At 42.4% G+C, this 72,089-nt stretch overlaps 1 protein-coding gene across 1 annotated transcript; it reads left to right on the top strand.

The window, feature by feature from the left end:
• The first annotated feature begins 20,663 nt into the window (after positions 1 to 20,663).
• LOC147885567 (amino acid permease 3-like) lies at positions 20,664 to 61,150 on the top strand. The gene is made up of 8 exons (XM_087396147.1): positions 20,664 to 20,686; positions 29,991 to 30,175; positions 32,299 to 32,325; positions 33,192 to 33,285; positions 33,555 to 33,769; positions 57,829 to 57,968; positions 58,276 to 58,503; positions 60,962 to 61,150. Exons 2-8 carry the CDS (start codon positions 30,055 to 30,057, stop codon positions 61,148 to 61,150), a joined length of 1,014 nt encoding a protein of 337 aa, XP_087252273.1. The 5' UTR covers positions 20,664 to 20,686; positions 29,991 to 30,054.
• The last annotated feature ends 10,939 nt before the right edge of the window (positions 61,151 to 72,089 follow it).

The raw sequence follows: 72,089 nt of genomic DNA, 5'->3' as shown, positions 1-72,089 counted from the left end.
TGGATGTGGATAGGCTCTGATAACCATGTTGATTAAGTGAAGTGTTGACCTCACGTAGGACGTCTATCTTCTTATACACTTCAGGTATCACTTGCTATGTCTCTCTAGAACCATCCTGCATGGTTCTACTCTTGTGAGGCATATGCTCTGTGTTGAATGAGAGCCCTTCCCATACCTATGTGCTCCCTGCTCCTCCTCACAATCCCTGAATTGCCATGCACATATCGCTGCACACCACTCTCAAATTACTCCCTGTATCAATAAAATGATGTCCTTGGAATTCCATGCATCTCATACCATGCTTTGCAACAGACATCCCGACCTTTTATCCTAAAGTTGTAGCATATCCTCCCTGTATAGTCATGATGCCAAGCCGTTGACAACACATCGTATATAAAGTTTGTACGAGACTCCAAGGAGCTGCCCCAAAAGTTCTTCCTTAGATTCATTAAGAGATCTCGCTCTGCGTGTTGGCAACACCTACTCCCACAACAATCGATGGAAGAAACCTGCTACACTGAATCTAGTGACATTTTGTACATTGTTGTTGGAGGCTCTCTTTGTTTAGGCACCCTATTAATGAAAGTGTACCTTCTTTTCTTTGATGTTGGATCATCCCTTTTCAACATTTGATCATTGACCAACTCATTTATACCAGCAACGTGGTCCGTGGGCACATATTGTTGCAATGGGCTTCCATCAAGACAACGCTCCAAACTGCCTCACCAACAAGCACTACATCCATAGTGGGAAATGGCAAGAGCATTTCACTATTGATAGACTTCTCCACTATGACCGATACATTTTCTGTCCCAATCTTCACACCACTACAGTAGGCCTCCAGATCTATTGCACACACTTCACCAATTCCAACCACTTCATTCCCCACCATCATCATGACCTTCTCCCTGCTTCTGATAGCCATCCCCTGTCATTACGATTATGGAGAACTAATTATGAACAAATTACAACCAAAGAATTTCATAAGACCATCAAACATGTCCTTCTAGAGGGGAAGAATGGCATTGGTGCAAATCCCTATAAAGCATGAATGAGTCTATACAAAATTTTCATGAAAGCATGAATTATTTCCCTAAAAATTTTAGCAATTTGATAAAATTTTTTCTAAAGCATGAATTATTTTCACCATCGTCATGACCTGATTCATGCATCTGATAGTAGCCATCCCCTCTCATTACGATGATAGGAAATTGATTATGAACAAACTATAACCAAAGGATTTCATAAGACCAACAAAGTTGTCCTTGTAGCGGGGGGATGGCACTGGAGAATAGGAAAATAGAGAATGGCACTAGTGCCATTCTCCCAATGGAATGTCCTAACATTTTGGCTTTGTAATAGGAAAATGGAGAATGGCACTAGGAATAGGAAAATGGAGAATGGCACTAGTGCAATTCTCCCAATGGAATGTCCCAATGGAATGTCCTAATTTTTTGGCTTTGTAATAGGAAAATGGAGACTGGCACTAGTGCCATTCTCCCAATGGGAGAATGGCACTAGTGCCAGTCTCCATTTTCCTATTCCATTGGGAGAATGGCACTAGTGCCAGTCTCCATTTTCCTATTCCATTGGGAGAATGGCACTAGTGCCATTCTCCATTTTCCAATGGGAGAATGGCACTAGTGCCAGTCTCCATTTTCCTATTACAAAGCCAGAAAATTAGGACATCCCATTGGGACATTCCATTGGGAGAATGGCACTAGTGCCATTCTCCCAATGGAATGTCCCAATGGGATGTCCTAATTTTCTGGCTTTGTAATAGGAAAATGGAGACTGGCACTAGTGCCATTCTCCCATTGGAAAATGGAGAATGGCACTAGTGCCATTCTCCCAATGGAATGTCCTAATTCAAAATTTTGGCTTCACAAAGGTAGAAGGGCACCAATGCCATTCTCCCATTGGAATTAGTGGAATGTCAATCTATAGGTTTAGTGCCATTCTCCATTGTAATAGGAAAATGGAGAATGGCACTAGGAATAGGAAAATGGAGAATGGCAATAGTGCCATTCTCCCAATGGAATGTCCCAATGGAATGTCCTAACATTTTGGCTTTGTAATAGGAAAATGGAGAATGGCACTAGGAATAGGAAAATGTAGAATGGCACTAGTGCCATTCTCCCATTGGAAAATGGAGAATGGCACTAGTGCCATTCTCCCAATGGAATGTCCCAATGGGATGTCCTAATTTTCTGGCTTTGTAATAGGAAAATGGAGACTGGCACTAGTGCCATTCTCCCATTGGAAAATGGAGAATGGCACTAGTGCCATTCTCCCAATGGAATGTCCTAATTAAAAATTTTGGCTTCACAAAAGGTAGAAGGGCACCAATGCCATTCCACCATTTGAATTATTGGAATGTCAATCTATAGGTTTAGTGCCATTCTCCATTGTAATCGGAAAATGGAGAATGGCACTAGGAATAGGAAAATGGAGAATGGCACTAGTGCCATTCTCCCAATGGAATGTCCTAACATTTTGGCTTTGTAATAGGAAAATGGAGAATGGCACATAGGAAAATGTAGAATGGCACTAGTGCCATTCTCCCATTGGAAAATGGAGAATGGCACTAGTGCCATTCTCCCAATGGAATGTCCCAATGGAATGTCCTAATTTTTTGGCTTTGTAATAGGAAAATGGAGACTGGCACTAGTGCCATTCTCCCATTGGAAAATGGAGAATGGCACTAGTGCCATTCTCCCAATGGAATGTCCTAATTCAAAATTTTGGCTTCACAAAAGGTAGAAGGGCACCAATGCCATTCCACCATTGGAATTATTGGAATGTCAATCTATAGGTTTAGTGCCATTCTCCATTGTAATCGGAAAATGGAGAATGGCACTAGGAATAGGAAAATGGAGAATGGCACTAGTGCCATTCTCCCATTGGAAAATGGAGAATGGCACTAGTGCCATTCTCCCAATGGAATGTCCTCATTTTTTGGCTTTGTAATAGGAAAATGGAGAATGGCACTAGTGCCATTCTCCCATTGGAAAATGGAGAATGGCACTAGTGCCATTCTCCCAATGGGGAAGGGGGGGGGGGGGGAGGGGAGATTGGGCAATGGGCAATGGGGAACTATAATCTAGTCATTCTTGTCTTGCTGATGGGCACCATCTATCAATGAAACTCGTCCCAATAATTGATTTGCAATTGAATTCACTCTTTGATGAAATATACACCAATTTCATTGATATATTTGATTATATTTAAATATGATTATATATATGTTTTGTATGTTTTTTGTGTGTTTACTATATTTGTATTTTATTAATTATGTATTCTCCATTTTTAATGTTGAGTATTCCTAACTTTTAGTTATGAAGTTAATATAGGAGTAGATGAAAAATAATTGATTTGCAATTGAATTCACTCTTTCATGAAATATACAGTGGGAGTAAACAAAGTAGGTAGTGGCATTAGAAATTGAAACAATCAACTTCACTCATCAAGAGCTTGCCACTGAAACATTTTCAAGATGGGAAAAGGGTTTTCGAAGTGTTACAAAGGGTGCCATTGTCATGTTCTTAGGCTCTCAAGCCACTTAACAAACCGATGTTTGATGTGTATTCATACAAGCACCTAAGTGGTTATAGACATAGTGCACAGAGTGGTGAGCAAAGACGAGATGCATCGACTACAAAGGTGACAGAATTGTAGAAGACAATAGAGATGAAGGAAACAAAGCCATGACATAAGTCGAAGTAGCTGAATGGAAGCAGAGACTCAACCCTATCCATTCCATTGGAATGCCTCTCTCTCGCCCCTATCTTTATATCAGCCCATGGTGTTCTTCTCCCCCCTATAGTATAGTGTCTCTCTCTTGTGAGCCCTTGGTTTTGTTATGCTCAAAAGCCCTCCCTCTACAACATTGCCCATCTTCACCATTTCTTTGAGTAGTATAGTTCCCATTTATATTTGAGAGCTCTAGAGCTTGATTGTAGGAGCCCCCTAGGAACTCATTTTCTTGTTGTTTGAAATTTATGTTTGATAGGAATTGTGTGTGGAATTCTCGTCTATGAGAGAGAGAGAGAGAGGCAGAGGTTTATGAATTTGCACAAAGTCTACGACTTCTACATCACTATGAGTATGTCTAGACAACATTGACTATATTTTTATGTGTTGCTCTTGAAGCGTGCATTCTAAACTCCAATGAGAACTTATTTCTTGGATCTCACACCTCCCAATGCAAGAGTACCTCCCCACATCTGCACTAATGACACAAATGGAGGTTGTGTTCTAGCGTCTCAATCTCGGAACATGAAGTTGCAATATTGTTATGTTTCTTGATTTTGATGGCGATTGGGAGATTCTTTTCTCATTAATAATAAGTACGAGGGTTTGAAAGTGTTTTAGGAACTTCTTGTGAGAATTGTTTTAGCCACAGAGTGCCTGATTGGACCCTCCTAATCTCCATAAGGCATACCAATTTGACTTAGACATGAGAACAAAGTCTACTAGAGGCTAAATCCCATTAAGCCAAGTAGTGGTACGTAGGGTAAGATCTCCTCACATTGGTATAGGAAGATGCTTCATCCTAGTACAAATGGAATATCTCTCTTTATTCTACTTCCCATTGCTCATTCGGGGTCTGGTAGAGTAAGTAAGAATGTCATCTGAACTAAAAGCAACCATTTTCTAAGAACATCTCTCTCTCTCTCTCTCTCTCTCTCCCCCCCCTCTCTGCATGCGTGTTTAGGCATGTGCATGCCCGCGTGTGCGTGTGTGTGTTCCATGCACATGCACATAGGTGTGTGTGTGCTTGGGTGTGTATATATGTTTACATGTGTGCATCCATGCACGTCCGTGTCGATGGTGTGTGTGTGTATGTTTCCATTCTCTAAATTAACATAATTCGTATAGAATTTATATGTAAGGTTTTCGTTCCCTATAATATCTTGCAGAATGGGATGGCATTGACCAAAAATAGATTTTTGGTTGGCACAATCAAATGCTGATACTCTCCATCTTCATCTACTTTTTTAGTAGATAGGTTACATACAATTTATTAACACTTTCTTTTAACTAAGCATTCATTAAAGCCACAATTAATATTCTTATGCTCTTGAAAAGACTGTAGTTCTTGTAAAGCCTATTACAAGAGGCTTCTAGACCTTGTGTGGTTCTTGTAAAGCCTATTACAAGAGGCTTCTAGAGCCTTGTGTGGTTTATTAAACGTGTTAAATTTTTTTTTAACGAAATGTAATGAAGGTAAAAAATTAAAAAACCCTAGTACCTTCATCTCGTTGCCCTAGATTGATTGCCTCGCATGCTGTGTTGCTTTCGATCCCATCGTTATCTCATCTTATACTTTCGCACCACTTTCCTCCCTTTGCTTTTTCGAGTTCCTAAATTTAGCTTGCCTTTTGCTGCTCGCCGCTCGACTCGCCCTCGCTTGTCGTTTCATCTACTCACAGCATGCCTTCATTTCATCAACCGCTCGCCTCTAGCTTTACTTCATACTCTTATCGCTCATCTACTCAAACTCTTATTGCTCATCACTCCCCACCTATCGCTCATCTACTCAAACTCACTCTTTGCTTTTCCAAAGATTGAAGGGATTCGCTCTTGCTTCTTCATGCTTCGCTGCTCGCTTTAATTCATCCTGCCTATCGCTCATCTACTCAAGCTCGCCTCTCTACTCTTTGCTTTTCCAAAGATTGAAGGGATTCGCTCTTCCAACGAAGCATGAAGGATTCGTCGCTCGCTTTTATTAATTCTCTTTGCTTTTCGAAGGATTGAAGGGATTCGCACTTCCAAAAAGGCATGAAAAAATCACATGTGCATCCTTCTATGTAGTCATCACTGTCTCCGCTGTGTAGAGATCATATGGAATTGTGCCAATCTCTGTGGAGAATGCCACCAGTGGAGAATGGCAGTGGTGCCAATCTCATACCATGACCTGAAAACATGCACAAGGAATCCTAAACTCACATGTGCATTGGCACTTTTGCCATTATCCTACTGCAGCCAATAAAATTAGTGGAATGTCAATATATAGGTTCAGTCTGTCTAGACTACTACTAGCGGAGAATGGCACTGGTGCCAATCTCATGCTTGCAACTACATGATGACACTGAGATCATCAAACTCACATGTGGAATGGAATAGTACACCACTCTCCTATGATCACTGGAATACCCCTCCTAGAATAGTAGGCTAAACATTTGTATAAGTGGAGAATGGCAGTGGTGCCAATCTCTTATTAGACCCTAAGAAATGGCATTGAGAAGCCTAAACTCACATGTGCAGAGATCATATGGAATTGTGTCAATCTCTGTGGAGAATGCCACCAGTGGAGAATGGCAGTGGTGGCAATCTCATACCATGACCTGAAAACATGCACAAGGAATACTAAACTCACATGTGCATTCTTCTATGGAGTGATGACTGTCTCCGCTATGTAGAGATCAAATGGAATTGTGTCAATCTCTGAGATCATCATCACTCACATGTGGAATGGAATAGGACACCACTCTCCTATGATCACTGGAATGCCCCTCCTAGAATAGTAGGGTAAACATTTGTACAAGTGGAGAATGGCAGTGGTGCCAATCTCTTGTTAGGCCCTAAGAAATGGCATTGAGAAGCCTAAACTCACATGTGCATTCTTCTATGTAGTGATCCTTGTCTCCGCTGTGTAGAGATCATATGGAATTGTGTCAATGTCTGTGGAGAATGCCACCAGTGGAGAATGGCAGTGGTGCTAATCTCATACCATGACCTGAAAACATGCACAAGGAATTCTATACTCACATGTGCATTCTTCTATGGAGTGATCACTGTCTCCACTGTGTAGAGATCATATGGAATTCTGTCAATCTCTGAGATCATCATCACTCACATGTGGATTGAAATCGGACACCACTCTCCTATGATCACTGGAATACCCCTCCTAGAATAGTAGGGTAGACATTTGTACAAGTGGAGAATGGCAGTGGTGCCAATCTCTTGTTAGGCCCTAAGAAATGGCATTGAGAAGCCTAAACTCACATGTGCAGAGATCATATGGAATTGTGTCAATCTCTATGGAGAATGCCACCAGTGGAGAATGGAAGTGGTGCCAATCTCATACCATGACCTGAAAACATGCACAAGGAATCCTAAACTCACATGTGCATTCTTCTATGGAGTGATCACTGTCTCCGCTGAGTAGAGATCATATGGAATTGTGACAATCTCTGAGATCATCAGACTCACATGTGGAATGGAATAGGACACCACTCTCCTATGATCACTGGAATACCCCTCCTAGAATAGTAGGATGAACATTTGTACAAGTGGAGAATGGCAGTGGTGCCAATCTCTTATTAGGCCCTAAGAAATGACCTGCAAACATGCACAAGGAATCCTAAACTCACATGTGCATTCTTCTAGGTAGAGATCACTGTCTCTGATATGTAGAGATCATATGGAATTGTGTCAATCTCTGAGTTCATCAAACTCACATGTGGATTGGAATCGGACACCACTCTCCTATGATCACTGGAATACCCCTCCTAGTATAGTAGGGTAAACATTTGTACAAGTGAAGAATGGCAGTGGTGCCAATCTCTTAATTCACATGTGCAGAGATCACATGGAATTGTGTCAATCTATGTGGAGAATGCCACCAGTGGAGAATGGCAGTGGTGCCAATCTCACATGTGCATTGGCACTTTTGCCATTATCCTACTGCCATTCTCCGCTAGTGGTGATGTGCATTCTTCTATGTAGTGGAATGTCAATCTATAGGTTTAGTTTGTCTAGACAACCACTAGTGGAAAATGGCAGTGATGCCAAACTTATGGTGGCACCTACATAATGACACTGAGATCATCAGACTCACATGTGGGTTGGAATCGGACACCACGCTCTTATGATGATTGGAATACCCCTCCTAGAATAGTAGGGTAAACATTTGTGCAAGTGGAGAATGTCAGTGGTGCCAATCTCTTATTAGGGCCTAAGAAATGGCATTGAGAAGCCTAAAATCACATGTGCATCCTTCTATGTAGTCATCACTATCTCCGCTGTGTAGAGATCATATGGAATTGTGCCAATCTCTGTGGAGAATGCCACCAGTGGAGAATGGCAGTGGTGCCAATCTCATACCATGACCTGAAAACATGCACAAGGAATCCTAAACTCACATGTGCATTGGCACTTTTGCCATTATCCTACTGAAGCCAATAAAATTAGTGGAATGTCAATCTATAGGTTCAATCTATCTAGACTACTACTAGCAGAGAATGGCAGTGGTGCCAATCTCATGCTTGCAACTACATGATGACACTGAGATCATCAAACTCACATGTGGAATGGAATAGGACACCACTCTCCTATGATCACTGGAATACCCCTCCTAGAATAGTAGGCTAAACACTTGTACAATCGGAGAATGGCAGTGGTGCCAATCTCTTATTAGACCCTAAGAAATGGCATTGAGAAGCCTAAACTCACATGTGCAGAGATCATATGGAATTGTGTCAATCTCTATGGAGAATGCCACCAGTGGAGAATGGCAGTGGTGCCAATCTCATAGCATGACCTAAAAACATGCACAAGGAATCCTAAACTCACATGTGCATTCTTCTATGGAGTGATGACTATCTTCGCTGTGTAGAGATCAAATGGAATTGTGTCAATCTCTGAGATCATCATCACTCGCATGTGGAATGGAATAGGACACCACTCTCCTATGATCACTGGAATGCCCCTCCTAGAATAGTAAGGTAAACATTTGTACAAGTGGAGAATGGAAGTGGTGCCAATCTCTTGTTAGGCCCTAAGAAATGACCTGCAAACATGCACAAGGAATCCTAAACTCACATGTGCATTCTTCTATGTAGAGATCACTGTCTCTGCTGTGTAGAGATCATACGGAATTGTGTCAATCTCTGAGTTCATCAAACTCACATGTGGATTGGAATCAGACACCACTCTCCTATGGTCACTGGAATACCCCTCCCAGTATAGTAGGGTAAACATTTGTACAAGTGAAGAATGGCAGTGGTGCCAATCTCTTATTAGGCCCTAAGAAATGTCATTGAGAAGCCTAAACTCACATGTGCAGAGATCATATGGAATTGTGCCAATCTCTATGGAGAATGCCACCAGTGGAGAATGGCAATGGTGCCAATCTCATACCATGACCTGAAAACATGCACAAGGAATCCTAAAGTCACATGTGCATTGGCACTTTTGCCATTATCCTACTGCCATTCTCCGCTAGTGGTAATGTGCATTCTTCTATGTAGTGATCACTCTCTCCGCTGTGTAGAGATCATATGGATTTGTGCCAATCTCTATGGAGAATGGCAGTGGTGCCAATCTCATACCATGACCTGAAAACATGCACAAGGAATCCTAAACTCACATGTGCATTGGCACTTTTGCCATTATCCCACTACCATTCTCTACTAGTGGTAATGTGCATCCTTCAATGTAGTGGAATGTCAATCTATAGGTTCAGTTTGTCTAGATTACCACTAGCAGAGAATGGCAGTGATGCCAATCTCATGCTTGCAACTACACTATGACACTGAGATCATCAAACTCACATGTGGAATGGAATAGGACACCACTCTCCTATGATCACTGGAATACCCCTCCTAGAATAGTAGGGTAAACATTTGTACAAGTAGAGAATGGCAGTGGTGCCAGTCTCTTATTAGGCCCTAAGAAATGGCATTGAGAAGCCTAAATTCACGTGCAGAGATCACATGGAATTGTGTCAATCTATGTGGAGAATGCCACCAGTGGAGAATGGCAGTGATGCCAATCTCACATGTGCATTGGCACTTTTGCCATTATCCTACTGCCATTCTCTACTAGTGGTAATGTGCATTCTTCTATGTAGTGGAATGTCAATCTATAGGTTTAGTTTGTCTAGACAACCACTAGTGGAAAATGGCAGTGATGCCAGACTCATGGTGGCACCTACATAATGACACTGAGATCATCAGACTCACATGTGGGTTGGAATCCGACATCACTCTCTTATGATGATTGGAATACCCCTCCTAGAATAGTAGGGTAAACATTTGTGCAAGTGAAGAATGGCAATGGTGCCAATCTCTTATTAGGGCCTAAGAAATGGCATTGAGAAGCCTAAAATCACATGTGCATCCTTCTATGTAGTCATGTGAGTCTGAGATCATCAGACTCCATGTGAGTCTGAGATCATCAGACTCACATGTGGATTCTTCTACAAGTGGAGTCTGTCTAGACTACTACTAGTGGCAGTGGTGCCAATCTCACATGTGCATTCTTTTATGTAGTGATCACTGTCTCCGCTGTGTAGAGACCATATGGAATTGTGTCAATCTCTGAGATCATCAGACTCACATGTGCATTCTTCTACAAGTGGAGTCTGTCTAGACTACTACTAGCGGAGAATGGCAGTGGTGCCAATCTCATGCTTGCAACTACATGATGACACTGAGATCTTCAAACTCAAACTACAACCAATTAATAATCCTACTACAGCTAATAAATATAGTGGAATGTCAACCTACAGGTTTAGTTTGTCTAGATTACCACTAGTGGAAAATGGCAGTGATGCCAATCTCATGTTGGCAAATACATAATGACACTGAGACCATCAAACTCACATGTGCATTCTTCTATGTAGTGATCACTGTCTCCGCTGTATAGATATCATATGGAATTGTGTCAATCTCTGTGGAGAATGCCACCAGTGGAGAATGGTAGCATACCAAGACCTTAAAAATGGCACAATGAATCCTAAACTCACATGTGCATTGGCACTTTTGCAATTATACTAATAAAATTTGTGGAATGTCAATATACAAGTTTAGTTCATCTAGACTGCCACCAGTGGAGAATGGAAGTGATGCCAATCTCATGTAGATAACTACATAATGACACTGAGATCCTCAAACTCACATGTGGATTGGAATCGGGCACCATTATCCTATGATCCTTGGAATATCCCTCTCAGAATATTAGGGTAAACATTTGTACAAGTGGAGAATGGCAGTGGTGCCAATCTCTTATTGGGCCCTAGACAATGGCATTGTGAAGCCTAAACTTAGAATAGTAGGGTAAACATTTGTACAAGTGGAGAATGGCAGTGGTGCCAATCTCTTATTAGGCCCTAAGAAATGGCATTGGGAAGCCTAAACTCACATGTGCATTGGCACAAGAAATCCTAAACTCACATGTGCATTGGCACTTTTGCCATTATCCCACTGCCATTCTTCGTAATGTGCACTCTTCTATGTAGTGATCACTGTCTCCGCTCTGTAGAGATCATATAGAATTGTGTCAATCTCTGTGGAGAATGCCACTAGTGGAGAATGGCAGCGGTGCCAATCTCATACCATGACCTGAAAACATGCACAAGGAATCCTAAACTCACATGTGCATTGGCACTTTTGCCATTATCCTACTCCGGCCAATAAAATTAGTGGAATGTCAATCTATAGGTTTAGTTTGGCTAGATATTCACTAGCGGAGAATGGTAGTGATGCCAAACTCGTGCTGGCCCTAAGAAGTGGCATTGAGAAGCCTAAACTCACATGTGCATTCTTCTATGTAGTGATCACTGTCTCTGCTCACATGTGGATTGGAATCAGACACCACTCTCCTATGATCATTGGAATACCCCTCCTAGAATACTAGGGTAAACATCTGTACAAGTGGAGAATGGCAGTGGTGCCAATCTCTTATTAGGCCTTAAGAAATGGCATTGAGAAGCCTGTGTCAATCTCTATGGAGAATGCCACCAGTGGAGAATGGCAGTGGTGCCAATCTCAACCATGACTTGAAAACATGCACAAGGAATGCTAAACTCACATGTGTAGTCTTCTATGTAGTGTTCACTGTCTTCGCTGTGTAGAGATCATATCATCATCATTTGTTTCCATTTTTGTTCAATTGTCACATAATAGCATGAATAATAGTGGTGTCTGACACACGACTAATTGTACCACCTTAACATGCATAGACCCTAGACCTAATCTCGTCATGCTGAGGAAAGGGGGAAGCAAGTTGTTGTTGGCTCAAGTCTCGCTCAAGTGTTCAACCTCCTAATATCCTAGTAAATGAGGAGAAAGAAATGTCTAAGGAATATTTAGACACAAGGTTTGGGCATTCAGGTGAAGCAAAAGAAGAGGATGAATTGCTGAGATGAACATGGAGATAATAAGTGGTGATTGGGAAGACAAGACTTCTTGGGTTTGATATATGTCCTAGGATCCCCCTTTGCATGTTGATTCCTTATGCTTCAATTAGGGGCTTGCATGAAAGAGTGCTTTCCAGTATGACAATTACTTGCCTGAGCTGGGGGCATTGATTGCATCCTTGTGCAAGCGTGATGGAGATGAGAGTCTTATTACAAGTGCAATTGTGAATACATGGTCACAAGTATGGAAGGAGGTGGATAGTGAATTTGAGGAGGAGGTTACAAGAAATAGCAAGTGGAATTTTATGTCTAAGAAGATGTTCTATGTATGCGAGAGAAATCATAGGACAACTATGCATGGATGGAGCTAATTGTTGCTAAGGCTTATATGGAGACAAGGTCTAGACACATAAGAGTGATGTGCACATTGATAGATTGCGTCTAATTATTACGGCAAGAACCAGTGCGGTGGTCTCTCTAAGCCAACCTTCAATTTTAGTGATCTGCATGCGTGCATGCCTAGTGATAAGTGGCAAAACCTCCTTTTCATCCCCCCTCTTGTAAACAATTTTTGAGAAAGTTTGTAGGGTACTAAACATAAGATGGAAACCTATACATTCAAATGAAGAGAGTATGTACTCAACTCTAGGATAAAAAATACCAGAGAAGATTTCAACTCTTTTATGTGGTTAATCTTGCACAAGATTGCTTGGATGAACAAAGAGGAGAGGCAATCGATTAAGGATATGGAAAGGGAAAGGGATGCCCTAGTCATAAAGAAGACACCTTTCATTTTTTGGCTCCATATCCTAATGCCATAAGGGTTTGAAACTAGACAATACAAATGCACTTAGGAGAGCCAATAAATTGGAAGCCCATTCTTTTAGGGATGTAGAGTCAAGCATGAAGTGTGGGTAAAAGTCAGAGCACATGCAATCTAATACATATGGGCTTCCAGAAATAATATGTAGTTTAAAAATGTTCTCTTTAATTCCCAGGAGGATTATGTGATCTGGTTTCCTAGGAATGGTAGCTCATTTAGTAGGCTATTTGGAAGGTATCTTTGTTTCTATGAGCTATAATCACGCCTACTAGTCAAACATCTTGCTCTCATATGACACTATAATAGGCTCAAAAGTAGTTGGAGTAGGGCATTTTGAATTTCAACCAAGTTTGTGATTAGTTACAAAAAAAGAGGGAAGATCATGACAAGATCTTTGGCTAGTGTAAGATTTCTCAAGAAAATCTATAGACTGAAGGGTAACAGTCCCTTAAGTTTCTTTCATGTCGAAGATGAAGGACTATGACTTTTTGTGCTTTGAGGTTTAATTACAAAAGACACTTTTACGCTAGTCACTTTTGCACTGGACATAAATATATGCAAACATATTTTAGCCCCCCCCCCCTCGAAAAAAAACATTAATTATGCAATTCACTAGAAATATTCCTCTATGCACATGCCTCTCTATGTAGATATCAATTATAAATAATGAATTACAATGAGATTACAATAGGCCTTGCTATGACACATGTGGACCTCTTCGTTCATACTTAAATAAAATTAGGATCAAGTATAGCAAGCTTCTAGATATATACCTTTAAGAAGAAGTGCTTATCAAAGTAAAGGAAGCGATTGATTCTTATTTTTATTACTTTATAATATATTAATGCTCAATATTTTTAAGAGCATGTAGGTGAAGTAAGTAAATATAATTGTGTTGAAGGCACTAAGTTAAAAACATGCTTATAGAAATAGTGATAAGCCTTCCCTCACTCCATGCTACAAAGGAAGTATTATTGAAATCTTTGTAGTTTTGCAAGATTTGATTATTTTAGCTATTGTCTATGTATATATCACCTTTAGTTGGATGACATTAGGTAAAGTGATTAACTAGGTAGACTTTGAAAAATATTCTTTACTAGGATTATGTTACTAAATATTTCTTGTATGCCTAGAGCACATATTCTTGTTTCAAAAGTAATTTTGATTGATATATGAGAAAAGAATTAATTTTTAAATAAAAAACGATCTTGCATAATGGATAATTTATGAATTAGAAAATTACCTTCTTATCAAAAAACTTTGAAAAATGATATATACTAGTTATAATTCATGGGATACTAGATCAACCAAAACAAGTAGCGGAGTATGTTTATGTGAAAAAGGAGTGGTAGATAACTTGTAATTTTCTCATAGTTTTTAAAATATATACTTTATTAGCAGATAAAAAGTATTGTGTGTCTTAGTGAAGAACCATATGTTTCTAGATTCAATGTTTTTAGTATAGACTTCAAATTTCTTAAAGAAATTGTAAATGCGAAAATATTAAATACTACCATGCCAAAGGTTATGAGCATATTACTTTATTAAGTTTTATTCTGCACAAAAATTAGCATTGTTGAAAGTAGTTCAAGAAGGAAGTAATTGACATTTTTATTTTTATTTTTTTTTAATATAGTAATTTTTAACTTTTTAAGAGCACATAGGTGAGGGAACTAGCTACAATTGTTTGGGTTCAGAATAGGTTTATATAAATCATAATAGGCCTTCCCTCAATCCATGCTAGAAAGGAAACATTGATGAAATCTTTGTAATTTTACAAGATTTCATTTGTTTAACTATTGTTTTTATGAATATTGGCTATTGCCTATGGCTGGATGACATTAAGTAAAGTGATTAATTGGCTAGAACTTGAATATATTATTTTGTAATAAATCGACAAGATTGCATTATCTCTATGCCTAGGGCATCGAATCTTTTCTCAAAAGTAAATTTGATCAATTTATGAGAAACTCAATTCATTTTGAAATCGTAAATGATCTTGCATGATAGATAAATTATGTGAATAAAATAAGATCCTATCAGAAAACTCTAAAAAAAGGTAGAGAACAACATTCCATGGGATGCTAGATCAACCAAAATAGGTAGTGGACTATTGTTATGTGAGAAATTCTTTGAAGAGGAGTGGTAGAATAAAATTTATTATTTTCTCATAGTTTTCAAAATATGAACTGGATCACATCTAAATCCAACATTTGTAATACAATCTTCACATTTCTTGAAGTAATTGTAAATGTGCAAATATTAAATACTACCTTGTCAAAGATTGTGAACATATTACTTTCTTAAAGTTCATTTTGCATAAAAATTAGCATTAGTTGAAAGTAATCTTATATGTCCATAGATGTAGTATAGAAGGTTGTCCAGACAATCTTTGCTATTAAGTACGAATATAATAGTTCAAAGGATTAACATATGTATTTCATTTTGGAAGTTTTTTTAAAAGTATCTCATCAAACAAAGGAGTATGTAAATTGATTTCCATGCATGAATATTTGTTAAATTTTATAGTCCAACTATCCATCCTAAATGTATGGAAGCCTTTAAAAAATTGATATCCATGCATTAAGACTTGTTACATTTTTTAGTCAAAGTCTCCATCCTAAATTCCATGGAAACGGTATCTCTGGTTTTGATTCAAATGGATCCAGAATAACTTGCAATTAATCTCACTCGTTATAATAGAAACATGTGTGAACTTTCAAATCAAGAAATTTGTACTCATATAAAAACTACAAATGGTATGTCTAATGCCTCACATGATCTGATTTATTAAAGGCATTCTTATTTTGTGTTATTTAAAATTCATGAAAGAATATTTTTTGACATTATTCATCACGTTTTTTAATTTTATTTATAATTTCACAAAGATAATAAGGTATTTTATTTTATTTATAATTTCACAAGAAGAAGAAGGTATAACCTTCTTTAGTGTGCTTGTGAGCTAGCTACTCACAATGCCCACCAACCCTTTGTCAAGGAGCACATAGGCTAGGTGGATTACAAGGCCGTAAGGTAATTTAATTGAAACCATGTGATCCATGACTATACTAGGCAAATAGGCAATAGACAAATTGTAGAACAACAATCTTCTGCCAATAATGTTGCATGTAGGGGCACTTTCTGCACACATTATCATGATATAATCCACTGTAAGTGAAGAGTTATGAATTGGAATAAATATTTAAGAAATCAAACCCATATCAATGAATTGAATAAAAATATGTGCACAATAAAGAAAGCCTTCCCACTCTAAAAAGATCATTAGTAACAACTAGCAAATATAGATACCTTTTAAAGAAACATAATTCTTGCTGATTACCTTAATGGACACTACTAAAGATTACATAAATTTTATAAGAAGAAAAATTATGAGATGAAATCACAAGTTACACACTTTTGTGTATACCTTTTAAATTAAAGCTAGTCCATTAGTTGTTGATGCTTCATCTGACACCAATGATTGCTTACGATTTAGTGGACCAATGCACACCAATAGAAGGCAAGTTTCACTACAACATTCGTTACTATTGGCACAAATAGCACCGATGGCTTTGCATGTAGGAATGGATTCTATAACAATGCCACAAATATGTATCATAATCAATAAGGTTAGTGATGCCAAAAGCTTTTAGGTAATCAAATCATCATACCTCTGAATGTAGCAAGGTCGTTGGTCATTAATGGTTTCTTTGATGCTAAGGGCTGCTCATACTTAAGTGGAAGAGCACACACTAGTAAAAGGCAGCTCTCACTACAACATTCATGGTTGCTTGCACAAATGGCGCCAATGGCCTTGCATGCAAGGGCTGATTCTGTAACAATGACAATTGGGCTCAAGTGAGTAATACTTTTATTGGTGGAAATTATCATAATTCTCTAATGACGTCAAGGACTCATCATGCTTAATTGGAAGAGCACATAGGAAATTTAGGGATCAAATCTTACCATAGCCAATGCTAGTTCATTCTTGTTAATGCAACCTTTGATACCAATGACTCCTCATGCTTAAGAGGGATAGAACACAATAATAAAAGACAATTTTCACTATAGCATTCATGGCTAGCCACACAAATAGCACCGATGGATTTTCATGTCATGGTCAATTCTATTTCAATGCCATGAAGATTCATAATGATCATTAAAGCACTATACATAGATGACTATGACTTCTCACAAAAAAAACACTGATGAGGAATGCTTTTACGGGATAAAATTTTACCTGTTAGTGCTAGTCCATTACTTAATAATGCAATGGTTGATGCCAATTATTGATCATTCTTAAGAGGAAGAGCACACATTAATGACATTCAATTTTCACAACAACATTCATGGCTAGTCGCACAAATAGTACCAATGGATTTGCATGTAGCGGTTGAATATGTATGAAGATAATTAACAATATACATATATACTATCATTGTAAATAGATAGCTATTGCTCCCAGAAACATCACCTATATAGGAAAATTTTATGGGATCTACCTTTACCTGTCAATGCTAGTACATCACTTGTTGATGCAACCTTTGATACCAATGACTTCTCACGCTTAAGAGGAAGAGCACACACTAATAAGAGACAATTGTCGCTACAACATTCATGGCTAGCTGCACAAATAGCACCGATGGCTTTACATGTAGTGGTCACTTCTCCTTCTGCTTGAATGCCACAAAGACGAACGATGATCATTGTCACTATACATAGATGGCTATCATTGTACAATCATGACTATACCTACTCACGCAAAACAACATTGATGATGGAAATCTTTTCGCCATCAAATTTTACTTGCTAGTGCTAGTCCATTGTTTTTTTATGAAACCTTTGATGCCAATGACTCCTCACGCTTAAGAGGAAGAGCACACACTAATAAGAGACAGTTTTCACTGCAACATTCATGGCTAGATGCACATATAGCACCGATGGCTTTGCATGTAGCAGTTGATTCTGCTTCAATATCACAAATACACATGAAGATCATTAACACTATACATATATACTATCATTGTAAATAGATAGCTATTGCTCATAGAAACAACACCTATACTGGAAAGTTTTATGGGATCTAACTTTACCTGTCAATCCTATTCCATTGTTTGTTGATGTAACCTTTGATACCAATGACTTCTCATGCTTAAGAGGAAGAGCACACACTAATAAGAGACAATTGTCACTTCAACATTCATGGCTAGCTGCACAAATAGCACTGATGGCTTTACATGTAGTGGCCACTTTTGCTTTTACTTCTACTTCAATGCCACAAACATGCATGAGGATCATTAGCACTATACATAGATGGCTAGCATTGTACAATCATGATTATGACTACTCACACAAAACAACATTGATGATGAAAGTATTTTAGACATCAAATTTTACCTGTTAGTGCTAGTCCATTGCTTGTTGATGAAACCTTTGATGCCAATGACTCCTCACGCTTAAGAGGAAGAGCACACACTAATAAGAGACAGTTTTCACTACAACATTCATGGCTAGATGCACATATAGCACCGATGGCTTTGCATCTAGCGGTTGATTCTGCTTCAATATCACAAATACACATGAAGATCATTAATACTATACATATATACTATCACTGTAAATAGATGGCTATTGCTCATAGAAACAACACCTATATGGTAAAGTTTTATGCGATCTAACTGTACCTGTCAATGCTATTCCATTGCTTCTTGATGCAACCTTTGATACCAATGACTTCTCATGCTTAAGAGGAAGAGCACACACTAATAAGAGACAACTGTCACTACAACATTCATGGCTAGCTGCACAGATAGCACCGATGGCTTTACATGTAGTGGCCACTTCTGCTTCTACTTCAATGCCACAAACATGCATGCGGATCATTAGCACTACACATAGGTGGCTAGCATTGTACAATCATGATTATCACTACTCACACAAAACAACATTGATGAAAGTTTTTTAGACATCAAATTTTACCTGTTAGTGCTAGTCCATTGCTTGTTGATGAAACCTTTGATGCCAATGACTCCTCACGCTTAAGAGGAAGAGCACACACTAATAAGAGACAGTTTTCACTACAACATTCATGGCTAGACGCACATATAGCATCGATGGCTTTGCATCTAGCGGTTGATTCTGCTTCAATATCACAAATACACATGATGATCATTAATACTTTACATATATACTATCATTGTAAATAGATGGCTATTGCTCATAGAAAGATCACCTATATGGGAAAGTTTTATGGGATCTAACTTTACCTGTCAATGCTATTCCATTGCTTGTTGATGCAACCTTTGACACCAATGACTTCTCATGCTTAAGAGGAAGAGCGCACACTAATAAGAGACAATTGTCACTACAACATTCATGGCTAGCTACACAAATAGCACTGATGGCTTTACATGTAGTGGCCACTTCTGCTTCTGCTTCAATGCCACAAACATGCATGAGGATCATTAGCACTATACATAGATGGCTAGCATTGTACAATCATGATTATCACTAGTTACACAAAACAACATTGATGATGAAAGTTTTTTAAACATCAAATTTTACTTGTTAGTGCTAGTCCATTGCTTGTTGATGAAACCTTTGATGCCAATGTCTCCTCACGCTTAAGAGGAAGAGAACACACTAATAAGAGACAGTTTTCACTACAACATTCATGGCTAGATGCACATATAGCACCAATGGCTTTGCATCTAGCAGTTGATTCGGCTTCAATATCACAAATAGACATGAAGATCATTAATACTATACATATATACTATCACTGTAAATAGATGGCTATTGCTCATAGAAACAACACCTATATGGGAAAGTTTTATGGGATCTAACTTCACCTGTCAATGCTATTCTATTGCTTGTTGATGCAACCTTTGATACCAATGACTTCTCATTCTTAAGAGGAAGAGCACACACTAATAAGAGACAATTGTCACTACAACATTCATGGCTAGCTGCACAAATAGCACCGATGGCTTTACATGTAGTGGCCACTTTTGCTTTTACTTCTGCTTCAATGCCACAAACATGCATGAGGATCATTAGCACTATACATAGATGGCTAGCATTGTACAATCATGATTATCACTACTTACACAAAACAACATTGATGATGAAAGTTTTTTAGACATCAAATTTCACCTGTTAGTGCTAGTTCATTGCTTGTTGATGAAACCTTTGATGCCAATGACTCCTCACGCTTAAGTGGAAGAGCACACACTAATAAGAGACAGTTTTCAATGCAACATTCATGGCTAGATGCACATATAGCACCGATGGCTTTGCATGTAGCAATAGATTCTGCTTCAAATGCCACTATCACATATGCATGGGGATGATTAGCACTACACAAAGGTCATCAATATCATAGCTAACTTAAACGCCATAGAAGAGGGATGTCTTTAAAGGATCAAATTTTAACTATGAGTGCTAGTCCATTTCTTGTTGAGGCAACGTTTGATGCCAATGATTGCTCGTGTTTAAGAGGAAGAGCACACACTAATAAGAGGCGATTTTCACGACAACATTCATCGGTAGCCGCACAAATAGCACCGATGAAAGGAAGCCGATGAAGGAGCTAAAGAACAGAGCGGAGTACCGATGGCCATGAGAACTTCACCTTTCAAATTGGACGGCTAAAGATACATGAGGATCATTAACACTCTAAAGAACAGAGCTAAATAGAGAACAGGAAGCCGATGAGGATCACTAACACTCTATGCAGATGAGTACAACCGTAACCAAAAGCTGACGGAGCGAAGATACATGAGCATCCTTTGACACTCTACACAGATGACTATCGCTGTAAGCAAAGTTGACGGAATCCCTATGGCGCTAAGAATTTCACCTTTCAAAGGAAGTGCCGGGAGGAGGTGATCGCTGCTGGATTCCGTTAATATGGGGGCTGCCATTGCTGCATGCCAATCCACAAAGTTCAATATCAGCCGCAATAGATTTACAAGGAAAGCTTTCATTCGTAATACGCAAAAGAAGCGACTCGGTTGGATGAGCAGGGCTTTTCCGACCAGCAGTTGAGGCGCCATGCATGAAGGGTAACCCTCCGCGAGAGGCAGAAGCGGACGGGAGAGGCAAGCACATGCACAGCAGCAGCGCTGGTCTTCATGGTGCTGCAGGAGACCACGAAGAAGATTTTGAGATCCTGAAATGCCATAGCCAGGCATCTGCTTAAATAGACAGATATGCTGACGAGCAACCCGTTGATCGATCACGTTGATCAACAAGAGCAACCCGTTTCCTTTCCTCTGAGCAACCCGTGATCCTCTCCTCTGAGCAAAGGTGACAGACAGGGGTGATACGTTCTCGAGTTGGTGCTGGATGCGTTTTGCCTCGATTCTAGCTAGGTCCTATCGCGGATGCCTTTTGCCTTGTGTTGCCCGCGCAAAATGCACCCAAATACGGGTTGCTTGAGTTGGCGGTCTCCCTGGCGCTCATAGAGACCTCCCACTGCCCATTGTCATCATGAGTACTGCTTTCTAGGAATTGTCAAGGGGGCGCACTGTTAATCAACCTGGAAAGTGATGCGAGAGGAAACCGTGATCCTCGTCTCTCGCATTTCCTCTCCACCCAAAACCAGTCTAATTTTTACGCAGCGCCATGGTTTAAGCTTAGAGTCCTTTTCTTCTAGTCTTTTATCTCCTGAACATAACTACCCTTTTCACGAACATTTCTCTCGTGAACAAATGAGACAGATGGTCATACAGTGAGAGGCTAGTCTCTGGTTTGAAAATGAGGAAAGTGACACTACAGCTTAATGCGCGGCCGAAGAGCAAAAACTGGTGCTTATAAATGTGTACATATAGAAATAAATTAGTAAATCAAACAAAAAAAATGTATATAAAGAAGAATGAAGTTAGAAACTTTGAATTGATAAGAAGTTGGTGTGTATTATAGATCCAAAACAAACAAACCACGTATTGGTCCCAAAGATATATTGATAACTCATTGACATGGATTATCGACTCCACATTGAGAGTGATCCTCAATCTTTCATAAAGTAACAATATTCCCAGCTTAGCATTCCACACCATCATTAATTGTTGCTTGTATTGTTAATTGAAATGTAGACAAAGTACTTGATATGCCATAGTGGCCGGTGTGATTAAATCACATTTGTCCTTGGAATGAAAACTCTTCTACACACATGGGTGCCGATCATTACTTCAAGTTCTCTTCTATTAAAATTGTTGCATATCAATCTTATTCCATTTTGGAGCCCTTGATAAATTTTCTATAGCATTTACTTATGAGGTGGAAATTAATCTCTGAATTTTATGGTGCAGATTCACGTGGAAACTTTTCATCTAGTGTTGACACCTTTTTTTGAACGATACTTTGAAGAGGATTTTTATAACTTTCTTCAAGTCCATTAGTCTTCATGGTTCACCCACTATTGCATGTTAAGCATTGGTATTTTTTATCCTTTAAAGTGCATATCCTTCAGAAAAAATCCAAAATAGCCAAAATGACTTTCCAATGGTGGCGTTTGGTATACACTAAAATCTGATCAACATTATCCAAGATATGTCTGAAATTGCTATGAATGGTGTATCAACTAATTCATTAGATTCCTAGGCTGAAAAGGATGTGGCTACGAGAAGAGGCTTCTGCTCATGATCGCTCGGTCAAGTGGTGCAAAACCCTCTCTATGCTTTTTGAATTTATTGCTGACTAATCGCATAAGAATTCGCATGATGCAAGATCGAAGGAGTCTCTAGCCTCACGTGCGTTGGATGAGATCTGAGTTGATGTCTAATGTCCACCTCACTCTCTATTTCATACTATATGATGACCTAGATCAATGAGGTGAGAACTAGTACTTGCCCAACACTTCCTACTTTAAATGCAAGAATAAGGCCCCTATTTCCTCTAGCCAATGTTCCTTCCCTTCTTATCTCCATGCCAGCAAAGCTGTGCAAGAGAAATCATCTCTCCCATGCAAGAACTACGCCATGAAAAACCTATCTTCACAGCAAGGTCGCCCCAATTATGAAAGAATCCTCGAGACAAGCTAGTATTTCTTCAAGGAACCAAATGGCAAGAAAGGACCACCATCTATGCTGAGTTCTTGCCATAGATTAGAACCTTGTTACGAATTTTCAATGTAGGGGAATATTCTCCTAGAAAAGAATAGTATATGTTAGACTAGGTGGTGCAATATATGGAAACAAGGTGAATGGTAATAAATCATTCATAATTCCTACTCGAGATCTAAAACAATAAAAATAGGGAAAAAGAAGAGGAAGTGGATGTGCAACATGGAAAAGAGGGCAGAGATTGTAAGAGCTAATGAATTGAATCTATAAGAGAGAGTGAGAGGGAGGGAGGGAGAGAGATTGTTTGAGGGGGGGTTCCTACCACTTTTGAAAGTGTTACCAAAGGCCTAAGGCCACTGGTGACTGTTGAGAGGAAGAAAAAGAGGAGAGAGATGGACACAAGAGTTGTATTTAGAGGAGGAGAAAGAGGAGAGAGACTGACACAAGAGTTGCTTCTAAGAAAACGATTCTATTCATAGATCATAGGCATATATTTAGTTGAGGACTAGGCTGAGTTAGGGCAAGCTATATATAGCTCTAACACCCCCACTCAAACTAGGCTCTCTAACTACGGATGAAAAAAACCCTTGGGAAGTACAAGGGAAAAACCCAAGCCACTATATATATCTATGTGAAAATGTATATACAAAGGATGGCCATATGCCAATTTGAATGATACAGTGCAAATTGCATGTGGATAGTACAAGGGCATAAGACAGGCACTTGTCCATGGTACAGTGCAACTTAGTATAGGCATTTGTTTGGTGCATGATACAGTGCAAAGTATGTGTGAAAAATAGAAAAATCTTCCTGGAAATCTCAACTTGTTTGACATAGTGATGATGCATAATCAAGGCTTGAGATCTTCAAGTTCAATGTTTGAGCTCTTCATCTGAATAGTAGAGCTTGTTGTCTCTAAGTTCATTTTGGTAAAACCTCCTCAAACCTTTATAATCATGCCTTCATCTTTTGCACAATTCATCCACATAAAATGACCAATTTCATGAAGTGTATATGAACACAACAAATATTCAAGTGTCCGTTTCTATTGTACCAAGGATGAATGTATGAGAAAATTGCTTCGGTCAGTCCAAAGATGAGTATGGAGGGGTGATTTGAGATGTCCACAAAGATAGGGTTGAAATGTCTCTTGGGTAGTGTAAGAAAGCCGTAGCAACACAATAGGAAGGCCCATAAAGTTTCTACAACTCGAGAACCAATAATTCAAAAACACAACGAGCATTCCGCCATCCAGAAGTATTGAACAATTGAGCATCCCAAAAGCACCAAACAAGTGGGCAGCCGAAAGTAGCGAACAACTGGAAATACAAACAATTGGGCATCCCAGAAGTACCAAACAATTAGGTAGCCGGAAGTACCGAACGACTAAAAATACAACGAGCATAAGCAAGGCACATATGACAAGAGGCAAGCTTGTGTGGATTAGACATAGGTTACATAATCATAGTGGGAATGAAATAATGACCTCTTTGCATCCGAAAGTACCGAACAACTGGGAAGACATCTAGAGATTATAAAGAACATCTAGAACTAACCAAGAAAATGGGCATCCGAGAACAGTGATCATGTCCAAACAAGTACTCAATAGTAATGAATATGTGCCATGTCCAAACGAGTACTTAATAAATAATCCATATGTGCCATGTCCAAACAAGTACTCAAGATGTGTTCATTCGAAAGATGTTGAACCTTGCCACGTGCAAATGGGTACACAATATGACCATGTCCAAATGAGTATTCAATATAAGTAATCCATATGTGTCCATTGTGAAAACTAGATAAATATGTGTCACATCCAAATGAGGACTTCGTAATAGTCCATGTACCACGTCCAGATGAGTAAATTTGTGTCACATCCAAACGGGGAGTCAGTATAATAATCCATGTACCACGTTCAGACGAGTACTCAAGTAGTTAGCCATATGCCACGTCCAAATGAGTACTCAAGCAATCAACCATATGTGTTCATAAGTATTGTCACCTAAAAGATGTTGAACTTTGTCACGTTAAAACGAGTATGCAATAAGTAATCCATAGATGCCATGGAAAAATGAGTACTCAATAAGTCAGCCATAGATGTTCATCGTGAAAGACATATAAGTATACCTCCCCACATAAAGGGCGAAATAAAAGTACGCCTTGCTTGAACCAATAAGTAAATAATACCATAAGTCATCAATAAGTTAATCAACAAAGAAGGAACAAATCGTTGGTCTAGCAAGACCTTGCATGCACTCGTAAATATAGATGAGTATGAAAAACGAAGTAGATGTACTCATCCTATAGGTATCGAATGTGCATTTAGTCCATTGGATTGTATCTAGGCATCTGTGCAAACCTGCATGTACTCGGAGAAACAACTGAGTGTGATGAAAGAGAACATATGAGCTCACCTTGGAAATAAACGAGTGCCTTGAAAACAATAGCAGCATCAGAATCCCTCAGCAACTTCTACTCTAGTTTAGAAATATCGTAGGGCGATTGACTACTTTTCATAACTATCAAAAGCCACGGCAAGCTTGTGCAAACATCTATCATGATCTTCTTGTAGGGTATTGTAGCTTGCTCTTTAGACTTCCAACACTGTTTCATAAAAACAACCCTCACCATGGCTGCTGCAAATTTCTCCACCGCGGTGGCTGGAGCTTGCTCCACCATGGTGGTTGCTCTCTGCATCCTTCCTAGTCTACGGAGTTGCCTCGTTGTCTTCCCCACCATGGCTTCTCTCTGCCCCATCCTTCTTGGCCTCAAAGCTCTCTTGCAGTTCTTGCATCACCTTTCTGGTTTCTGCATTCTCCCTTTTCAGCTCCTCAATCATCTGGTTTTTTTCAATGTAAAGACCCTCCTTTTCGGCTTTCTGATCTTCAAGGTCCTTTCGCATCTCTTCTAGCTCCTTGTCCCCATGTCCCCATAATTTCTCACTTCTTCAAGCCTATCTCAAAGCTCCTTCATGCACTTCTCTTCTTCTTCTCTTCTATGCCTTTCCATGTAAACCACTTTTGTGGCAGCCTCAACTTGCTCTTGTGCCTGCATGGCCCTCACTTGTGCCTCCTCTACCGTGGCTTCTATGCCTTCCCTGAGGCTTTTCTCAAGTTGTGCTACCTTTGCTGCATTGGTGGCTTTCTCCTGTAGAAAAGTCACTTTCTAAGACATCTACTTCTCGTGTTGCTCCAAAATCCCTTTGAGGGTGCATGCCATCAGGTGCATTGCAACTGTAGTGGACTGAGATGACAATTGGGATTTTCCATCCATGCAATTCTTTAGGTTGGTTAACACGCTCTTGGAGATCACCCTTGAGAAAGATATATCACATCCTTTCACTTGCTCTACTGCTGCTTGAACTTGCCAGAACTTGTAGGTTCCTCTCGTATCAGGAAAGAAGTGAATTGACTTCTTCAATACATCTTGGAGGTCTGATGGCAAGCTTGAAATCTTGACTCCACCATCTTTACTAATCTGAGCATTGGGGCATACATCTAGAATATCCTGTCTCTTTCACTCTTTCTCAAAAAAGTGTGCTTGCATATTGCCTCCACAAATTCCTAAATCCTTTTTAATCACTCTTTTATTGATGGTAATCTTGTGACCTTGACAGACTAGTTGCCCCTCCTTCACATTCATGTCCTGCACCATCTTGATGAAGTTTTGGAGAGCATGCAAATTGGGATTTTGAATAGTGAGAGAGGAATTCCCATATGTCACAATTTTAGGATGAGGGGCTCTGGCACTATGTTGCAAAGGGATAGGAAAGATTGTGTGACGAGCTCCCGGACCATGCAAGGTCCATTACGAGAGGGGATAGAAGTTGCAGGAAGAGTGCAAGGAAGAAAAAATTGGTCACGAGGGATAGAAGATGAAACAGTGAAGGAAATGGAATAGTGGAGGCTTGAGATTACAAGGGAGAATGAAACATTGGAGAGGGATATAAGAGGAAACAGTTAAGGGAATGGAATAGCTGACCTCACTATCCAGGTGAGAGCCATCACGGTGGTTGGCCCAAATTTTGAATAATTCAAGGTGGTAGTACTGACTTGCATGGTAATGAATGATTAGAAGTGGTGGCATCTAAGATTCCCAACCATGTCTGCGATGGAATCTAAGATCCACTGGGTTGTCAGCAAAAATGTATGCTATGTGTACTCGCCCACCCTAGAACCGTGTAAGCATGAATTGTGAGTGTATTTGAATTTATTTCAAACACCCATCACAATTATGTAGCCCAGCAAAGATTTTATTTGGCCACGCAGTGTAGTTTTCACTCACATGCAACAACAAGTCCAATACTTTTCTGCATTGACTTCACAAGATGTGCACAATTTCTCAATACATTGTGGAAAGATAGTGATCGTTGTATTGCTTTAGTTTATGTTTTGTATCTTCTATATGAGAAAAATCTATATTGGGGAATTTGGGAATTCTAAAGTGGGACTTGGGAGATTCCCAAATTCTGCAATACAGTGTTTTTTTTGTTCTTGCATTGATTTAAGCATACTCTAATCAATCATTGCTGATAGATTTGTGTTTCTTTTTTCTACATGTTACAATAATGCCATGAAAAGGTTCAAGAAAGAGGGTTCTAAAACTAGAGGGTGAAAGCATGTTTAGGTGGTACACTATTATGGTCTATTAGGACATCTAAATGTCCACTATTAAGGCATTTCCAATGGTATTCATAAAATTCTAAAGGCTCTTATACCACGAGTTAAACTACAAAGATCTTAAAAGCACATCATTTGTTTCCATTTTTGTTCAATTGTCACAAAATAGCACGAATAATAGTGGTGTCCGAGACACCACTAATTGTACCACCTTAACATGCATAGACCCTAGACCTAATCTTAAGGAGCCAAATGTTCATCGTCATGCTGAGGAAAGGGGGAAGCAAGTTGTTGGCTCAAGTCTCGCTCAAGTGTTCAACCTCCTAATATCCTGGTAAATGAGGAGAAAGAAATGTCTAAGGAATATTTAGACACAAGGGTTGGGCATTCAGGTGAAGCAAAAGAAGAGGATGAATTGCTGAGATGGACATGGAGATAATAAGTGGTGATTGGGAAGACAAGACTTCTTGGGTTCGATGAATGTCCTAGGATCCCCCTTTGCATGTTGATCCCTTATGCTTCAATTAAGGGCTTGCATGAAAGAGTGCTTTCCAGTATGATGATTACTTGCCTGAGTTGGGGGCATTGATTGCATCCTTGTGCAAGTGTGATGGAGATGAGAGTCTTGTTACAAGTGCAATTGTGAATACATGGTCACAAGTATGGAAGGAGGTGGATAGTGAATTTGAGGAGGAGGTTGCAAGAAATAGCAAGTGGAATTTTATGTCTAAGAAGATGTTCTATGTATGCGAGAGAAATCATAGGACAACTATGCATGGATGGAGCTAATTGTTGCTAAGGCTTATATGGAGACAAGGTCTAGACACATAAGAGTGATGTGCACATTGAAAGATTGCATCTAATTATTACGGTAAGAACCAATGCGGTGGTCTCTCTAAGCCAACCTTCAATTTTAATGATCTGCATGGGTGCGTGCCCAGTGATAAGTGGCAAAGTTGCACCAAAAGGCTGCACGATAATAAGTGATCAGGTGGCATAGGCGAAAGAATGCGGTGCACAAAGCAATGTAGAGATGCCATGTGTCGAGCTACGTGGTGTTTTGATCAAATAGATTACGTCTCATTACGCCAGTGCACCTTCATGATTGGGAAAATTTTCAACAAGAGCACGAGTTTGCAAAAAATTCAAATATTCACCCAGAAGCGCATCGCATTGTAGCCTCAAAATGGCCCTGAAAATAGTTTCGCGATTGGCTACACCCAAGCTAACATTGACCCTCTTGCATTGATTTAAGTATACTCTGATGAATCATTGTTGATAGATTTGTGTTCATTTTTTCTATACATGTTGCGATAATGCCACGAAAAGGTTCAAGCAAGAGGGTTCTAAAACTAGACCTAATCTTAAGGAGCCAGATGTTCATCCTCATGTTGAGGAAAGGGGGAACCAAGTTATGGGCTCAAGTATCGCTCAAGTGTTCAACTTCCTAATATCCTAGTAAATGAGGAGAAAGAAGTGTCTAAGGAACATTCAGACACAAGGGTTGGGCATTCAGGTGCAACAAAAGAAGATGAGGATGAATTTGTTGAGATGGACATGGAGATAATAAGTGGTGATTGGGAAGACAAGACTTCTTGGCTTTGATGAATGTCCTAGGATCCCCCTTTGCATGTTGATTCCTTATGCTTGGATTAGGGGCTTGCATGAAAAAGTGCTTTTCAGTATGAGGGTTACTTGCCTGAGTGGGGGGCATTGATTGCATCCATTTGCAAGTGTGATGGAGATGAGAGTCTTGTTACAAGTGCAATTGTGAATACATGGTCACAAGTATGGAAGGAGGTGGATAGTGAATTTGAGAAGGAGGTTGCAAGAAAGAGCAAGTGGAAGTTTATGTCTAAGAAGATGTTCTATGTTTGGGAGAGAAATCATAGGACAACTATGCATGGATGGAGCTGATTACTAAGGCTTATATGGAGACAACGTCTAGCACATTGATAGACCCCCGGAGGACATTGAAATTGTATTGTTGGTTGGATTGCAATGGATGAATTCGTAAGTGATATTTTAACTTTCAAGAGTTGTATTTCAAATTTTGGGGATTCATTTTCCATTGAAATATATTCCGTTCTTAGGGAATTAGATTGGATGAAGATGCATTTCAATTTTCGGGATTCATGTTTGAGTCAAACGTCTTTCTTCCTTCTTGAATTTTAGACTAAATGAACATGCACTCATTAAGCCTAGCCTTCAGGATACCCTTATCAATACAAATAACTTCTATGAGTGTGATCCAACATTCTTCATGAATAGAAGTCACTCATGGAATTTCTTATGCCACTCGAATAATTTGTTGTCACTGAAGTTCATGATATGGCAACATTGGCTCACATCATAACCGCAATCATAGGCGCAGGAATACTTTCTTTGCCATGGAGTATGGCTCAGTTGGGCTGGATTGCAGGGCCACTGGTCCAGCTGTTGTTTGCAGCCGTGACATACTACAAAATTCTACTTGCAGATTGCTACAGATCTCCAGATCCTATCACAGGGAAGCGGAACTCTTCTATCCTTACTTCCACTCTCCCTTCTTCCGATCCCTTTCCCTCCATTGTATTGGAGATTCAATCTCCTCTTCCTGCCCCTCCTAGCTCGTCCTCCATCTCTAGCCCCTGATCTCCAATCTGTCACCCTTCCTCTGACCCTCCTTCACACTTCTTTCCACTGCTCAGCCAGTTCTCTCTTCTTGTCCTGTGCCCCATCTCATGTCCCCCTACTTCATCCAAGTGACCAATACTTGTCACTCAACCCCCCTTGTCACATACATCCAACAACCTGTGGCCATCTACTTCAATACAGGGCAGCCTCAAGCGCTGCACCCTCAGCCACAGTTAGATGCTGCAACAGGAGACATAGCTGTACGGCCCATCAACAGCAGCAGCAGAAAGTCCACGTTGCATCCATGCAGTCTGCTACATCGTCCTCAGAAGTACATACAGTAGTAAATAGGGCAGTCCAGCTTTCTGAGAACATCAGGTATTTAAGAAAACCCTAGCAGCATATTTGCAGTAGATCTTAGCAGCAGGAGGATGATTTATATAGGGCCAGACAGCCTGATGGGGTTGGCCAGATCTAGGGCAGGTCACCCCCAAAGGGCCCTCAAACATCATTCAAGGCCCAGTTCAACACGTCAAGACTCAGATCAGCAACCTCAACAGCCATCAGCCCTCCCAAGCAGCCCCTGCAGCCACCATAGCCTCTCCATATATAGTGCTTATGTTGGAGCAATTCCCAGATATCAACCATAGATGAGTTCAACCTGTTACGCTCAAGTCGAGGTAACATGACCTTGGAAGGGTCAGTCGGCATTTTCCTTTAAAGGATCAATGTTTGTATTATATTTGTTTGGGCTTCAATGCAGTGATATGTGGCTAGATGATGCCTTTCACACAGTCACAATCACTCTTGTTTTTGTGGTTGAGCAGGAGGTTGTAGATGCCTATCCATGCATGGATTGATAGATTTTATGTTGATACTTGGGCTCTAGTAGAGATAAACCAGTATGCATTTTTGTGGGGATATCCATTTCAGATCACTTTCTCATGGTATTGATGATTTCGGAGACTCATTTGAGAGGATGCTCTGCCAGTCTCAGGATTCCAGATGCCTTGTATGCAAAGGAGGACCTAACAAAGGCAGCATTGCAGATATGGGTTTCTCTCATTCAAGCTGGAGTATTGTCCCCTTCAAAATGTGCCTACAGCCCTCACTAGTGTTAGTGATTTCTATCATTTGGTCCCTATCATTCTCAGATGCGAGGTTGGGTTTTAAAGGTAATTGGCAGCCCTACAGAGGGAAGAGTTACAGGCGCTTGGATTCAAGAGTTCCTTGTTGCAGCAAGGACTCATTAGAAGGTATTACTAGATCACAGAGCAGAGTATGTCTTTCATGTACGAGAGTCATTTTGGACTCGGATGGGAGGTAGATTCAATAAACACTTTTTCTCTACTCTTGGCCCTAGACATAGTAGAGAAAGTGTCTCGCAGCTTGTTGACTAGGATGGGGTTTTGCAAACTGATCCTGATGCCATCATGCACATAGCTATAGATTTTTATGCCTCCCTTCTCATAGTAGATTCTGACACATAGGCTAGAGAATATGCTTATGATAGTGTATTCCTATGTTGGTGATACCCCATATGCAGATCTCACTTGATGCACCTTTCACCAACTTTTTATTTATGGAAGGATTGCAGTGAACCTATGGAGATCTAGGTTCGGGGCTGACCCTACTTGTTCTCATTGCCCCTCTGCTATGGAGTCAGTTTAGCATTGTTTATGGGATTGCAGATTGGCTACGATTATTAGGAAGAGGATAGCCAAGATTTCGGTACTTTTATTCGTTGCCCCTTCTTCATGACTTGGGGTTCAGTTGCTTGGCTCTTTTTTTCAGGTCCCTATGAGAGACATGACTCCTCTTGGGCTTTATCGATTTGACACCACTCAGCTGAGCCATGCTCTCTGGATGATGTTACTGTCTCACCCTTTAGAGCTGTGCATGCCTTTGTAGACTCTTCTTAGGAGATACTAGTGAGTATTGCAGTGTCGCATATTTGGTTGCACAAAGGCTTTGGATGGATCCCAGGTCCACCCTTCACACACTTTGGCTAGTATATGGACAGACACTATACATATGCTGATGGCCATTTGGGCGAGCATGTAGGGGTCCTCTCGGGCAACTACTACTAGTAGGGCTATTTTCTTTAAAGAATGGAGGGGTTCTCCTTTCTTCTATGAGACTATTATAGGGTTGAAAAGGTGTTGGATACTGTTTGTTGAATGTGTAGGACCTTGGAAGTGCTGGATTCCCCATTTTTAAAGGGGAAAAACACTAAGACAAGTGGCACTCAACTTTAAAAGAGGACTTACTAGACCAAGAGCAGTTGCAGTGCCAACTTTTTGGAGAAAACCCAAGAGAACTCAATTTTTAGAAAGCTGGCATATTCTAGGCCAGAAATGTCCAGCTCTTTAAAAAGCAGTGCCAGCTTTTAGCAAGCATACGCTTTCCAGCTGCCTGCCCTTGTCTATAAATTCAGAGCCTCTGTGCTCTCTTAGAATGACAATTTGTACCCAGCTCTTGCAATAGTTTTCTATTGCAATAAATACCTACGTGGGTGCCACCCCCCCCCCCCCCCTCTCTCTCTCCCCCTCTATTGTGATTTCTGTCCCAGCCCCATCGTAGAGTTTCCCTTGCTGTTTGAAATTTCCAGCCACTTTTAATTAAAGTGCTGAGCACTCAGAATCGCTGCAATTCTAGTTGTGGAGCTGCAAATTGGTTCAAGGAAAGTTTCACTGTGTATAGTACTAGCATTGATTGAGTTTCTAATGGGGCTAATGAGGGTAAGATTTTTTAGAGCTTGGATGTTGACATTAGACACATCTATACCTTTAAAACCTTGGTGAGTTAGGGGCCATGAGTACGTTTTTTAAATTCAAAATTCTATGATTTTCTTGCCAAAACTGGAAATCCCTCTATGCAAACATCTTGGTCTAAATATCTATTAATTATTTTGACAGGAGGTCTTCAAGTATGGCTTTGTGGACTAGTGCAATATAGCAATCTTGTTGGGGTTGCAATTGGCTGTACGATTACTACCTCAACAAGCATGGTGTAAGTTATTGACTGAAGTGTTGCATGTGCCAGTCTAGAGATAGGTCTTGCATAATATGAAATGTATAATTGATTTTTTAACTTTGATTCAGCACATATCTCTAGATTATTGTAAGAGGAATCTCAGCTTGAGATACCTGTGTGCTGGAATGTGCATGTTGTAAGGGGATGAACCTAGAAAGTGGAATCTGTCCCTAATTTTATCCCATATTGTGAACTGCCATTAGAAGCACTTGGCCCATAATATTTTCCCTTCTTTCTGTATGCAGTGCCATTCACCGGTCAAACTGTTTCCATCGAGAAGGAGAAAAAATGCCATGCCATATCTCTAACAACCCATACATGATATTGTTCGGAGCAGTACAGATCATTCTTTCTCAGATTCCAGATTTTGATAAGCTGTGGTGGTTATCTATAGTTGCAGCTGTCATGTCATTGTCTTATTCATCAATTGGAGTGGGCCTCGGTATTGGCAAAGCTATAGGTAGAAGATTATAATTCTATCCTTTTGCTACAGTTCCAAAAGTTGGACTTGCCAACATTATGTACTACATGGTTTTTGTTAATAACTAGTATAATTAATAAATCTTTCATCTTCCACCGCCTTTTAAGGCTAGACGCTCTCTCTCTCTCCCTCTCTCTCTATGTGCGTGTGTGTGTGAGAGAGAAAGAGACTCGTGATTTCCTGCTATTTCTTCAGCAGCACCTCCAGGCTCGCATTCCAACAGCTTCCTTTGGCAAGCTTTTTTGGACTTTGGCATTCTCCCACAGCAAGCGGAGTTTGATCTATTTTTCATGTGGGTTCTATAGTGGGCACTTGGGACTCTATGGAAAGACAGGAATCACAGAGTATTTCGCGAGCCTACTTCTTCCATGTTCTACTACAGATGTCACTCAGGCAATCCTTTTATGATTGCGTGGTTGTTCGTCAGATAGAGTACACTGTCTACGTGTCCTACAATGAAATCTTATTTGCTGATCCCCACTGTGGGGACAGCCTCTTTTAACTATAAAGATACATGGATTTCACCAAAAAATGTGTTTTTGTATCTGTGTGTATCATTTCTGCATCAAAAGGTTGATGTTCCATAAAAGAGCTTATGTTGTGGGGCCCAACATGATTCTGTTGTTATCATCCCCATCTTGATAGCACAATTTCATCCCCACTCTGGCGAAAACTTGATTTTGTGGTTGAAATCCTTTACAGTTTCTATAGGAACAAAGTGGAGATAGGTTGTGAACACAAGTGAGCAAGATTGCAAACATAAGAAAGCTCCAATAGAAATGTTCAAATGAAACAATACAAGTACTTGGTATATATAGTACCCAAGTACCATTGGTCAACCATAGGGTTGACTTTATCCTACAACGCCATATCTTTGTAATCTCTCACAAATCCTCCCTCAAAGATATGGCTGAAAGTACCCTTGAAACGTCTCAGGTGTACCCTGCAGTACCTAAAGTACCATGGTTGCACAGAGTCATTGTGAATCACTTCACAACCCCCCTTGATATTGTGAGAATGTCTTTGATCCCCAAGCCATGTCGATGTTGTAGGAAAAGATCTGTTGATAGGGCTTTGGTAAAGATATCCGCCATATTGTCCTCAGATGAACAATAGATGAGATCAATGAAGCCATCAGAAATACAATCCCGTAATAATGATAATGATTTTCAATGTATTTCATGCGAGCATGAAAGATAGGATTGTTGGCTATGGCAATGCAGTTGTCACAAAACATAGAGTTTGCTTTGCCATCCTGTGCATGATGCAAGGCATGCAAAAGCTTCCTTAACCACATTAACTCAGTAGTGCTTGAATTTGTAGCTTTGTACTCTGCTTCCTTGGAAGAAAGAGAGACTCGCTCTTGCTTCTTATTGAGCCATGAGATACAGGCTGAACCCAATGAGAAGCAATAGCCAATACTGGACTGTTTGTCGTCAATGTCCCCTGACCAATCTGAGTCGGTGAAACCACTCAGCTTTAGATCACAATCTGAAGTAAAATGCAAGCCAAGAGACAAAGTGCTATGGACATATCTGAGAACCCTCTTTGCTGCATTCCAATGTGTGATCGTGGGACAATGCATGAACTGGCTCAAAAGCCCTGTGGCATAGGCAATCTCAGGCCGTGTGAAACATAGATATATCAAACTGCCAACCAACTGCCTGTACAAAGTGCCATCAAACTTTTCAGCAATATCATGCTTACTCAGCTTGAGTCCCTTTTCCAATGGAGTAGCCACAGGCTTACAGTTCTCCATTTTAAATTTCTGCAACAACCCCTTCGAATACTTTGTCTGTGACATAGCGATCCCATCATGGGTCTGCCAAAACTCAATGCCAAGACAATAATGCAATAGGCCCAAATCTGTGATGTCAAAGTTGTGACATAAAGCGGACTGCACTGCTGTAATTTTCTGCAAATCACTGCCAGTGAGTATGATGTCATCCACATATAGTACCAACATGACCAATTCTGAAATTTGCTGCAGAACATACAAATTTGGCTCTGTACAAGTGTTTACGAAGCCCTAGGACAGCAAAAACTGATGTATCTTTTGATACCACGCACGAGGTGCTTGCTTCAGCCCATATAGAGCCTTCCTGAGCTTGCATACCTTGTGATCTTGTCCCTTCACCTCAAAACCTTGGGGCTGATGTACATAGACCTCCTCTATAAGATCTCCATTGAGGAAAGCGGTCTTGACATCCATCTGGTACACTGACCAACCATAAAACACAACAAGAGAGATGACATAATGAATGGTGGTCATCTTGGCCACTGGAGCAAAAGTCTCCTCATAATCTATCCCCTCCTCTTGTGCATACCCCTTGGCAACCAAACGGGCTTTGTATTTCTCAACTGTGCCATCTAAATGGTATTTCACCTTATAAATCCATTTCGTGCCAACCACATTTTTCCCAATGGGTGCATCAACCAAGTCCCATGTGGCATTCTTCTCAATGGATTTAATCTCAGCTTCCATAGCTTTCTACCATGCCAGATTATGCTGAGCATCCTTGAAGCTCTGAGGCTCATTTTCAGCTTCCATCATTGAGGTCATCAAAGCAAAATTGACCTTTTGCTGATTTTTTTGAGTACTGGCCCTGGTTTTCCCCAAAGTAGGCTGATCCTTAGCATCTTGAATGGTCAAGCTTGCCCAATGTGGAATAGATTTCTCTGCTGTACCACTCAGAGCTGCATCAACATCTTTAGTGGCCTCACGATGTTGATAATGCCTCCAAACATGAGGCTGTCTATTCTCATTAATTGGCTGCAAATCTGAAACATTTTTTTTTTCCCGAAAAAGAGACATTAAGTAAGAAAGAAACCTGCTAGAGCAAGCTCTGTGCGGAAATACACCATGCTAAGCATGTAATAAAAAACACCTCAGAGGAATGAGGTAGAAAGAAACCAAGGCTGAGGATGAAAATGCCATCTCAACCCTGTAGAAGTCTCAGCAAAGAAGGGAGAGTCTCTCCAATCTCTGGGAAAAGTAACTCTCCTGGAGGAGGCTGCTTGAGATGATCCCTGCATGGTCGCCCAAATGGCGATCAGAGTGTGTATTGTATCTGTCCAAGTACCTGGCCAAGATCTGAGAAGGGTGAACCTGAGAACCCTCCAAAGCCTCAGTGCATCTGGCTCTCCTAATGTGCCATGCTGCAATGCTAGCTAGGATCTCCCATGGAGAGTCGACTGAGGAGTGAGCAGCCTTGAAAAGAGTGGCCGGAACATCCTCTAGAGAGCACGACTCCACAAGCTGTCGTCAGATGTGAAGAGCCCAAGAGGAATCAAGTCTCAAAAAATACGTAGGGCCCTGAAAGAGTAAGCCAAGCCATTGATCCCCAGGTCATATAGAAAGGTAGGCGAACAAAAGTGCTGAAAAGTCTTGCAATCCCCTTCCATATGATTCTCGCCTGTCTGCAATCCCATAGGCAGTGCTGTATTGTCTCCAAAGCGAAAAGGCAACGAGGGCAAGAAGGGTCAGCTCCGAACTTGGACCTCCAATGGTTTACTGCTATCCCACCATGAATAGAAAGCCAAAAAAAGAGAGTGATTTTTCTATTCCGGTGGGATTTCGAGAGTCTGCCCAAAAAAAATTTGCAAGTCAACAGGAATCTGAAAGTTCTCCCAATGATGAGCTCTGGTGGGCCTCCAACCCCTAGAGCTGAGCTGGAATTTCCTGGCATTACTGACCGTGTAATGAAAGAAGGGGATGCCCTTCTCTCGATGCCCTTCATCTATCCATTCCCATTCCCCAAGGTCCCACTGCAAAAACTTAATTGGGACACCTCCATAGAGCCACAGCCTCCATGAGCCAAGGACGAGGAGAAGCGGGTCAGGATCCAAGTACCACTGTGAAAGAGAGCCATGCTCCATGAAGCCCACTATCCTGACTAGCTGAAACGGTACCTCCAACAAGATATCGTCTGTGGATCTGGACAGCCTGCCCCCCGAAGAAACATCAAATACTAAGGCTTCCTCATGTGGGTCAAGAAAAGCAATCACCTGTAAAGGAACTCCCAATCTGAAAAATGCCCCCATCCAGGGGGAGCAAGTAATAGGCATGTCATCTATGTCCACCCAAATCCAAGGGCAAGGCTGCATCAATCTGTTGGACTCTCCCTGCACTCCCTCTGAGATTAAGAACCATCTGGGCCTGTTGGTCTGCAGGAAGCTTCCTGAAGGCTTTCCATGCTCCCACTGTAGATGCAGGGTCCCTCTCCAATCTTGGCCACTGCATGTAAGGAGAAGCTCCAAGTCATCTGCCAAGCTCATCCAAAATCCTGTCATTCCACATGATAGGCTGCCTTTCAATCTCTTGACGGGTGGATGGGGGAATCCTGCGAAGAGTACTCCTGAAGCTGGCCCATGCTTTCAGGATAGCAACCATAAGAGGGGAAGAGGGAGACCTGAGGTGGGCTGTGGTGAAAACCCATCTAGTACTGTGTGTCCAATCCTCTCCTGAAGTGGGCGTGCAAGATTGTATGCATCTGATTAAAAAATCCTTCCAAGGCTCTTGCCCTAGCATAAGCCCTCTCACAATGAACTTGCATAGTAAAGCTCTGCACTGTAGATCTGGGTCGATGATATTCAAACCCCCTTCTCTTGTAGGAAGAATGTCTCCCAAGCCACCCTGGCTGTAACATCAGTTGTGCCATCTAGACCACTCCATAAAGTTTCGTACAGGCCTCTTAAGCTGAGTGATACAATCCCTAGAGTGGCACCAACAAGAGCATACAAACCATGCTGTGGCTAGAGGAACCTGGTTAACCACCACCACCTTGGAGGCCAAGTCAAGTTTGGCTGAGCTCCAGAAAAGGAGCTTTCTTCTGATGCTTTCCAACACCGGAGCAAACTGTTGTGAAGGAGAGATGCCCACCCCAACCTGGCATCCCAAATATCTAACGGAGACGCCCCTCTGTACCCAAGTGAAGCCAATATCATTACCCCAATCCGGGGTGTCATCCTCGCAAATCCAAAAACCACTGGATTTATGCCAATTAATGTGTGCACCTGCAACCGTGCAAAACAAATCCAAGGCTGTCTGGAAGGAAGTGAGTGTCCTGGGGGAGGCATCCAAAAAAACAGCCTTGTCATCTGCAAACTCACTATCCAGGAGCTCTTCTTCCCGGCGGATAGGAAGCCTCAGCCCATAAATATCAGTGTAGATACTCATAGCTTCCGCCACAAATAGAAAAAGAAATAGGAAAGAGGACATTCCTGGCGGACGGATCTTGAAATCTGAAACTTGTCCCCTCTTACCCCCCAATGAGCAACTGGCTATTGGCTGATCTGTAGAGAGAGGATACTCCTTTAATCCATGCATCTGAAAAACCAAAGCGAGATAGAGTACCCTCTAAAAAATCCCAGTCTACTCTGTCGTAAGCTTTCTCAAAGTCCAAGAGTAGAATGGCCAATCTCTGGCGGCTCTGCATGGCCCATTCTGAGGCCTCTCAAAATGAGAAAATATTATCAAAAATACTTCTGCCATGCACAAACCATGTCTGCATGTCATGAATCAAATCTGGAAGAAAAACCTGTAGCCGTAGACTGATGGCTTTCGCCAGAATCTTGTAAAAAGTGCCCAATAGAGTGATGGGTCTCCATTGAGACACAAGATTCCTATTACCTCCCTTTGGGATTAGATGAATGAGACCATCTGTAAGTGAGTCCGGTATCTCATCAGAGTCCCACACGCCCTGCAGGGCTGATGTAATGTGATCACCAATCTCCTCCCAAAAAGTAATAAAAAAGGAGGGGGTAAGTCTATCTGAACCTGGGCACTTGCCCTTGTGAAGGGCAAGTAACGCAGTCTTGAATTCTGCATTGGTGAAAGGTGCATCCAGAGAAACATACATCTCATCCTTCACTAATACAGGGATACACTGCCAAATAACCTCTCTGGCATCATCAACGGCCTATGTGCCTGGATCTGCAGTAAGAAGGGATGGAAAAAAATCTGAAGCTACACTCATGACAGCATCAGGATTTGACTGTAACACCCCGTCTGAGTCAACAAGCTGCGAACACTATCTCTACTATGTCTGGGCCCATGAGTAGAGAAAAAGTGTTTGTTGACCCTGCCACCCATCTGAATCCAAAAGGATTCACGTGCATGAAAGGCATATTCTGCTCTCTGATCCAACAATGTCTGCAAATGAGCCCTTGCTGCAGCAAGGCGCTCCTAAATCCAAGCATCTGTGGGCTTCTTCTACTCTTCTCTCTGAAGGGATGCTAACTGCTGGTGTATACCAATCTCACATCTGAGAATCTCACGTCTCCTAGAATCAACGACTGTATGATAATAGTCACTAATTCCGGATAAGGCTGCAACTACTTGAGATGGGTGGACAGCTCCACCCTGTATGTGAGAAATCCAAATCTGTAAAATATCCTCCATGAGGCTCTCCTCTGCATAAAAAGCATCTGGAATCCTGACACTAGCAGAGCGTCCTCTCTGATGAGGCTCAAGAATCTGCAACACCACTGGAAAATGATCTGAGGTGGAAACCCCAGTAGAAATGCATACAAATCCTCCTCTGTCAAGTGCCCAATCGTCTACATAAAATCTGTCAATCCGTGCATGAATGGGCATGTGTATTCTCCTGTTCGACCAAGAGTACACGAGTGACTGTGGCATAATATGATAGGCATCATCCAACCAAGTGTCCCTCTCACTAAACTGAAAGAGGAAGGCATCCGAGGCTGCCCTCTCCAAAGAATGAATTCCACCCTGTCTGCCTCCCTTTTTGTCTGAAGGCAACTCAACCATGTTGAAGTCGCCACCAATGATCCAAGAATCTGCAATGGGGGCCCAAGAGAGTAACTCCTTCCAAAAGGAGATCCTCTCCCCTCTGTTGTTGGGAGCATAAAGATTGAGAAGACCAATCTTACGCCCTCCAATCAAAATAATGATCCATTGAGCTCTAGAAGGGGAGATAATACCATGACCAGCAACCAAGGGGAGGATAGAAAGAGAGACCGAAATGCAAGTACCTCCCCTTGTGCCCATAGCAGGCGACGAGAAGGTATGTCCTGAAAGCAGTTTGCCAGACTTAGAGCAATCACTGGCATCCAGCTTGTGTTCCTGGATAAAAAGGATATCAATAGCACCTCTAGTGATGCCTGGATGAAGCTGGTTCTGGATCAGCTGCCTACGGCGACGGTGTGGAGCTCCGCCTAGGCCCTGTATGTTTCAGCTGACTATCCTCATCGACAGGAGGATGCTGGATGGAAAGGCTTACCCGACCTAGTAGAGGAGACCAGCTTCCCCTTGGCCGAAACACTCCTGCTAAGGGCAAGAAACTCAACAGGTGAAAGGATCCCCACACCTGCTGAAAGGGAGGCCCTGTCAGAAGGAATCCCAATGACCGGGACCCCTAAGGTGGAGGGCACAAAATCCTCATCATCCATGATAGTCGCCGAATCTGCCAGTGCCGAAAAAGAATTCCTGATAAGCAAGTTTGGCCGAGGAGTGCGAGAAGACCTGCACTCGTGGAAGATGGAGGAGAAGGACCTGCCAGGCCTCTATCAGCAGAACTGGAGCTGGGGGTTGAGGAGGCCTGTGGCTGGGGTAAAGAGGAATCAGGAGCCCTCATCTGCGCCTGCACTTTCTCGATTGTCCTGATTGTGGCAGGAACAGTCTGCGGGGAAGAAGTACCTGTAGCCCCCTCGTGGTCAGAAACAAAGGGGTCAGAAACCAAAGTGACTGGGGCTGGTGGATCTAAAGGCCCCTCCTGATGTGTGGAACTGTAGTGTCTGGGGCTGCAGCAACATCCACCTCTAGAGTCTGGAGGGCGTCTGTCTGAACAGGATCAGAAGTCTCCTCCTGAGGTAAGAGAGCCGCTCTGATAGCTCTCCATCGTGAAACTGGGTGTGCTGCGGGCATTGGGCGCCCTGCTATCCCTGGTGGTCCTGGGGTGCACGAAGCAGGGCGCCCTATTGCTCTTGGTGGTCCTGGAGTGCGTGGTACAGGGTGCTGGGGAGGTGCAGTCGTGGTAGTACGTGAAGGAGCCGCACCAGAAGACCTCTTGGGTCTTTTTCTCTTCCTTGGGCACTCTCTAGCAAAGTGCCCAAGGGTCCTGCAAATCCTGCACTGGTCCTGTCTACCTAAAATCTCGACTCTCTGTCGAAAGAGAGAGCCGTCTGGACGCTGAAGCATAATGTGGTCATCTGAGATGTTAGGGTCACAGACAATGAACCTAACACGAGGCACCCCGTCTGCACTGACTGCCTCGGCCGAGGAAGAAGGCATGCCAGGAAGGGAGGGGATCTCAGTGACCACTCCAAATGTGGCTCCGATAGTGGCAAGCAGTCGATGGTAGACTTGAGGAAGACCAGGAAATCTAATGAACAGTGATGTGACATGCCTGTCCTCCTCGACGGATCGAAGCCCAAGGTGTAGGGTAAAAGAAAGATCCTCCTCGAACCCAAAGCCAGGGGATTAGCTTTGAGAACAAGGGCTGTGGACTCGTGGGAGTCGAAAACCACTTGGAAGAATCCACGCCCCAAAAGTCGAATATCCCTGAGGTGTGGGGCGAGGTCTCCTGGTAACGCCGCCAGCATCCAGTCTCTAGCCTATGATCTGGAAGGATGTGACCCAAAGATGTGGGCGAAAAGTGATGTGGAGCCCTCTAATTCCACATCTTTCTTGAGTTGCTGCAACTCGTCTTCTAAAAAAATGACGGTTCTCGCGGCCGGTGGAGGTGGACAGAGATTGGCTGAATGGGGATCCATTCGCCAATTGATGTGAAAAGGCCGATTCCAAAACTGAAAAAGCTCCGTTCGTGAAACTACTTGTAATGAAGGTGGGAAAAAGATGGATTTTAAGGGGGAAATAGATGGGAGAATAGTAAGGAAACTGTGAGAACTGTGAGGGACTATATAAGTCAACCCAAAAGGATTGTAAGGGACTTTTATGTGAAATCTAATCCTATCTACTCTCCCTCCTCCTTCATGCTACCTGCTGCCTACGCTCACACACTCTCTCTCTCCCTCTCTCTATCTCTCTATCCCCTCCTTCTTCTCTCTCCTCCTCTCTCCTTCCCCTTCTCCCTTCCTTCTGCTATTCTCTCCCCATCTCCAAATCTGCCCCTTCCCCCTTCACTACATTGGTATCAGAGCCCCGACTCTGGCACCTTTGCTTCCCCTTCACCCCTTCACTCCGAATCTCAGTACCTGTTACACCAACTGTACGCCAACACTTAGGGCTTTTGGAATGAACGGCGTTCTCAAACAAAGTCTCCACGAAGCAGACGGACGCTAGACCTTGCAAAAGTAGAACACCTCGAGCAATAAGATATGCAATCCCAACGAGCTCTAATTCGTCTGGGGCACAGATGGATAATAGGTCGTACAGCTCCAATTCAGCTGTGGGACAGATGACGAGCAAGTCGCCGTACGAGGGCTACCCTATATGGCAAAATGTCTAGTGCTGATCGTCGGCCTACGTCCGATCGCCAACAAGAATCACGCAACAATCCTGCCATGGTTGTTAAGACACTCGTGTCTTATCATAAGACCCTTAAGACACTTAAGACACGTGTCTTACCGTGTCTTACCTTAAGACACCTTTAGACACTTGTTTTTTTTTTTTTTTTTTTGGTGGGTGGGGACGTAACAACAACATTGAGTTTGACTTAGCCATGCTATCATCAATGGTGACTTTGGATCTAGCAGTGGCAGTGACCTCGTAGATTCAGATTAGGATGAATCTTCATAGATTTGAGTCTTGAGAGTCAAAAGTTTCCTTTCAATTATATGTATCGAGATGCAGATTTCATTCATATCACATGTGACAAGATTCAATTGTCCATTTAAACCTTTAAGTACTTAAAACTTACGAGCTCTTGAGTCGCGAGTCTTAACTATAAGTTTTAAGTCTTGAGTGACGAGTCTTGACTCTTAACTACATTGTACAAGTGTCTTCTTGCATTGTTTAAGTGTAGCTTATTGTACTTCTTGAATCTAGCAGCGAGCTATGCTAGTAAGTTGTACATTTGTATACTTATACATATATTAATTAAATATTTATTATTATAATCACAATGGCGTGTCTTACGTGTCTTATCTTTAAGACACTTTAGACACTCGTGTCTGAAGCGTGTCTAACGTGTCGTGTCTTAACGTGTCTTACAACCATGAGTCCTGCTATCATCCCCGTCACCGTCGACCTCCGTTACCGTCACCCGTCCATTCTCTCTACCCGTCACCTAGCTCCTCTGGCACCTCACAAATAGACCTAGCTCCATCGCACGTTGTCCGCCCTCTTCCACCCTCATTGTCTGCTCGATGTCCAGCTTCAGCGAGTCCATCGTGAGTATCCACCCTTGTTCTTCTTCAGCGCTGCGATGCCAAATCTCCGCCCTCTTCCGCCAGCTCCACCTCCTTCCGCCGCACCATGTAGCCGCCGCCGCCAGAGCCAACCTTAGCCTAAGGTTAGTTTTGACCTTAACTAGTCGTGGTTTAGGGTGGAGGTTAGCTATTTGGTTAGGTTAGTTTAGGTCTGGTTAGGTCTCGCTAGTTAGTGGATTGGGTTACTTTGGCTAGGTTTAGTTAGGTTAGTGATTGGGTAAGGTTAGGTTTAGTCAGTTTGGCTTAGTACTAACTAAGGTTAAAGGTTGGCTTAGGTTGGTCTAAGACAGTGTCCTAATAGTCCTAAAGGTCTAGGCTAGAACTGCACTAACTACCCTAGGTGTCTTAGTTGTCCTAAGCTTCCCCAAAAAAAAAAAAAAAAAACTCTTTTAGGGTACTCCTACAGCCCTATTCTGGGCCTTTCTTGGCCACCTTCGTGGCTCATTTTGAGCCCCGTTTCCAGCCTTTTCACCGAGCTTTCTTCGAACCTCTTCAACGACTGCTACTGATACCTCTCCAGCCTCTACATCGAGCCTTCGACACTTGGCACATTTTCCTCATGTCACTCATGGCACCCAGGCGTGTGCCCCGGTCGGATGAGTCATCTCAGCATGGTGACGATGTTGCTCAGCGGGAGCAGATGCCGGTCACAGAGGGTGCATCTCCTTCACAGCCAGTTTCTGCTATGCCTACCGACACACAGTTTCTAGATGCATTGGCCTCGATGCTTCAGGGGGCTTTTCAACAGATGGGTCAGCAGTTGGGGCAGCAGCTCACCACTGCTATGGCTATGCACGATGTTGGTTCTATGCATGCACCCCAGCATGGGGATTATGTTGATTCTGGTGATGCCTTGCCCGTGCCGCCGAGCACTTCTCTTATTGATTCCAGGCCTCCATTTGGCTCGCATATTTCATTGGCTGAGCCATCCATTTTGGGCCGGCCCATTGGCACATTTTGCCCAACGGCGAGCATGCCTGGATTGGGTGTTGGGTTTCAGGGCAGTTGGGAGAGGGGCCAGTCCTCTTCTCAACCTTTTTCTATGCCACCCACCCACCGAGATGTTTATGGCAGGCAGACTCGGCAGGGATTGCATGCTTCGATGACACCTCCTGTTAATACATTCAGTCAGACTCAGCCTACGTATCAGGGAGGTAACGCTTTCAGTCAGACGCACTTTATGCATCAGGGGAGTGGTTCTCCTAACCAGCATGATGCTGGAAGTGGGCAACACGCAAACATGGATGATATGCTTTCAGATGCCTTACGTTCATATAGGGCTTTGCCTGAGGATGTTCGTAATGAGATGCCCTTTTCACAGTATGTGAGCTTCAAGCGTGAGTATGCTGGTAGTCACTATAGGAATAACGCAGCCAAAGATGTGAAAGATAAAATCTCTGTGCATAAGTTTAAGGGTGACACTCGCACTCCCAATGAGTTGGAGGAGTGGCTCACGAAGCTTGAAGATTATTTTCGCTTCTACCCTAAGAATGATGAGGAGAGGATCATTTTTGCTAGCATGCATTTACAGGATTATGCACATACATGGTGGCGTTACGTGCGAGAGTCACCTCAGAAGCCTACCACCTGGAAACAGTTCAAGGAGCTTATGGTCACGACCTTCGCCTCGGCCCTGATCCTTGAACAGTACCTTGCTGAATTCTATGCACTGTCACAAACAGGTACGGTCCAGGAGTACTTGCAGCGTTTTTGGAGACTTTCTTTGTTTGTACAAGATATTTCTGAGAAAGGGAAGTTGCTGCGTTTTATACAAGGCTTAGATCCCTCTCTAGCTGCTGATGTGAGAGCTCACAATCCTCTAACCATTGAGCGAGCAGCCCAGCTTGCTGAGGTGTTTGAGCCAAAATATGCTGGCAAGTACAAGCATGTGTCACATAGCTTCTATGGTACTGCTTATGATGCTGACAGGAAGACAAATTCTGCTGATTGGATTGATAAGAAACCAGCAGCTGCTTCCTTCCCACGATATCCAACGGTTTCTCGAAGTAAGATGCCATATGCAAAGCCATACAGGCCCATGGATGCAAAAACAGGTGTCAAACCCAGTGCTGGTTTTGGCAAATCAGAAGTTAAACAACATTCCAGAGCCATAATGGACAGTAGGAAGAAGGCAAATTTATGCTTTAGGTGTGGAGAGAAATGGACACCTAAGCACCGAGATGTGTGCAAAATGAAGAATGTCAGCTCAGCCAAACTCAGCATGATAATTGAATTATCTGATGATGATGAAGTGGCTGATGTAGCAGACCCCCATGATGTCTCTCATGAGGAATTGACAGGAGCTCATGATGCAAATGAGTCTCCTGACACAGATGCCACAAAGGGGACTGTTTTTCCTTTTGATCCGGGTGGGGCTATTGAGCAAACCTCTCATGTGATGCATGAGATTGATATTCAGCCTACATGTAGCAGGAAAGGCCGTAAGCCAACACTCTCTGTGTTGGAGCATCAACCTACAATGCCTTTTCATGTCAGAGGTGATGCTAATGGTAATGTTCCTGTGGATGATGAACAGATTTATTGGGATGCCCAGTCTACACTGTATACCATCTCACTACATGCCTTGATGGGTGCCAAAAGTGCTGACACAATCAGGTTGAAGGGAATGATTAATGGCAGATCTGTCCATGTATTGGTAGACAGTGGTAGCACTCACAGTTTCATTAATTGTAGAACATTGCAAAGATTGGGATTAGTTGCTACAGAGATAGACCATGGTCTGAAAGTGGAGATCGCGAATGGACAGCACATGATCAGCAGACATTGTTGCCAGGATGCCAGGATCAAGTTTTCTGATCATTATGAGTTTGCAGGTGATCTTTTGGCATTGGATATGGGACCCATAGATGCTGTCCTGGGTTGTGATTGGCTGAAATCCCTGGGGAAAATCAGTATAGATTTGAATGCTTTATCTCTTGAGTTTTGCCACAAGGGTAGAACTGTTACATTGCAGGGCATTGTGAATCAGAAATTGCAGGTCATTTCAGCAAGGCAGCTAGCGAAAGTGCCATTTATGCATTGAATGTCTCTGTACTTCAGGAGGGTGGTATTCCCCATGTGGATAATTGTGAAATGCAGAAATTGCTCTTAGAATTTGGGGATGTGTTTGCTGATATGCCATCTCAGTTGCCCCCAAAAAGAGATGTTGATCATGCCATAGTCCTAGAACATGGTAGTAAACCAATAAACAAGGCCCCGTACCGACTCTCTAAGGTTGAACGGGAAGAAGTGGCAACACAGGTGCGAGATTTGCTTGAGAAAAACTTCATTGCTCATAGCACCTCGCCATTTGCATCTCCAGTACTCCTGGTGAAAAAGAAGGATGGCTCTTTTCGTATGTGCATTGATTACAGAGAATTGAATAAGACCACCATTAAGAACAGGTTTCCTATTCCCAGGATTGATGACCTGCTGGATGAACTCAAGGGTGCTCAGTATTTCACGAAGATTGATTTGAGGTCAGGTTACCATTAGATCAGGATGAAAGAGGGTGATGAGCATAAGACTGCCTTTCGTATAGAAAGAGGATTATATGAGTTCAAGGTGATGCCTTTTGGTTTGACTAATGCACCAGCCACCTTCCAGGCACTCATGAACAAGATCTTACACCACCTTCTTTTCAAATGTGTGCTGGTATTTTTCGATGACATTCTCATTTATAGTAAGGATGCACAGGAACACATTGACCATGTCCGACAAGTGCTAGAAATCTTGAGAATGCATCAGCTTTATGCCAAGGCCAGCAAGTGCACATTTATGGCAGAGGAGGTTGAATATCTTGGTCATGTTGTAAGCAGGGACGGAATCAGGGTAGACCCAGCTAAGGTGAAATGCATTAAGGAGTGGCCGCAACCACAAAATCCCACGCAGCTCAGAGGTTTCTTGGGTCTTGCTTCTTTTTACAGGAGATTCATTAGGCACTTCGCCAAAAGGGCTGCCCCTCTCATTGATTTGTTGAAAAAGGATGCCTTCCAATGGTCAGAACCAGCACAACTCAGCTTTGATAACCTCAAGGATGCCCTTAGCAATGCACCTGTATTGGTGTGCCCTGATTTCTCATGGTCTTTCATTATTGAGACGGATGCCAGTGGCAAAGGTTTAGGAGCTGTCCTAAAACAAGAGCATGGTGTGATTGCTTTTGAGAGCAGGAAGTTTAATGCCTTAGAAATGAATTATCATGTTTATGATCAAGAGATGCTGGCAATCTTGCATGCTTTTGCAAAATGGCACCACTACCTGTACGGTAGCAAGATTAAGGTCAAAACGGATCACAGGACACTCAAGTACTTCTTAACGCAGCCTAATTTATCCATGAAGCAGAAGAGATGGCTGGCTGCAGTTCAGTCCTATGATTTTGACATTGAATATAGAAAGGGGAAAGAGAATGTGGTTGCTGATGCCTTGTCCAGGATGTGGTCATGCAAACTGTCTGCCATTTCCACGCTTCATCAGGAGTGGATACTTGGGATTCAGGAGGAATACATGCAAAATTCTGATGCAGCTCCTATTTTTGTGGAGTTACAGAGTCCGTCCAGCCAAGGACATGTTTGATTTCAGCTCCGCAACGGACTGTTATGTTGCAGGGACAGAATTTATCTTGTGCCAGACTCCAAGTACAAGTTGATGGTATTACAGGAAATGCACTCATCCCCTATGTCAGGGCATACGGGTATCACAAAAACATATGAAAAAGTCAAGGAGAGCTTTATTTGGGATGGTTTGTGGCGAGATGTGGTTAAGTTTGTCAGTGAATGTCTGCCCTGCCAACAAAATAAAGTGGACAGCCGGTTACCCGCAGGCCTTCTGCAACCGCTACCCATTCCTGAAGGCAAATGGACTCACATTGCCATGGACTTCATTACAGGCTTGCCTTCTACAGATAAGGGTTGGGATAGCATATTTGTGGTGGTTGACAGGATGACTAAGTAGGCCCATTTCATACCGACTAGGACTCGGTACTCCGCTTCACAGGTTGCCTGGCAATTCATTGAGTATGTGTTCAGGCACCATGGTTTTCCTCAGGAGATTGTCAGTGACAGGGATGCTAAATTTATGGGTCACTTTTGGCAGGAGTTATTCACTGCAGTTAGTACTTCCCTTGCGCCTCGTACTGCTTATCATCCACAGACGGATGGACAATCAGAGAGGGTGAACAAGTGGTTGGAGGAGTATCTAAGGCATTACTGTCATGACACGCAGAAGTCTTGGGACAAATGGTTAGCATTGGCTGAATTTTGCTACAACAGCACCAAACACCTCTCTATTGGCATGAGTCCATTCGAGGCTATGTATGGATGCAAAGTGGGAATGCCTTCCAGGGTTGCAGACTTGGCTGTGAAAAATCAGCAAGCAAGGAATGATTTGGAGAGTATGAATGCCCTTCTGCAGTTGGCTAAGAGGAATATGCAGGATGCCCAAGCCAAGCAGAAGAAGTATGCGGATGAACAAAGGAGGTACTTATCTTTTGAAGAAGGGGATTATGTGCATTTACGTCTCCATAAGAATCGATATTCCTCGCTCAAAGGTAATACCAACACAAAGCTTGCCCACAGGTATTATGGCCCCTACAAAATCATCCGCAAAGTTGGGCAAGTAGCATATCAGTTGGAACTACCCAGTACCTCCAAGATCCATAATGTTTTCCATGTATCCTTGCTGAAACCACATGTCGGACAGCATGTCCAGATTCTTCCTGAGTTGCCTCCTATGGATGAAGAGGGCCACATAATCTATGTGCCGGAGCAAATCAAGGGCTTCAGAGATCATGTACTCAAGAACAAACCCTACACAGAATACCTCATCAAATGGAAAGGTTTAACGGAAGATGAGAATTCTTGGCAACCTGAGAGCATTGTGCAGGACTACCCCTATCTCCTACAGAGCTGATCAGTTTCTGTTGTATCCTTCTCATCCAGGGCAGCCTCTTGGAAATTTGAGGGCAAAATTCTTTGGGAAGGGATGGCTGTAATGAAGGTGGGAAAAAGATGGATTTCAAGGGGGAAATAGATGGGAGAATAGTAAGGGAAATGTGGGAACTATGGGGGACTATATAAGTCAACCCAAAAGGATTGTAAGGGACTTTTATGTGACATCTAATCCTATCTACTCTCCCTCCTCCTTCCTGCTACCTGCTGCCTACGCTCACACTCTCTCTCTCTCCCTCTCTCTATCTCTCTATCCCCTCATTCTTCTCTCTCCTCCTCTCTCCTTCCCCTTCTTCTCCCTTCCTTCTGCTATTCTCTCCCCATCTCCAAATCTGCCCCTTCCCCCTTCACTACACTACTGCCCAGGACACCCTGAATGCGGGCGCAGGAAGAAGGAGAAAGAGAGGGTAGGAGAGAGGGGAAGGGAAGGAGAGGATAGACTGAAGGGGGAGACGGAGGTAGGCTGAGGGGGAGGCGTGGGGAGCTGAGTTAGGAAGGAAGGGGGCGGGGAGGGAGAGGGAGGAGGTTTTTTTTTTTTTCTAACTCTTTTTTTTTTTTTTTTTTGGGGTCTCCTTGGGGGGGAAAGCAGTGGGGGGGGGGGGGGGGGGGAGAGGGAGGGGGAGGGAGGGGGGCGGGGGAGGAGAAGGGGGCGGGGAGAGGGAGGGCGGAGGAGAAGGGGGCAGCGGGGAGGGGAAGAGCAGCGGGGGGGGAGAGGGAGGGCGAGAGAGGGGGGAAGGGGAGGAGAAGGGGGCGGGGGGGCTGGCGGGGGAGAGGAAGGGCGGAGGAGAAGGGGGCAGCAGGGAGGGGGGCAGCGGGGGGGGGGGGGGGGGAGAGGGATGATGGGGGAGGGGACAGGGGAGGAGAAGGGGGGCGGGGGGGCTGACGGGTGGGGGAGAGGTAGGGCGGGGAGGGAGAGGTAGGGGCAGCAGGGAGGGAGAGGTAGGGGGCAGCGGGGGAGGGAGAGGGAGGGCGGGGAGGAGGAAGGGGAGAGGGAGGGTGAGGGAGGAGGGAGAGGGGGCTGGCGAGAGGGGAGGGAGAGGAGGAGCAGCGAGGGGGGGCAGCGAGGGAGAGGGAGAGGGAGAGGGGGTTGGCTGAGAGAGGGAGAGGGAGGGGCAGTAGCTTACGGGGAGGAGCAACAGCTCATCTCTTCAAGGTTTCCAAATCTGAAACATTTGAGGGAGAGCCATTTTCAACATGTGGCAAGCCATTTGAACTATGAGAAGTAGAAGGGGAATCATCAAGAGACTCCGTCTCATCATCCTCAAACTGAATGATGTCCAAAGAGGTGTTATCGTATGGTGGCAAGTCTGCACTAGCGGGCTGCATGCAGTCATTCTCAGCAAAGAGAACATCTCTGCTGATTATTACCTTCCTCGTAGTGGGATTATAAAGCCTAAATCCCCTACTTTCAGTACTATACCCCACGAAAATGCATTTGACGCTCTTGTCATCAATCTTTGTCTGATGTGCATCTGGAACCAAAGCATATGCCACTGAGCCAAAAACTCTGAAATGACTAACCTTTGGCTTAAAGCCATACAAAGCCTCAAATGGAGTCACATTAACCAAAGCTTTGGTAGGGCATCTGTTCTGAATATAAGTGGCTATCACAATTGCTTCTCCCCAAAAAGCCTCTCTTGAATTTCAGCATGCATCTCGTCATCTCCATGAGAGTACGAATCTTTCTCTCAGAGAGTGGATTCTGCTGTGGTGTGTAAGGGCAGGTCAAGTGATGTTTAATCTCATGCTGCTTCAAAAATCCCTGGAATGCATGTGACATGTACTCTCCCCCTCTATCTGAGTTAAGTGTTCCAATTCTAGAAATTGTTTGGTTCTCAACCATATTTTTAAACTCCTGAAACCAATACTTCGAAAAAGCCATGTGAACCTGAAGAAGTCATCTATAAAGATCACAAAGTACCTTGCTCCTCTGTGCGTGGGAATAGTCATGGGGCCACATACATCACTGTGCACTATCTGCAACAGTCTGGTTGCCTTGACCCGATTCTTGCCTTGTTTACTGAATGGCAAGCGATGCAATTTGCTAAGTGCACACCCCTCACACACTTCATTTGCTGATTGCTGTAATTTTGGCATTCCCTAAGTCATATTATTGTTGTACAAGTAGAACAATGCCTGTGATGGACATGTCCAAACTTGGCATGCCATAAATGAGCCTGGGAAGTATTTGCTACAGCCAATACCTTGTGATCATAAGGCTGAGCATCAAGCTTGTATAAGCCTTTGTCATATGGGGCAGTATACCCAACCTGCTTGTCGCATTACCAAGCCCCTGCAGGCGGGTGCTTAGCTGAGGTGGGCTAACATGCTAGTCAGGGAAGCCCCTTTTATGGCTGTGTGAGAACCCCTTGTGGGGCAGATCTAGGTGGCCCATATAGGTCAGGAGTTGGCCCCCTAGAGGCAAGCAATCAGCCCCCGTCTAGAGCATGTGGTCGGTCCACCTAGAGCAGGGAGTCGGCCTGCTTACATCAGCCGACTGAAAGGCATGGAGTGCCTATTTACAAGCCCCCTCCTCACTTGTGGTGGTCACAGTGGAGGTTTACTCCAGCTGTTTAGGTGGTTTTCCTGTTATCAATTGTAGTGTCTCCTTCTCTTTCTTTCTCTCTCCTTCAGTTCAGTTTGTGGTCTGGTTTGCTTTCTCCTTTTTTGTTAAGTATCCACTGTACTTCTCACAGCTGCTCCAGGGGGGACAGGTTTGAGATTACCAGATCAGTCCGTCAGGGATGCCCCTTAGCTCCCTTTTTATTCCTTTTTGTGGCTGAGGCTATGAGCTATTACATTAGAGCTCAAGCTGGGATTGTAATGCTCAGGTTTCCTCTGAGGTAGGAGGATGAGGTGGCCACTACCATTTGTCTTTGGTTTGAAGATTGGGGCAAATTTCCACAACGATTCATTGGGGAAATCCATCAATTTGCTCAGCTCAGGCCTTGTATGGTTTTGACGCTCTAGTTGAGCATCTTGAAAGAAATCACAGAGGACTCAAGGTAGCCTTTAAAGAGCCGCACCTTAGTGGCAGACAATCAAGTCGCCAAGGTTGAAGCCCAAGACCACAGATGGGAGCTACCACCAATAGCAGCCAACTGAAGCAAGCCAATATAGAAACTCCGTGCTGTGACACCAAAAACCAACAAAGCACACAAATGTGATGAAGAAAGACATAGCCCCATCATCTAAACGAATTCAAAATATTCAAGCCACGAGAACCACACCAACAAGACTTTGAGAAACAATAGCAACCAGCATTCTAGCAATTCACAATAATGCAACGTCCAAGAAACTACAAGAGATTACAAAGATATGGTGTTGTAGGCATAAAGTCAACCCTATGGTTGACCAGTAGTACTTGGGTACTATATATACCAAGTACTTGTATTGTTTCATTTGAACATTTCTATTGGAGCTTTCTTATGTGTGCACTCTTGCTCACTTGTGTTCACAACCTGTCTCCACTTTGTTCCTACATTTGGTATGAGAGCGCTTCCGTCTCTAAAGCCCATTCTCACGCTTGCTTCCAGACTCCTGCAAGCTTGGTGCTTCAGTGCGCGTTCATGGTTCTCACATTCAGCTCTCAAGCTTTCGTTTGAGGTAGCTCCAACAGTCCAGCGGCTGTTTTTTGATCTTTTGAGGTCCGATTTTAACGTTTTTTAAAATTTTTGAGCTACCCGCATACAAACAAGACTATCCCGCACCATTTCAGGAAGGGGAAAAAAATTATTCTATTTTTTTTTTGTCCGTACAGTCCGTACGGATCTGTCTGTACAGTTGCGCGACAATGCCGCGAGTTCGTACGACTTGTCGGAACCTGATTTTGAGCCCGTACGACTTGTTAGAAAGCGGTTTGAGCAATTTTGACTGTTTTTGGCCGTTTTTGCTCAGATCTGAACCTTTTTCAGCTCCAGCCTCTACCGGGCGTGTTCCAACAGCTCCAAGCTCTTCTCTACACATGTGTTGTGTTCAAAAGTACTCCTGACAGCTTCATTTAGCTCCAACCAGCTCACTTCAGCTTCTTTGTCATCTCCGGCTTGCCCACATAGTCAGCGGACTGTTTTGCAGGTGGTTCGGGCCAAGTTGCACTTCCAGTAAGTGTTTTGAGCTGTGTATTTCGCTTCGGGACTGTTTTGGCAGCCCATACTCTGGCACTCTCAGGTGCATTTGCAGATACTCTACATTGTTGGGTGCATTTGTAGTTACTTTACAGTTGTGGATGCTTTTGAGCTCCGTTGGATGCATTTGAGCACTCGTGGGTGCGCTCCCTGACTATCCCCCTCAATAGGCCTGCCTAGGACACCTCCAAAGAGCATTTCATCACGGCACCAAGCAAACCACAAAGAGGCCCTACACAACCACGATCTGTCTAGCACCCCTCCTAGGAATACCCGCCTATAATGTGCCTCCACTGGGCTGCCAAGCTAGCAGTACATCGTCCTCAAACAAGCCCTGATCCATTTGGCATATGCACATGCCCCAACCCTACACTAGACTAGCCTCACAGGGGACGGCAGACACACCCACAACAAAGGCCCTCATTGACATGACCCTGCAAGATCTGCACTAACAATAATCTTGATCCCAATCGATCAAAAACAAGTGCACGCAATCTCGATCCTCCCGTCCACCCACGAGCACGTGGTCTACAGCTTGACTCATCCATAGGCCCGTATCTCACCCAAGCATCCCATATCACTTGAGCCCATCCCGAAGACCCTTGGTACATGATCCTATGATCGGCCATGTAGATGGCTGGAGTGTTAGCCTTACATCCAAGCCCCACTCTCAGTTGAGGAGCGCTCAATTGAGTTGCCACAATAGTACTGGCCCTCCTCTATATAGAAGGAAACCTCACTATAAATAGCATGACGCTATGAATAGCCCCCTCCATAAAAAGCAACAAAAGCCTCATTCTACTCATTCCAAATCCTGTACATCATGTCTTTCTTTCATGTATCTTTCCAAGACCATGAGAGCACTTCCTTCTCTCTCTCTCTAGAGAAATCCCCTCTATCGACACCCAAACATCTAGACACTTCCCTCCTCAATCTTATTACACTTATCATTACTGTAGAAACTCAAGCACTCTCCCCCCAAGGGATCACATCTTACACTCGGGAAGAAAACCCCATAACTCTCTCTCCGTGACTCCAATTTTCAATATTTCGGAGTTATCGCAAAGTTCTTGAGATTCCCCATCTTCCTTTGGACTCCATAGCAAAAATTTTACATACGTTTGTAGAAACTAATTTTTGCATAAGGCACTAACGAAAAAGATATGTTTTGAACATAAAACAATAATATATTCCATTCAAAATGACATCGTACTACAACAAAGGTGGGAGAGAAATCTCCATCCCAAAACCTCCATGAAAATGCAAAACATAGTAACATTTCAAATCCAGTGAAAAACTCTTCCCGGGTGCCTGTGCCAGGAGGAATATTTTCTCAAAGAATGGAGGGGCTATCCCTTCTTTTGAGATTCTATAGCAGGACTGAGGTGGCACTTCCAACTTTCTTTCCAGTTTGTACTAAGGTTTTCTGTTGACCCATTCTCGGTGACTTTTTTGTTTATGCCATGCATGATGCATTTCCACTTTTTTCATACTTCATAGAAGTCTTTTCCATTGGAAAAAAAGTCAAGTGAAAAACACCAAAAAAACCTTCTTTTGATAGATAGGGCGTGGAACCTTGCCTCGAAACCTATGGGAGACCAGGCTTTCCCGGGTCAGCATACGATTCTCTAGCTTCAGACCTGAGGGAGCAACTAGGGGCGCTCGGTCCAGCCAAGCAGGAAGAGGGAGAAAATGCTGGACACTACCATGGAAAAGGGCACCAAGATGAAACCGGGGAGCAAGGCATGCCGCATAGGCACAAACCACCCGGGTGAAGCATCCTCCAAAGACTTACTCATAACAACGAACCAGTCTAGTTGCCCTCACAATTCTCCAAAGATTGACCTTGAAACCCCTCAAGACATGAAGCAATGGGAGTGGCATTGTACCCTCCATTGTTTGCAACACAAGGCTGAATAGAGAAGGCAGGAGAAGCTTTGCTCCAAGACATGATGTTGACCAGCACCACACTGAGGGGAGGCAGCAACGTCCGAGCAAGGCGGAGAGAGGAATGGGCAAGAACGAATGAAGGGGGGTAGCAGCGTGGCCGAGGAAGAACGAACAAGAAAGAGGGGGGGGGCGTGGCATTGAGCCGGAAGATCAGCATCACCCCAACTCAAAGGTATTTCTATTTTTTCATGGCTCTTCTAGCATTTTGGACTCCTAGTCAAGACTTGGAGATAGAATTTTGGTGCGAATCCTAGATGCCCGCAATGCTTTACAGCTTTAGAGTTCATTCAGCATTGCATTTGGGGTTGCAACGAGGCCCAAATATCTGACATGCATTGCATACTTGCTTGGCAGGATGTTGCATTACTTGGGATCTATGGCCTGGTTGACACTATCAAGTCTTCATATCTTCTACGAGGGAGCTGATTTGGATAAGGCAAATTTTATCGCCATAGGAGTCTCTCAGCTGATTGTTCTATATGCGGTGCCTGTGTCTTTGCACAGACTGCATTCACCTTCTATAGGATCAGCTTGGACGACATCATTCCCATACTTATTGAGATCCAAATGCACAAAGGCTTTAGATGGGACTCAGAGTCATGCCTCTCAGTCACTCTTAGGGATATAGAGACATATCGTATACACACTTTCATGGACACTATAGAGAGATATCATATTTTGTATGAGGCTTTTACACAATATTATCCTGAATATTTTGGTCACACTTAATAGAAGTTCATTTCTTGAAAACAAAAATTCCTCCTAGAGATCCCTTTTATCCTTTCTAAATGACCTAGTCTTTGCTTAGGAAGGCTAGGGAAGAAATCCAAAAGTCAAAAAGTAATTAAAAATCTTCCAAAACAAAATAAGCAAATGAAAATAAATCTCTTATGCATGTTCCTTGGTTTCTACATTAAACTCACAAAAAATTTTGTCCAACGGCATGGATCAAGGAGAGCAGCAAAATATCACCAAGTTGGTGAGAGAGGGGAGGGTGCAGCCTGTAAGGAGAGGGGTTAGCTTGTAAGTAATTAAATTTTAGTGTCTAGTAGAAATCTATTTTCCAATGTTATTAATGTTGATCACCCTGATAATCCAAAAATAAAAATAACTTTATTTGTGATATATTCAAATATTAGTTTACAGGCCCAAGAATCCATCTTTCTTAAATGAAATGAGTAATAACTACCGACAAAAACAGGGGGTAGAATGCTGAGTAAACGTATGTTTTCTATTATGTTAAGATAGACACGAATTTACAATTATTTAGTTTAATTTTTCAATTGAATTTGCACGACCTGGCCATTCATATGGCACTATTGATGAGTTAGCATTGATATGTCTCAAAGTGTAAGAAGGTTTGGGTGTTTATCTGTTTCTCTAAATTTTATTATGTGGTGTTGTATACATATCACCCTACCTGAAAAGTCAGCACATCGATAAATTACATAAACATGGCTCACGTTTTACTTAGTTTCTAGTTAAAAGATACCATCCAGAATCCTTACATCAATTGAGAGAAGTAAAACTGATGACAAAAAAAGCAGGATGAAAATCTAGTGGGCGGTGAAGGGATTGTTCTGGACTAAACAGAAAGTTTAACCTTAATTAGATTTAACATGAAATTACAATCCATTGATGGATTTTTCAATGGATTTTGCAGAACCTGGCCATTCGCACAGCACACTCAGTGACATTAGCATTGGCTATGTTTCAAAGTCTAAGAAGGTTTGGCTGGGTTTTCAAGCTCTGGGAGATAGTGCATTTGCATATGCCTTCTCAATTATCCTTATTGAAATTCAGGTAGTGACAAGTTTCTGATGACGTTGCACTGAGCATGGTGTATATTTGTTGGATCATGAGATGGTGTATATTTGTTGGATCAATCTCCCATGATGTTGAAGATAATGTGTTGAGTGTTGTTATAATCTGTTTGATAAAACAGGTTGATTTGTGACTTGTAATTTTGGCTATTCTTTCAATGTTCTAATAGCACATTTGAACTATCCAAAATAGTCATGTAATCAATCTTCACGTTCAGCCTTCTGTACCCAGGATTATTTTTGAATTGTGAGTTGTAAATATACATGTGTTGCATCTTTGAGTACAGGACACATTAAAATCGCCTCCTCCAGAAAACCGAACCATGAAGAAGGCAACATCTCTAGGAGTTGCCATTACAACTATATTTTACATGCTTTCAGGATGCGTAGGGTATGCTGCCTTTGGAAACAATGCCCCTGGGAATTTTTTGACAGGATTTGGGTTCTACAACCCCTATTGGCTAGTTGATTCTGTCAATGCTTGTATTGCTATACATTTGATTGGGGCATACCAGGTTAGTATTCCACGTGCATTCTTATTGTTTTAGTAGAGAGCTACATTTCTTTTTATTGGTTTTCAAAAAAAAAAAAATTCAAGAAAGAGACTTCTATTAAGTAAGAGAAAAAACCCACAAGAGCACGGAATACATCATGAAATCATGAGGATAAATAAAACATCCTCAAAGTGAGGTGGAAAACAACCAAGGCATGACCTTAATTATGACATGACCTGACATGACCTCAATTAGCTATTGATCATTTGTGATTCAATAAGATTTGTTGCTTGCTATGCTTGTACCCCCCAGCTGAAAGTGGATCGAAGATGTTTTGGGAGTGTCGGAAGTATTCTAGAGTAGTTGCCATTCAAAGTTTAAATTTTAACCTTGCTTTTTTTGTCAAAGACATTGTGCAATAAAATAAAAATCATTATAATGTCATATGAAACAAAAGATCCAACATTGCATGCATTTAAGTGAAATTTTGTGAAGAAAGTTAGATAAGGAGTGTCACATGCAGAGAGAAAGGAGGTCAACATGAAAGGCATCTGAGATGATGTGAAGCAAGTTAAAATGGTCCATTGGTAGATGTACCTAAGTTTTTAGAGGTCAGAGTACATTTGGCTACATGCGATGTACCAGTAGTACAGTCGTACAACAGTTGTATTGAAGCCACATCATTTCACATTGATAGGGGTTGCATATAATTCTCACGTGTGGCCTTGGCTCCTAATCCTCTTCAAGCACCTTGTGGATCCTCGTAAATCTAAAGAGGGGAGTGTTCATGCAACACATTCGTAATCTTTTTTGTTCTTTTTCTTTCAAATCAATTGCTTTTTCTAAATGGAATTGGATGCTTTTTCCATTGTAGTTACTTTCATTGTTGAGTAGATATGCTTGCATAGGTCACGAATTTTTAACGAGACCGGTGGGCGGGAAAATCTTTTAGACCCACCGAGGACATCTTTAAAAGCCTTAGAAAGAAAGCACCCCAAGAGCACATTCAAAAATGGTTTGGCCCGATAGGGAGGTTCTTGTAGATAAAGACATAGTGAGAGAGGTACAAGAACACTTTATAAAGATTCTTGGTGAATAGGAGATTACTAATACTGAAGAATTAATTGCCAGGGCAAAATGAAGTTGAGTTTTTCTAAAAGTCCCTAAGTTTAATGCTGACTTTTTGGACAAACCCATTTCTGTGGAAGAACTGAAGGAATCCGCCTCTACTATGGCCCCCTGGAAAATTCCAGGAGAGGATGTCTCCCAATTGGTTTTTATCATTCCTTCTGGGATATAAGGGGCCCTATACTATGAAGCCTTTGAGAAGAGTCTCTCTCTCGCGGGAGCCAAGATATGAGAATTAACATGGGGATGATCAAACTCATTCCTAAAGGAGGTCAAAAGGAGTTGATTTCTAGTTTGGTGTTCTATCACAATGCTAAATACAAGCTACAAAATATTAGCAAAGTCCTTGGACCTAAGATTAAAGATTAAAATGCAAAAATGGATTACAGAGGATTAAAAAGGCTCATAAAAGCAAAGGACGTTCTAGAAGCTATTATCACAATGCGGTAAGGGTTGGAGTTAGTTGAGGAGTAGGGAAGGACATTTGCTTTATGAAAATTGAATTGGACAAGGCCTATGACAGAATGGAATGGGGTTTTATTCTTTAGTCATTTGAGGTCATGGGAGTAGGACCAAGGTTTAGAAGCTTCGTTGAAATCTTGTTGTCCAACTTAAGGGCTAAAGTGGAGGTGAATGGTCTTATCTCTGCTCCCTTTGCTTGTAAGAGGTCCTTAAGTCAAGGCTGCCCCTTATCCCCACCACTTTTTGCCATTGCAGTTAACGCCCTGGGATGGCTAATCCAAGATAAGGCTGATAGAGAGAGGTAAAGCCTGGAAATCTGAATCCAAATGGTAGACGAGTGTTATGTAGGATAGGTCGCGGTTGGGGGCATTATGGAGTGCCTGAACTTAGCATTTGGGACCAGGTGAATCAGAAAAAAACTAGGGTTTAAGTACAATGAGCCCTATGCCTCGAGTTCTACCTTAGTCAATGTGATGAATAAAAGTATCATCGAGGCAAAGTCTGATGATTGCAATAGCTTTTGAGTTGTGTTGCTTCCATGTCTTGAGTTGTTAAGGATCCGTTGTGGGAGCGTCATCCTCCATAGCATCCCATACATTTTCTTTCATGAGGAGCAACTGAACCGTAGTTTGCCAAGTAAGGAATCCTTCCCCCGTGAACTTCTCCATGAGCAATGAATTTGAAGAGAGAGAACTCATTGTGTACCTCGGGAAATGGGAACTTCAGTCTTCAGCACTTTAGGATAGAGATGTCATTATCCGGAAGATGGAGCAGCAATTCACGGGGGGCAAAATGAGGATAGCTCAGCTCATGTGTAGGAGAAGAGGCAATGAGCAGCAATGGCATGCATCGCAAGGGCAATGAGTAGCAATGGTGGGTGTACGTGCAGGTTGTATGGGCTGGTACGATGCAGCAAGTGAGGGAAGTAGTCCCGAAGGCAGTATGGAGGCCTGGTGGGCAAGTTGTACAGTGCTGGAATAGTCAGTACAGTTCGTACGAACTGTACAACCTGTGTATGGCAGGTTGTACGGCCTGTTTGCAGGCTGAAACAGCAGTTGACGACGAGGCATATATCTAGGCTGAAGGGGTAGTTGATGGCAAGGCTTTCCGAGCTGATGGTCAATGTTGATCACCTCCTCCAATAGCTCCAAACAATGGTGAGGCTAAGGGAAGGGAACTCTACCTTGGAGGAGAGGGTAGCTTCCATTTGCGGGCTTCTCTCACTCTCTAGGTAGTGCAAGAAGAAGGGGAAGGTAGGAAGGGAAGCTTTGATACCACATGAAGACACATGGTGGAGAGGGAGAGAGAGAGAGGGTAGGCAAGGGAGATAGATAGATAGATAGATAGATATTAACGTCTCTAAAAGGCCAAACAGCCTATGAGACTAAAACAGTTGGTACATTTGCTAGTGTTGTCTCATCAAAGAGAACAACAAAACAAAGTCAGAGAGATAATGATACTCAAAGAAAGACATAATGAAATGGAAATGAGATGACTAAGCAATGAACAAATGAAAGTACTCACATGTAGAAAAAGAGCTTGTAGCTTGATACTTGATTGATTTGACACTTTACAAGTACAACTCTTATATAGAGTGCACACACACACACATATGAACACCAATGCATATGGGATAACTCCCAATGTGGCATGTGGCATCCATAGGACACACTAGACTAGAACTCACACTAGAACACACCAAACTGACTCATCTTGACTCCATTTCTTAACACCTCCCTCTTATCTAGGCTCTTTATTACAATGAAATACAAGAAACACACTATTCAAAATTTTTGGACTTTCTCTCTTGGTTTGGACTTTTTTTTGGAGCATATCCTCTCCACTCAACTTCACTTAGTGAACTAAAAAATTGGGTTTTTTGAGCACTTAATGGGTCACTTATATACAAATATGGCCTTATTAAGCTAGTAAAAAGTCAAGTGGTAACCTCTAATTTTAAAAAAAATGGCTCGCTGAAGCTATAATTCCCAAACTCATGCATGGTGCCCCCATCCAATAACTATAATAATAATAATAGTAGTCTCCTAACTCAAGTTCAATTTTAACATTATGAAGTGAAAATATGACACCATATGAAAAGAGTTTGTTGAATTCAACATATAAGTGGTGTATAGATTACCATTTTTTTGAAAAAAAAGAGTTTGTTGAATTCAATACATAAGTGGTGTATAGATACACCCTTTTTTAAAAAACAAACCATACAATAAATTTTCTTATTGGTGGTGTATAGATACACCATTTGTATGGAAAAAAGCATACAAAACATTATCTTATGCATCTGAATCTCGTTCAGAGTCATCAGATTCATGTAATGTATTTGAGCTTGATGGGTCAAGTCTTGCCAAATGATGTTTAATATGGACACGACTTGGATCAGGGATTGTGATACATTTTTCAACATTGTATCCATGCTTCTTTTTAAAACTTCGTGTCCTCAATTTCCAGCAATGAATAATGCTACTGACTTCCACCTCTGTTAATCCCTCATTATTTGGAACCCACTCACGTTTCTTTTGCAAGCATCCCTCATAGAGTTGTTTAATTGTATATCTTCTCGGGAGATTTTTTAATGGCTTTGGTTCATACCATAAAGCTGTAAATGTTATAGGAGTTCCCTTGTCATCCCTTTCTATCTTAGTAACCTTTGCAACCCAAATTGGGCCACCTTGGTCATCCAACTCTGAACCCGAATCAGATGCCCAAACTGCAACAAATAGACCCTCTTCAATCTCATTACATGGTATAAACTCTGGTAAGGGTTTGTCTCCCTTCCTACCACAATATTTTCGAGGTAAAAGGCATTCCTCTGCTTTCTCCATATCTACTAACATATTTATATCCAAAGGAAAACTTGGTGACCTAGCTTGTTCCGGCCAAAAGGATTCAGAGTATTCAATGCTCATTAAGTTTTCTTGTCTTTCTAAAGATTGGATAAGTGCTTTAGTTGATTTAATTGTCTCCAAATTCTTAGTTGATTGCTCAGGATATTTCTGCATCATACTTTGAAGATGTTTAATGAAGGCTTTCAAGCCTTTCATTTCATCTATGTCAAGTGATTTGTTTTTTGCAAGAACAAATCTAGTTTCCTCCAATGGAATTATTCGTTGTAATAAAGCATATGACTCACTCCATAAATGATCTCCATCTACTGAGTAGTGCTTCCATTGCATCATTGGAATATTGTTATGCATGTGAAACCGAAAGTAGTGTGGATTTGTGTGTCCTATTAGGGCATCATCTCCTGTTTGTAAATGTGGCTCTATAAATGCTCTCCAATCTACCATCCTCTCTAAGATAGCCACTTCTGATTCTTCCTTGCGAGAACCTCCAATTTTTTTCCCAATTCGAAATAGCATATCCTCCATTGTCAAAACATCCATTGCCTTCAACTCACCAGAGATAACACTGAAGATTTGATCTATGTCTTCATGTGTATGGCCGATAAGAAGAAAGCCAACTTCCACTTCTTCAAATATTTTCAAACCAACCAACATAGAGCATAAAGCAAATATATATTAATTCTTGTTCTCTCTCCAACAATTATCAGCTTGTATTTGCAATGTGTTAGGCAAACATCCGCGAGCATCTCTGACCTTTCTTATTGCTTTCATGATTGATGTAACAACCTGGTTACTATCATGGTCAGGAAAACTATCAATCCATACATCACAAAAGATTCGGTATCCATGTACTAATACTCCACACAAGTGTGTTTTTAGTCCACGTTTGCCCTCCAATGCCGGTGGGATACGTCTATATCGTGGCAAAGTGGTTGTATTCTGGTCCATGCCATCAATGGTGATGCACATGGACTTATCGACATGTGAAATATCTTCCTCTCTCCAAGAAGCATACAACTTTCAAGCATCCTGCACATGACGTAAATGGATTGATCGCCATTTAATATATCTTCTTCACTGCTGCTCACATTTACTATGTTCAATGGCATTTTTTAATTCATCACATGTCTTACATTTTGACATCCTTTGCTTTGATGGTGTCTTGACATGGCAAAAATCTCTACGCCAAATTTTGTACAAGGTTGATCGTGAAATCATGCTCTCGTCTCTATCTTGTAAAGTTTTATTGACAGTCTCTAGGACGACCTTCTTTGTCATTCCCAAAGGAAGATGTTGTTGGCATTCGACACGTCCATCTAGCATTGTTTGTTGAAGATGAGGCTGTGGTAATGCATGGTCTTCGAGAACTTGCTTTAATATTGCGGTTGCATTTATGGTGCTTCCATGGTATTTAAGCTTGTAGGTATTTCCATGAATTGTATGAATAACTTTCTCTTTCACCTCTGCCCAGATGGTCCAATATGTGCCATGTGATAGTCCAGTTAACCATTGATATCCTCGATTGCAAATGGGTCTCCCATTAACCATGGGTTTCAATCTAGGTTTAGAGTGTCATGTGCTCAAATATTGATTAGTGCCTTGATGAAGAAAGCATGAAAACTCTTGAAGAAGATAGTTATGTCTATTAGGCGCTGTCTTACTCCAAATACCAAGGCATATGCTGCATAATCATCTTTCCCAACTTTTCTAATGCAAAGTCTCTTGTAACAAACTCGCATAAGCATCCTTTCCATATTCTCCTCGGATAGCATCACATGTCTCTTTGGTCCTAGAATTGATGCCATGATTCTTCGCCTCTTCACACTCACATACTTTCTTTTTGTAAATAGTGTCTTGCATTTTCTAGTTGTAAGACCATCAAACCTCGAATCCATTTCCCTTGAATCTTCATCTTTATAATCAAATGCTGTGTAGGCTTGAGAATTATTTGATACCTTATAATATCTTGGAAAATGGCAATCTGGTCGACATGTTCATTGATGTCAATTTGTTGCCAATGCCTCTTGAATCTTGTGGTTGAACTGTTTCTCCTTCGTAACTCAAGATTCTCCCATCTATATTCTCTGGCATGCTAGCAACAATTGATATTCTCAGATTCTCTGCCCCTTTTGCCTTGTATTCGAGTGGTAACATCATGATCATTGTCACTAATATCATCAATTCCTGTTATTGCATCACTTATCCCATTGATCTTTGCGTGTATTTTTCTTTGTGGTCCCATCTTATTATTCTCAACACATCTTCTGTCTTTTATATCAATAAGCATGTTTGAGTCACTTGCAGCACAAGACAAGTCTTCTATACCAGTGAGCCTGTTCGAGTCACTTGCAACACAGGATAAATCTTCTATACCAGTGATCCTGTTCGAGTCACTTGCAACACATGACAAGTCTTCTATACCAGTGAGCCTGTTCTAGTCACTTGCAACACAAGACAAGTCTTCTATACCAGTGAGTATATTTGAGTCACTTGCAACACAAGAAACCTTTTCTACATCAACATCTGTTACTATAATGTCCTCGATACCTGTGAGCATGCCACTATGATACTCTTGATTACTACTATAGCTTCTTATCAATTTGGATCCCATTTGTGTTATAGTCTTTTTCTTCTCATAATATTCTGTTGTGTCTTCCATGACATTGAAGGAAACTGTCTTGGGCAAACTTGATTTCAAGAAAGCTAACCCCCATTTACAAGTACTATGAACTTGTAGTTGAGACGTAGTATTATGGATGTCTAATTGTGAAGTACTATCCATTGCATTTTGAATGACACCTGCACTAGTCAACTTAATTATCTCCACTATACAGAGAAAACTCTGAGCATAGCCCTTAAAGTTGCCAATTGCCAAAACATCTCCGGAGCGAGATAACATCTGTACTTTTTCCCCCTGGATATAAGTTTTCTTGATATCTTGAAAGTATGTCTTTGGAACAATTTCGTCTTGGTCCCAGAGTGTTCTGTGTGCTTGCATATCAAATATGGCACATTGTAAGATATCTCCCAATGTTTCAAAGTCTCCATGTGGATATTTCAAATGTACTTCAGGATTTACAACGTTGGTGATTATCACTACACATCTTCTCTCACCACAACGTTGAAAATGACACACATTCATAGGATCAAGACTATGAATTCATCCAAAAGCCACCACTTCATCTTCTTATATAACACCACATCCATACCCTCTGTTAGGGTAAATACCTATTTTATATATAAAAGTAAATTAGCAACTCAAAATGAACATTTAATAAATAATCATTGAGCTTATTATTATTTAATAACTTCTATATCAAAACTAGCAGAGAAGGCATTAACCTAAACCCTACATCCTAAACTTTAAATAATTAATACCAAAACATCTTAACCACCGTAAATCCTAAACTTTAAACATTTAATTCCTAAACCCTAAATCCTAAACTCCTAAACAATAAATCCTAAACCTTAAACCCTAAACTCTAAATCCTAAACCCTAAATCTTAAATCCTAAATCCTAAATCTTAAATCTTAAACCCTAAACCTTAACCCTAAAATACAACCAAAATTTAATGAATTTTTTTAATTTGTGCAATACGTTGGATATATCCCCCAACTTGTTGCTTGAGCAACCGGTTGGATATATCAAGCAAGAGGTTGGGGGATATATCCAACTTATTGCACAAATCAAGAATTTTTCTTATTTGTGCAACAATTTGATATACAATTGGGAAATATATCCAACCTACAACTGAAAAATCTTGATTTGTGCAAGGTTGAGCAGTAGTTGGATATATCCCCCAAGCAACAGGTTCAACAGTTGGATATATTCCCCAAGCAACAGGTTGGAGGCCGGTTGGGGGTATATCCAACCTGTTGCACAAATCTAGAATTTTCTAGATTTGTGCAACAGGTTGGATATACCCCCAACCTGTTGCTCAAGCAACAGGTTGGGAGATATATCCAACAACAGGCCTCCAACCTGTTGCTTGGGGGATATCCAACATGTTGCACAAATCGAGAATTTTCTTGATTTGTGCAACAGGTTGGATATACCCCCAACCTATTGCTTGAGCAACAGGTTGAGGAGTATATCCAACATGTTGCACAAATCGAGAATTTTCTTGATTTGTGCAACAGATTGGATATACCCCCAACCTGTTCTTGATTGCACAAATCAAGAAAATTCTCGATTTGTGCAACATGTTTAATATACTCCTCAACCTATTCCCCAAGCAACAGGTTGGAGGCCGGTTGGGGGTATATCCAACCTATTGCACAAATCTAGAATTTTCTAGATTTGTGCAACAGGTTGGATATACCCCCAACTTGTTGCTCAAGCAACAGGTTGGGAGATATATCCAACAACAGGCCTCCAACCTGTTGCTTGGGGGATATCCAACATGTTGCACAAATCGAGAATTTTCTTGATTTGTGCAACAGGTCGGATATACCCCCCAACCTGTTGCTCAAGCAACAGGTTGGGGGTATATCTAACATGTTGCACAAATCGAGAAAAATCATAAAATTTTGATTGTATTTTAGGGTTAGGGTTTAGGGTTTAGTATTTAGGGTTAAGGATTTAGGGCTTAGGATTTAAGATTTAGTGTTTAGGGTTGTGTTTATGATTATATTTTTAGGGTTTAGGGTTTAGGATTCCGAGTTTAGGGTTTAGGGTTAAAAATATAGGGTTTAGGGTTTAGCTTTTAGGGTTTATGATTATTGTTTTAGGGTTTAGGATTTAGGTTTTGAGGTTTAGTATATAAGATCATGAGCTTAGAGTGTAGAATCTAGGGTTTAGAATTGAAAATTAGGTTTTAGAATTTAAGTTATAGGGATTAGGATTTAAGGTTTAGGGATTATAACTATTATATAAGTTTAAGAGCTTAGATTATATAACCTAAGATTTAGGAAACTTTAGGATTTAAGATTTAGGGTGTAAGATTTAAGATATATAGACTATATAAAATATGCATTCTAAAGTACTTAGTTTAGATATATATAGACTATATGTTATGCTTTCCAAAGTGTTTTGTTTATAGGTACGATACATTGCAAAGGCTTTACTTTAAGTAAGGATAAGTCTACCTAGTCAAAGTATCCTACTGATTAGGGACAAGCACATAGGCTAAAAGCACACCGATTCATATTTTTTTACATTCATGCTTGCAAAGGCTTTACTTTAAGTAGTTACAAGCCTACCTACATAAAGTATCCTACTGATTAGGAACAAGTACATAGGCTAAAAGCACACCGATTCAAAGAAGTGATGTATGCACACTGATTAGGAACAAGTGCATGGTGTATGAGAAGAAATGAAAAAGTATTTGATAAGAAATATTCGAAGAAATATATATTCCATATCATGGACATTCTAAGAAATATGTATTCCATATCATGGATACCATGGATATCTGGTGCTTGCTAAAGTAAAAAAAATGATATGGATGCAATGATATTGTAGTCTTCTAGATTCTATGGTTTTAAATACTTACCTTACAAATACATTATCTAATTTTGCATTCTTTCGACTAACTAACAAGTATTATACACATGGAATCATGAATATCTGATGGTTACTAAAGTAAAAAAATGATATGGATGCAATGATAGTGTAGTCTTCTAGATTCTATGGTTTTAAATACCTACCTTACAAATACATTATCTAATTTTTCATTTTTCGACAAACTAACAAGTATTATACACATGGAATAAAAGCATACATGCTAAAAGTAAGTGTGTAGATTTTAATATTTTCTTAATTTTAAAATTAATTTAATTCTTTTATTGACTACTTTTTAAAATTGAAAGATTATTAGTATATAATCTACATAATTTTAAATGTTATTAATGTATAATATTAATTATTTATATATATATTTAAATTTATATAATAATTAATTTATATTTATATTAGTTTTTAAGTTAATAATGTATAGAAGAGCAATATATTCACTAATTCTTCATTGTTTTAAGACTAAGTATTATATAAAGCACATATGCTAGAAGATCTCCTTTTAACTTTTTTCTTAAATTAATGTATTTATATATTTATTTATATAATAATTATATAATATTTATATTAATTTATAGATTAATAATATATATTTTTAGCAAAATTATATTTTAACATTAGTTAATAAAAATTTATTATATTATGGGGTAAAAATATTATAAATGGATTTCTTATATTAATAAAGTGTAGTGAGAAGAGTTTTTTGAAAAGATTTATGATTAGATTTTGTTTTGAAGTTGTTGCATACGCAATAGGTAGGACATTTGAGTGGTTTTGAGGTTGATAAAGATATTTGTAATAAAGTGTAGCGAGAAGAGTTTTTTGGAGGATTTGTGATAAAATTTTGTTTTAAAGTTGTTGCGTACGCAATAGGTAGGGAGGTAGGGAGGTTTGAGTGCTTTTGAGGTTGAGAGAGAAATGTGTTATAGATTGTTTTTTTTTTAAAAGGAGTTTTAGAGATTTATGATTGAATTTTGTTTTGGAGTTGTTGCGTACGCAATAGGTAGGGAGGTTTGAGTGGCTTTGAGGTTGAGAGAGAAATTTGTAATAGATTGTTTTTTTTGGTTGATGAGTTTTTTTGAGAGATTTATGATTAAATTTTGTTTTGAAGTTGTTGCGTATGCAATAGGTAGGGTTTGAGTGTTAAGTTTTGTTTTGAAGTTGTTGTGTACGCAATAGGTAGGGAGGGGTTGTGAGAGTTTGAGTTAAAGAGAAAAATTTGTGGAAAAAAAGATTTAATGCTTAAAATGGTTTTTTAAGTTGTTGCGTACACACAAGTTTTTGAGAAAAAGATCAGATTTGAAAAAAAATTCAAATTTATAAAAACTTGATTCTTAGAAGTTCTTGCGTACGCAATAGGTTAGAAATGAACTCACCTCTTACAACATTTTGAAAATTTTTGCGAATCCTGCAACAGGTTGATGAGAGGAGAGAAGCGTGGAGTGTAAACGAATGATCTTTGAATGAAAGAGAGAATAAAGAATGTTCTACTTATAGTGAACCTAAAAGAACTAAAAAAACCTTAAAAACTAAAAAAAGCTGACTTGACCTAAAAGCTATCCATTTCCTATAAAACTCTACTTCTCCTCATTTTGTCTCACAACTCTCTTATTCTCTCTCACAACTCTCCTGGAGCTCCACCACCTCTCCACTCAGGTACTCCATCCTTCCTCTTCTCCAACTTCCTCTCTCCCCTCCCCTTCCCCTCCCTTCCCCTCTCCTCCCGCTTCTCCTCTCCCTTCCCTTCCCTTCCCTTCCCTTCCCCCTTCCCCTCTCCTCCCTCCCCAAGGCCCCTTCCCCTTCCCCTTCCTGCTCCCTCCTCCTTCCCTCCTCCTGCCCCCTTCCTTCCCTTCCCCCTACCGCTTTTCGTCGCTCCCCCTTCCTCTGCCCCCCCTCCCTCCACCCTCCCCCTCCCTGTCGTCCCTCCTCCCTTTCCTCCCCTCCGCCCCCCCCTTCCCTCCCCTCCGCCCTCCCCATGCCCTCCCTTCCCTCCCCGGCCCCTTGCCGTCGACCCCTCCGCCCCCCCTTCCGTCCCCTTCCCTCCGCCCTCCCCACGCCCCCCCCGCCCCTACCCCCTGCCGTCGACCCCTCCACCCCCCCTTCCCTCCGCCCTCCCCACGCCCCCCCCGCGCGCCCGCCCCTTGCCATCGACGGAAGGGGGCGGGCGCACCGGGGGGGGCATGGGAAGGGCGGAGGGGAGGGGGGCGGGCACGTAGGGGGGCGGGGGGCTAGGGGGCGGAGGGAAGGGGGGGGGTGTGGGGGGAGCGCGGGAAGGGGAGGGGGGGCGAGGGGCGAGGGGAGGGGGGGCGGGCGAGGACCGGGGAGGGGAAGGGGGCGATGCCCCCCCCCCAAACCTGTTGCGTGCGCAACAGGTGGGGGGGAAGGGGAGGGGGGGCGAGGGGTGAGGGGAGGGGGGGCGGGCGAGGGCCGGGGAGGGGAGGGGGGCGATGCCCCCCCACACCTGTTGTGCATGCAACAGGTGTGGGGGGCATCGCCCCCCTCCCCTCCCCGGCCCTCGCCCGCCCCCCCTCCCCTCGCCACTCCCCCCGCCCCCTTCCCTCCGCCCACCCCTCCCCTCGCCCCCCCTTCCCTGGCCCCTCCCCTTCCCTCACCACACGTCCAAGGGGGGGGCGAGCGAAGGGCGGGGGGGGCCTGGGGGCGAGGGGGGGCGGGGCGAGGGGGGCGGAGGGAAGGGGGGGTGTGGGGGGAGCGCGGGAAGGGGAGGGGGGGCAAGGGGGTGGGCGAGGGCCAGGGAGGGGAGGGGGGCAATGCCCCCCTCCCCTCCCCGGCCCTCACCCGCCCCCCCTCCCCTCGCCACTCCCCCCCGCCCCCTTCCCTTCGCTCGCCCCCCCCTTCCCTTGCCGCTCCCCTTCCCTCACCACACGTCCTCGCCCCCCATTCCCTTGCCCCTCCCCTTCCCTCACCACACGTGTGGTGAGGGAAGGGGAGGGGCAAGGGAAGGGGGGGGCGGGCGAAGGGCGTGGGGGGCGTGGGGGGGTAGGGGGGGCGAGGGGGGGCGGGTGGAGGGCGTGGGGGGGGCATGGCAGGGTAGGGGGGCGAGGGGGGGGTGGGCGGAGTGCGTGGGGGGGAGGGGCAAGGGGGAGGGGGGGCGAGGATGGGGGGAGGAGGGGAGGGGGGGCAGGCGAGGGCGAGGGGAGGGGGAAGGGCAAGCGGGCGAGGGGGCGGGCAAGGAGGGGCAAGGGGGAGGGGGGGCGAGGGGAGGGGCGGCGGGCGAGGGGAGGGGGAAGGGGAGGGGGGGCGTGGGGAGGGCAAGCTGGCGAGGGGGCGGGGTCGCCCCCTCACCTGTTACACACGCAACAGGTGGGGGATCCCCCACCTGTTGCGTGCGCAATAGGTGCGGGGGAGGGTAAGGGGAGGGGCAAGGGGAAGGGAAGGGGGTGCATGGGGAGGGAAGGGGGCAGGCGGAGGGAAGAGGTGGGCATGGGAGGGCGAGGGGCAGGGAGAGGGACATCGCAAGGTGGCGGGCAAGTGGTGATTGTGGGAAGGGAAAGGGGCGTGGGGCAAGGGGAGGGAGGGAGCGCTAGCGGGGAGGGGGAGGGGCTCACCTGTTGCGAGATAGCAATGCCCCTTCGCCTCCCCCTCCCCGCCCGAGCCCCCTCCGTCTCTCCCTTGTCCCATGC

Source organism: Dipteris shenzhenensis, chromosome 25, assembly GCF_047967505.1.
Source record: "Dipteris shenzhenensis isolate YYH24624 ecotype China chromosome 25, Dip_SZ_1.0, whole genome shotgun sequence".
NCBI classification, from domain to species: domain Eukaryota; kingdom Viridiplantae; phylum Streptophyta; class Polypodiopsida; order Gleicheniales; family Dipteridaceae; genus Dipteris; species Dipteris shenzhenensis.
Note: the sequence above shows the minus strand (reverse complement) of the source record. Positions and strands in the feature narration are given on the sequence as shown.

Bases quoted from the DNA above. Each gene is read 5' to 3' on its own strand.
- LOC147885567 (XM_087396147.1), top strand. From the start codon at position 30,055: ATGGCTCAGTTGGGCTGGATTGCAGGGCCACTGGTCCAGCTGTTGTTT. The intron at 33,286-33,554 runs GTAAGTTATTGA...TTCTGTATGCAG, and splicing joins ACTACCTCAACAAGCATGGT to TGCCATTCACCGGTCAAACT. The intron at 33,770-57,828 runs GTAGAAGATTAT...TGGATTTTGCAG, and splicing joins CGGTATTGGCAAAGCTATAG to AACCTGGCCATTCGCACAGC.